We start from the raw sequence: 72,089 nt of genomic DNA on the forward strand, positions 1-72,089 counted from the left end.
TTTTAGTTATTAGTTAATATTGAAAATATAACCTGGAACTAATTAGGCAATAAGTTACTAGGTTATTTACAACATTTGTTTACATAGCCAATTTTTAAATTGTGAATACTTTAGATAGACTTAATTTCAGTTGTCTAATAAGTGTATTACAGGGATTCTTTTTTTGTTTTACAAAGTTGTGTCCATTTGTTTGTTTCCTTATATGTCAATTATAGCATTTATGGTACCTAAGAATGGGCATTTTCACAGCGCAGCTAACCAGAATCTACAAGTTTAAATCTGTGGCTTTTCTGTTTCAAGAATTTGTACTTGATTACCTGTTGGATTTTTCTTTTTTTTTTTTTTCTCAGATTTTTTTTTTAATTGTGAAAATACTGTACAGAGGAGTTACAATTACATGGACAAGATAATGAGTACATTTCTTATCAAGCATTGTAGCCTCCTCCTTTGTTTCCCCTTCCCATTCCTTCCCCCCAATCCCCCACCCAATCCTCCCTGCCCCCCCCACCCGCAGGAAAGTTGTAAAGTTCGTTTTCAACATAACGACATGTACATCTCATTGTTGCAATGGGTCCACCTGTATCCCTATTTAAACAATTTGTTTTTCCCCTCCACAAATTATACCGACATCAAATACAGTGAAAGCAGCGGTTATACCGTGGGCGTGGGGGAGGGGCATACAAAGCAACAAAGAAATAATCTAATAAATGTGTTAGAAACAATCGCATGAAAGAAAAAAAATTTGAATACATATCTTAGGGTTCATTTCCCTAACATCACCTTATCTGACCTTTTCTGCTTGACTCAGACATATACTAGATATTGCAAATAAGGGAAACCATGGGACCTATGTTTCTTTGGGCCTGGCTTACTTCACTTAATATGATTTTTTCCAAGCCTTTCAATTTCCTAACAAATGGGGCAATGCCATTCTTTCTGATGGAGGGATAGAATTCCATTGTGTATATATACCACATTTTCTTGATCCATTCATTTACTGAGGGGCATCTGAGTTGGTTCCATATCCTACCTATGGTAAATAATGCTGCAATAAACATAGTTGTGCTGGATTTTTCTTATTTCATATAGTCTTCATTATATTACATAACATTGTCTACATAAATTCCTAGTATGTCATTTTCTATTGTATTTCCTCTTGTTCTTCTGGAGATTAAAGACCACTATAGTAGTATTCTCTCCACATTCACATTCCATTTAACACTCTCATTGTATTTTGTGTATCTTATAGAGAATTTCCCTCTTCGTTAATGCCAGGGAGTGTAATTGCCATATCTACTTTTATTTTAAAAAAATGAGAAAATCATTGTCCCGAGCAAATGTGATGAGGTGGAATTCTACAGAGATGCCATGATTCATACTAGTTATTGCAACTATCTCTGTCAATGCTTTTCCTGGAGTTTTAATAGATTGTGTGAATACCACAGGAAATGGCTCTTATTCTATAAACAAAGCAATTAACGTATCTAATTTACTGACATGAGTCTAGAGTAGTCATAGGAGCTTATTAAAAAAAATGTTAAGTGAACTTATAAAAGAAGCAAAGATTTCCTGCTGAATTTGACAGACCAAGGATCTTGGTGCTGTGGCCATTGCGAGACCCAGGCCCAATGGCGGCCAGTAGTTGGAAAAAGTCAGTTCTAGCAAATGGCAAAAATAATGAGCACTCCAATTTTACAACCATAAAGTGATGAATATTTTCACCAAGAAAATGGGAGATGAATCCGCTAGCTGTTCAAATGGGAAACAATCCACAAAATATAAAGAGCTAGAAGAAAAGCAAAAAAAAATGATCAAATTAATAAGAAAAATGTACTGAATATTTCCCTTTCAGAATTTTCATATATGACTATTTTCATGGAAAAAATATTTCTTCATGAACTAAAAGTAAAGCAATGTTTTCTGTGATTTGAAGGTAATTAAAATTTAAAGACATTCAATGTTTACAGTTAGAAGACATTGATAAATATTATGATCATTACTATTGATTTAACATATTAAATTTATTCTAGCATTAATGTTTTTCTAAAGAAGTTCCACTGAGAAGTTTTTAATTTCTTTTTTTCCTTCAGTTGGATGAAAGACAGGGATGATAAGGAGAGGTGAAGATGTTCAAAGTATGACATTGACGAAGACATTCTATTCCTAAAATGCTTTGATTAATGACTTCTCCTTTGTAAAATTAAAGATAATAAATTAAATTAAAATAAAAATAAACACACTAAAAAGGAATGTCACAGTTAATATATAGGTACACTCAAATCAAATCTTTAATAATATTGATCATGCTGCATTGTGTTCACAAACTGCTTTGTTAAATGACAACTCTTTGTACACCTACTTAAAGATAATGAAAATATTCTTCACGCAGATACAAAATAAAAGGTCATAAAAATCACTTTTAATTAACTTAGAAGGTCATTCATTCACCTGGTTAAAATTCTGACTAATACAGTTGCAAGCAATTTGTTCATAGGTCTGTGAGCCATTTTAGGAGTTGTGATAGGTCAGCTGTTCCATTGACAGTTCACCTTTCAGAAGACTAGCTACAGTTCTGCCATCTATACACTGGTGGAATTCACCTTTAGATTTAGCAAGCACCAGAAAATTACCATCTATGTTCTTCTGAAACATAATTTAAGACATGGTGTTTCTTCTGCTGCTTTTTTAATAGAAGTTGGTGAGAAATGATTTTTATGGACAATCCAAACAGCTATAATTTATTTCATGCTCTATATTTTTATAAAAAGCAAGTGATAATAAATAGGCTGATGTTATGACTGTATTCATGAAACTTCTAAGAGATTGTTATCAGCATGCATCTTACAATTATAATCATAGTTATTACAATGAGATAATTCATCTAAATGAAATAGCAATGCAGATTGAGGTAGTTTATTGATATCAGAAGGATATCAGAAAGAGATGACTTATGTGCAAGGAATACAGATTCTTCAGTCTAATTTACTCCATAGTCTGTATATATTAATTCTCAGGTCATTAGAAATATGTAATTTTATAATTAAAACATAAAAAAAAACACTACTCATAACAATCCCCAATTCTCAGGTAAAGAAACCAACATACATACCAATGGGTACATTCACAAGATTGTTGTTGTTGTTGTTGTTGTTGTTTTCTCCAGTTGTGTTGAAGCCACATTTTCATACTAGGTACTTTACAAAGGTACCTTCCAAGTACATTCCATCAGGAATATGTTCTAAATTTTAAGGTCTAGGATTGAAAATTGGTTCATTGAAAAATACTTTCTAAGGCTTACCATAAGAAGAGTATAATATTGAACTTCTTTAAAGAGTCTAATCTGAACTTGAAAATTACAAACATTTATCTAAAGACATTACTAAAATAAGATCTAAGTTCTGAGAAACAGGTTCCAATTTCTGCACTATAAAACATCCTCTAATTCTACATGTTTGTGCCATTGTTATTTTATTTCCAGAATTAATAGCTATTTCAAAATGTGTATGTTTGCATTATTAAACTTTGAGATAATAAATGATATTTTTAGCTTTACTGTGTTTGTATAAATCCTCTTTTGTGATCATTTGTCAGACTTCTTACATGTACTTATTATTTGAAAGAATAATTGTATGTTTCAGGTGTCATGAATCTGATGTCCAGTATTTATTTTTCTTCAATAAATTTAATACATTGGTTTCTATTTATTTATTTTCATTTTCAAATAGGGAGCTCTTAGTTTTATGTAAAAATTCATATTACTTTCCTATAACATATTTGTAAACTTTCAAAAACATATTTGTATATTTTCTCACATATAGCTTATTTCTAATACTCAGTTTCTTACATATCAATTTCTACTTAGCTACTATCCAAGATATCTACTACCTATTATAGGAATGAATGAATGATTTTATATATATATATATATATATATATATATATATATATATATATGGCTGTTTATTTAGGTATATTCATATATCAAATTGGGAAATAAGGTAAATCAAAAGAAAATAATTTTTCAGGAGTATTTCACACCTTAATGATTGAATCAAGGCTATGCAAAATATAACCAAAAGCAGACATGATAAAAATTGGCATTTTTTAAGATTACTATTGGTGATATGTTTAGTAATACTTAAAAAAACAACACTTTATTAATGAGATTTAGATTTGATAGGAAATTCACAAAGCAGAAAAGTAGATGATTAGTAAGTATGTGAGAAAGGGCTCCATCTTATTATAATCGTAAAGGTGAAAATTAATATGATAAAAAGTTAGGATTATATTTCTATGAGATAGAATTGAAATTGAAAAGCTGAACAATGTGAGTTCCAGTCAAAACACCAATGTTGCAGAAAGTATCTTAGAGGTTTCAGATTGGTGCAGCCAACTCAAAGTCAAATTGCCATTCTCTAGCAAATAAAAAATACACTGTTTGCAGTTTCTCCTTCTTAGAATACATTTCATAGAGATGTGTATGTTTGTGCATTAGAGATCTACACAAGAATGTCTGAAGGAACAATACCTAAAATGTCAAACCTGGAAAGAATTCAAATGTGCATTCACATGTGCATTCTGCATATCCTAGAAGAGCCCACTGTACTCACATGGAAATTCAAGAGCTAAAATAGCAGCAAACATTGAGAAACAAAACAAAGAAGCTCTGCCAAAGCCAGGTGTGGTGACACATATGCATAGTCTACAAAACTCAGGAAGGTGAAGGAGAGTGAGTACAAGGTCAGTCTGACCTGTTTACAGACCTGTCAAATAGTAATTCCTATTGTCCTGAAATATACAGTCTTATATTCACACTTTTATATCTGTGCCATATAACACAATATCTACATGATCTACACATGATTATTGAGCACATAAATGTTGTCTGGGTAAGTAAGAATTGAAACATTTACTTTTATTTATTTTTAATTATATTTAAAGTTAAGTTATTTGCATTTAATTGGTTCTTGTATTGGGCCCTAGAATGTCCATAATTTTGTATGACTGTTTCATAACAAAATTGCCCATTCTGTAAAATAATACTGTGTATTTCAAGTTTAAGCTTTCCTGAATATCATTGTTCTACACTGCCTTTTTTTGTCTTTAAGGAAAATTGTGTACACATTTATACCAAGTACTTATGTGCTAGAGGTCTAACATAAGGTTCAATTTTAATTCTATCAAATAATCTTCAAATATGTTCTACTACCAAGTTCAACAACAGACATAATCTCAGCTACTCAGGAAACTAAAAAAGAAGATAGTTTATTTTAAGAGAGATCAATCTCAGAAAAAGAAAAGAGAGAAAGAAGGAAGAGGAAGAAAAGGAGGAGGAGTGGGAAGAAGGAAGAAGAAAGGAAAGAAGGAAGGAAGGAAGGAAGGAAAGAAGGAAGGAAGGAAGGAAGGAAGGAAGAAAGACTGGTTGTACCAAAATTATCCCTTTATTGGCAGTACATGTACATTCCAATTACTTCATATCCTCATTATATTGTATGTCTCTTACATTTTCCCCCATTTTCTTACATATACTACGTAAAATTTGTGCTTAAAAGTTCTATTTTTCTCTGTACAAAAGTAAAAGAGTATCTTCTCACATTCAATGAGATTGGCACTGTGTCTTTCCCAAAGTACTCATAACCCCACTATAATCAGAAAAAATTATCAATAAAATCACAACATTAAAAAAAACTTCTCTAGTACATGTCAAATTATGAAGGAACAAGAAAAGCATAGTATAGCTAATAGATGATTAAATGTTATATAGTAATCCTGATAGGAACTCAAGAACAGGAAGAATACCTTACATGAAAATTCAGCAACTTGGTGTACAATTCTATCTTTAGCTAAGACTAACGTTCTATTTATAACACATAGACAATAAAAAGGCAACATACCAAAAATATGGAATCTCGATGTAGAATGTTGGAGTGTGTTTTTTTTGTTGATGTTTAAAAAAATAAACTAAAGAAATATTTTATATAATCCTTTTGAAGCACCTGCTTTTAAATCTAATAACATTAAAATATTATGCCAATATATACAACACTGGATCTTTAAATAAAGGTAGTTATCATATATCAATACAACTGAAAAGAAGGAAATGTATTTTCTCAAAATTTAGTGTAACAGATCACTAAATATTTAAAGGTCTCTCTTGTAGACTTTGAAAGAGATTAAGAGGAGCAAGGGTTGCCAAACCGCCTTCCTGCACTGATACTCTGTGATTGACTTACTGTGACAAACAGGAAATGAGATTTTTAAGAACCACAATGTCAAAGTGACTACTTTGTCTGCCCCCAAACATACAGTAGGTAACACAATCCAAAGTAAGTCTTCTTTTTGAGACAGAAACATCACTGTTATTTTATCAACACAAAAAATTAATTTCAGCAGAGTTGATCTCCATGAATATATTTCCCTTCAGACACTGCCAAGGTCAAAGGAATTTAGACTTGTGTGGTGCATTTGTGCTGGTTACACAGCTTAAGCCTTCCTAGAGCAAATATAACTCACCATCTATCAAGTTTACTTTTTAAAGTTCACGTTGAATATTTCTATTTCTAGCTTAGCCTTTACATGCTCTGTTGGGTTATTATTTGTTTTTTCCCTTGTCATATTCTTGGACTTCTTCTCATGTATCTAAAGCCTCAGATTATATGGACTAAGGTTTCTTAGCACTCAAAACATAAACAAACATTAATGGATTTAAATTGTTCACTGCATAGAAACACTGAGAATACAAGCATCAGCTGTCTCTGATGTTATTGTAATTAAAAGTACACATTGATAAGTTTCAGTGTAGATTTTTAAGATCAATAGCTTCAAGTAATGCAAAACAAAAAGTAATGTCCACAGTTGAAAATAAAAATATTAAACATTATTAATTGTTAAATTTGTAACAGCATAACTCATAGACAATAAAATTAACATATTTATTTCATCTTTAAAGATCCTGGAGTTTTTAGTGATTTATATTTTTTTCAAAACCCCACTGAAGCTATTGTTCCATAAATTATCATTTTTTTTGGGTGGGGGGTCCAGTCATGGGGCCTGAACTCAGGGACTGGGCGCTGTCCCTCAGCTCTTCAGCTCAAGGCTAGCGCTCTACCACTTGAGCCACAGCGCCACTTCCGGCTTTTTTCTTTTTGCTTATGTGGTACTGAGGAATCGAACCCAGGGCCTCAGGCATGCAAGGCAATCGCTCTACCACTGAGCCACCTTCCCAGCCCTAAATTATCATTCTTATAATTGTGATTAAATAAAACACATTTTCCCTTTCATAAGAATCACAAGTTGGGCTGGGAAAGTGGCTCAGTGGTAGAGTGCTTGCCTTACATGCGTGAGGCCCTGGGTTCGATTCCTCAGCACCACCCAAGCAAAAAAAAAAAAAAGCCGGAAATGGTGCTGTGACTGAAGTGGTAGAACTAGCCTTGAGCTGAAGAGCTGAGGGACAGCGCCCAGGCCCAGAGTTCAGGCCCCACGACTGGACACCCCCCCCCAAAAAAAAGACTCACAAGTTGTTAACTGTCAAAGATTTTTAAAGTCAAATATTAATTTTGTTTGTTTTTTATATCTCATTTGAGGGGTTTAAATTCAGTGCTTAGGTATTGTCCTTAAGCTTTTTGTTGTTTAAGGCTAGCACTCTATTATTTGAGCCATAGCTTCACTTCCAGCTTTTTGGTGGTTAACTGGAAATAAGAGTCTCACAGAATTTCCTTCTTTCGCTGACTTCAACTAGAGATCCTCAGATTTCAGCCTCCTAAATATGTAAAATTATAGATGTGAGCCACTGGTGCCTGTTTGAATCTTTTTTTTTTTTTCCTGGCTTGACCTCAGGAACTGGGTACTGTCCTTGAGCTTTTGTATTCAAGACTATGCTTACCATTTGTTCCACTGTTCCACTCTTAGCCTTTCTGATGCTTAATTGGAAATAAAAAGTCTCATAGAGTCGGGTTGGTTACAAACTCTGATCCTTAGATCTCAGCCTCCTGAATAGCTGAAATTACAGGCATGAGCCACCTGTGTCTGACTGAATCAAGACTTTTTAAGTGCAAAACAATGTCAAGTACATCTGCTCTGATATCCAAACAAATTAATATTATTTTATTTTACTGAAAACTCTCTTCTACTTTAATAATTTTTTTCCTTTCTTGATATTCAATATAAGTATCTTACTATCTTTCTTTGAATACTTTGATATTCATTAGCATAATGTAGGATTTTAAAATATTTCATATCTATTGAAAGAATAATAATAAACAGACAATAAATATCTCTATCATCTCTCTCTCTCTCTCTCTCTCTCTCTCTCTCTCTCTCTCTTTCTATCAATCTATCTATCTATCTAGTAGTTGTCTATTTTGTGGTTTCTACCAGGACATTTAGGATGCATTTCTTTTATTCTGGTAATAAGACCCTTTTTATTTATTTATTTTTTCTTGATTTGGGGAATTGCCCTTTCTTTTTCTGAGGTACTCAACAAGTGAAATTTTCGTTCTAAAAACACTGTAGTCAATGTCTGAGCCAGGCCAATTAATGTCCACCATCTCATAAGCATCAATTTTCTATTGGGAATACTGCTATATTACAGAACAGAAAAGCCAGATGCATTTTAATAAAATTTTCAGGTTCAGAAAGAATCTGCTTTCCCTTAAAGATTACTGATAGTAAGATGTATTTTATTTTAGACTTTCTGAGCTCTATATGTGTCGCTAAATAAAATACTACCCCCGCCAAGAAAATGGAGTCCGTAGAAGCATGTACCAAAAGCCAACCACTTGAAGGTACCAAGGCCTGCCCCAAATTTGATATAAATTTTCATTATCAGTAAATGTTTTGAATGCTTCATATTTGGGATCCTAAGAGATTCTTGAAAGAAAACAGATCCACACATGCAAACATGCATGGGCCAATTTATTTGCCTGAGGTCCTTTTCTGGCTTTTGGTCAACATTAGCCCAGCAGTCTCCATGAACAGGTGTTCATGTTTATGTTGTTAGAAAGTGGGGCTTTGGGAACTTGATTTGATCATGAGTGTGGAGCTCCTATAGAAGAGATTAGTGATTTCATAAAAATGCTTATGAGCAATTGCCTTGTTTCTTTTCATTTTGTTTGAAGGTGGCTATCCATGAAGAAATTGACTCTTTGCCAGATCCTAGATCTGCTAATGTAATGATTTTAAGCTACCCTATCTCCAATCCTGTAAGAAATAAATTTATATTAAAGCTGCCTGAACAAAGATTGTAATCTCTGACAAATCATATTCTATATAGTGTGACAAGTTCTACAATGCTTATGCATTAAGCATGTAAACTATCTAGCAAAATATATAACCACATTGAAGATTTTTAGGAGGTCTAGCCTGTTACAGGAGTAATTATTATTATTATTATTATTATTATTATTATTATTATTAATTTTTTGCTGGCTATGGCGCTTGAACTCTGGGCCTGAGCACTGTCCCTCAACTTTCCAGCTAAAGCCTAGCACTCTACCATTTGAGTCACGGCGCCACTTCCGGCTATTTCTGCTTATGTGGTGCTGAGGAATCAAACCCAGGACCTCATGCATGCAAGGCAAGCATTATACCACTGAGCCACTTTCTCAGCCCCACATGGATAATTTTTAGAATGTATTTCATTAAGATGAGTCTGCTCTGTGTCACCTGAAATCTTCCTGCAACCTGGGTTTTGGGGGTTCTAGTTTAATTTTCCTTTCTCTTTTTTATAAATGCATTGCAAAAATTATAAAAATACTCTCTTTTGAATGCTTTTCTAGTGGAACAACAATAATTGGTCTTTGTGGGAATACAATTAAGAAATTAAAATGTATACATGCCAAATCAGTAAAATAAAAATGGGCAGAGTTGAAGAATTTTTGCCTTTAATCTGCATTAAGCCCCATCTTTTATCTAGTTGAGTTATAACCTCATTATTTCAATGTCAAGTTTTACAGTTCCACTTTTATGGCAGGGACTCCTCATTTCTCTTCACCTGGTACACTGCTAAATTGGACAACAGCGTTTACAAAGTTATAATTAAGTTTAATTAATATGTATGAGTGGGTTTCTTCCTATTAAAGAGAGAAAATATTGAAATTGGTTTCAGTAGACAGTGTGCCAATCTAATACAGAAATCAGACTTAGCGTGTTGCAATTTTGGCACATTTTGCTTTGTGGAATATTCCAGTGAATCAAATAATTTAATGTGGTATATAACCTTAATAGCTTTGGAAAGCACAATGCCCTGACTTGTTTGAAATCAGCATCAAAGAAGGGCCATTCTGTCACCACTCTTATGCATACATCAACTGTAGCTCTTCACACCCCTTTGAGCTCATATCAATCATTTGAAAATAACATTTCCCCCCCTCAGAATGAGCTGTCACTATCAATTTGAATAGTGGCTGTTGAACTGGAATGTGTCCAAACTTTCAGCAAACCATTTGGTTCATTATATCACAAACCAAATGACTTAGAAAAACATATTCTTTTGATACTGTTGAAAAGCAAATACAGTAATATCGAAGTGAAGAGTTCAATAATCACCAAAGAGTATTTATTCAAATATCAATTTCATTATCTAGAGGTTTTCTTCCTGATGTATTAGTAGTTCAGAAGCATTTAAAAATAATCAGGGGCTGGGAAGGTGGCTCAATGGTAGAGCGCTTGCTTTACATGCCTGAGGCCCTGGGTTCGATTCCTCAGCACCACATAAGAAAAAAGAAAAAAGCTGGAAGTGGCGCTGTGGCTCAAGTGGTAGAGCGCTAGCCTTAAGCTGAAGAGCTGAGGGACAGCGCCCAGGCCCAGAGTTCCCACGACCAGACCCCCCAAAAAAATCATATTAAATATTTGTAATGTTAGTGGTAGACTTACTTGATCCAGAAATGTTACAGGATTTGGTTATAGATGAGACCACAGTGCTACAAAGAGATCTTTGTAATAATTCCATAGCCCTTTCCCTCTGATAAAGCTGTAATCCACAACGTGTGAAACTTGATGTTCAAAGGAAAGAATATTTGTGAAAACACACAATCTGGGTAAAAAAGCATGTTTCTCATTGTAGCACAGAGACCATGATTACCGTCTCATAAATATCCGATCATGGTGAAATTTTTGGTCTTGTTCCATTTCGAACGGATCCATCTATTGCATGGCTAGCAATTCCAAAGCAGGGCACACTTCCTGAGGGGGGAAAAATCTACAGTCTTTTTTTCTAGTTGGGATTATTTTTGTTCCCAAGCTAGCAATGAGCGTTATGATCCTAAGAGATTTTTTTTTTTAATCAACTAGAGAGGTATCTTTTTGTAGTCTATCAATTTCAATTATGTGTATATTAACTCAGTTGACCACTTTTAATTCTCAGGCAAGACATGTTTTCTGATAATTTTGATGGTGAAATCAAAGAAACATGATAGAAAGCACATACCCAAGCTTCTTACAAAAGCGGATATTTCATACCTTGAGGGGATTGCTGGTATAAATTAAGAAAGTGCACATTGGAACATTTGGTTTTGAGAAGTCAGGTGCAGATGCGATTTGTTGTGTGACTTTGAGCACATTGCATTACTTTTGTCTGGAGACAGAAAAGGGGGTAAAACACTAAATTTGTTCCTACTCATGAGAAGCTACAAAGGTGACACAAGCTAAGAGATGGAAAAGAAATTTGACGTGCTGCTATGGTGGCCCATGCCTGCCATCCTTGTCATCCAGGAAGCTGAGATTTAGAAGATCACAGTTCCAAGCTGACTCCATCTCTAATAATCCAGCAAACGTCGTGATGGAGAAGTTAGTCAAGTGATGGTAGTCCAGCAGAGCAAGAGCAAATACTCTGAGTTCAAACTCCAATCCAAGCAAAGGAAAAAAAAGACGAATTTAAGGGTGTTTTATTGTTAGAGATAGAGTAACATGAATTTATTGCCTGGACAGGCCTCAAAAAATGATCTCATCTTCCTGACTACAGATGATTACTGGTACATGACATTTCCTGGCTTCTCATCTACTTTGAACTACTTTTTACCTCACATGTAACTTTCTAAATATTCCACTATTTCATATCTTTTTTTCCCTATTGTTTGCTGAATATTGTCATGGTGCCTGTTACAAGTTCTGAGCCTCTTACAAGTTCTAATTTTCATCTTCTTCTACTAAATATTTTCATCTCGAATTTCTTTCAAATAATTGCCATTAATTTAATCATTTTCATCTTCATTTCTTCACCACATGTGTATTCCCTCATTCACAAGTACTATATATATGATAAAATGTGTCGGAAGACTATTCTTTCTGATTGATTACATAAATGTCACAAAATTCAAAGCACTGTGATATAGTGATACTTAGTTAAACTCACACTTTATTACCTTCATGAAGTACATTTTCATTTTTATTTTTCCTTTAGCTTATTCTCTCTATCTTTCTCCTTCCCTCCTCCTATCACTGCTCTTGAGTTGCTCAGTTCACTTTTATCACTGTCCAGTGAAGCTGGATTTCAAATCTATTTTTCTTTTTTCTTCTCCCCCCCCACCATTCCTTCCAATCTACCTCCCCCCAAGTTGTAAAGTTCGTTTTTCAACATACCGTCTTGTACATCTCATTGTTGGAATGGGTCCACCTGTATCTCTATTTAAACAATTTGTTTTTTCCTTTCCTCTCCACAAATTATACCGACATCAAATAGAGTGAAAGCAGGGGTTATACCATGGGGGAGGGACATACAAAGCAACAAAGAAATAATCTTATAAATGTGTTAGAAACAATCGCATGAAAGAAAAAAACATTTGCATACATATCTTAGGGTTCATTTCCCTAACATCAACTTATCTGACCTTTTCTGCTTGACTCAGACATGTACTAGTTATTGCAAATAAGGGAAACCATGGGACCTATGTTTCTTTGGGTCTGGCTTACTTCACTTAATATAATTTTTTTTCCAAGTCTTTCCATTTCCTAACAAATGGGGCAATGTCATTCTTTCTGATGGAGGCATGGAATTCCATTGTGTATATATACCACATTTTCTTGATCCATTCATCTATTCATTCTTCAAGGAAATAGAAGAGGCAGTCCAAAAATTCATATGGAACAATAAAAGACCCCGAATAGCAAAAACAATCCTGAACAGAATCAAATCTATTTTTCTGATAAAACTGTCACCTCACTTCATTTCCTCTCTCACCATTTGCGTCACACATCTTTCCCCTTCCTTCATGTTCACCTGTGTGTGTCCATCTGGCCAAAGGCAGTTATGGGCAATATGTCTTTGGGTCTTTTTTCTTTTCCTTTCATCTCTTGTTCTTTGAGCAATTTACCACTGCTTTTTTTTTTCTTGTTTCATAGTTCTTGTGTCCATTTCTCCCTCTCTTTTGACATTTTTTCTGATTTTTACAATGTTTGATACTGTTATGGTTTCATTTTTTTCCTTTTCTTGTAGTATAAGTGAAATTTCAGTCTCTATTTAGCACTATTTAAACCATTTATGGATGAACAAGTAGCTCTTTCTCATTTCAAGATCTTTTGAACAACTTTAACACATAAAACCAATGTATTAGAGAACACTTTATTTGGATACCAATAAAACATATCTCAGGAAGACTGTCAACCAGAGAAAATAAACTACAGGGAATTTAAATGATCATGCAGTTATAGCTAAAGGCCATGGTGAAAGCATTTTCCTAAGTTATACTTATGACTTAGGTGTCTCAAACCAAATTAGAATGGTTGTCTGAAGGCACAAATGATATTAGGATGCAGTAGGTAGCCTATTGTAACTTAACTAAACTAATAAACATTTGGTTCAGCATGTATAGCTATAGATGTATCAGTGAAAGCTAAAATACTGAGTATAGAAATACTAAATACTGAGTATAGAAAGGGCTAGAAAGAAGTTATGAATTCATGTTTGCTTAATAGCCATGAGATACTGCATTATGAAAAATAATCACTAAAATGACTTTGATGTTAGGCAAAATATAACATATACAACATGGACAATTTTAGTAATATTGCTATGTCTACCTAGGGTTTTAGATATTTCATTTTGTCTTAGAAAGATAATCTTACTGTAAAAATTTGAAGAATTAAAATGATTTTTACATAGTTTTATTTCAATTGTTCTGTTATATGTAATATCACAATAGTCCAGGTAAATAAGGCACCTGAGTTTAAAAGCATACAGTTCATTTGTGCTTTAAATTGTCCATATAAATCATAAAAGTTTGATTAGTAATCATGGTAGCAGAGAATTTTCCTTAAATGTTTCTATGTTCATAAATCACTTACTTATAACACCATCAATTTTGATTTCTGAGAATTATTTTTGTATGTCTATTTTGGTTTTTTGGATTTAAAATTAGGTTAGTATCAAGAATCATGTATCCTCTTTGATTATCTCTAATATCTAGCTCATTTTGATATTTTCCAATGGTAGCTCATAAAAGCAATACGTTTTATTTCTCAAAGGTTTGCTGTAAAAAAAATTATTAAGCCAGATGCTGGTGGTTCAAGCCTGTAATCCTAGCTACTCCAGAGGCTCAGATCTGAGGATTGATGTTGGAAAGCAGGCCCAGGCAGAATTGTCTCCTTGAAACTCTCATACACAATTAATCACTCAAAAATCCAGCAGTGGAGCTGTGGGTTAATTGATACAGTGCCAGGCTTAAGCACAAAGAGGCTCAGGTACAGCACTCAGGTCCTGAGTTCAACCCCCACAACTGACTGAGTTCAACCCCCACAACAACTGAAAGAGAAAAGGGGAGAGAGAGGGAGGGAGGGAGAGAGATTACAATATTGTTCTTCCCCATGTCCTCTACCAATCCCTACCTTTCAGTTACTTTGTTTAGTTTTTTTATAATGTACACTGAAAGTGCATAATGTACATTCAGCATTTTTTTTGAAGAGAAGTATTACTTATCCTTGGGGCATTTTTGGAGACTATATCCTGTAAATTTTGAAATGATTGTCATTGCTCCAATCTGATCTGTATTTCCCAAAGTATTTCTAAATTATATTAGATATTTTCAGCTACCAGACATAAATGACACTTGCTTGTATTTAGAGTTTCCTCAAAATGTCTGCATTTTTTCTAAAATAATTTTTGTTTTGCTTTGTTTTTTGTTTTCAGCTTTTCTCTCTAAATATGATTTTCTTAATGGGGGATAACAATAAAAATAAGAAATTAACTTGCCCTATGTTTTTCCAAAGACTGCATTTTTACAGCCATTTAGAGCTCTTTTACTACTTTTGTAGTACTCTCCTTGCCAATTTTTTTCCCAAAGTCACAGATGTCAATTTCTCCTCATCTGTTGCTCAGTATCTTACTGACACCCTGCAGGCTACATGGCTTGCATTCCAGCTCACACTGGATTATCTGAGTAAGAAAGAAATGCTAACAATTGGTTGCTTCTCCTTTTAACTCCCCTTTACCTCTTACCCTTACAATTTTACACTTTGTAAGCAGTATTTCTCATGTCAGTGTTGGGTAATTCATACATATGTAGGTCTTCCTTTGGTTTTACAACATCTCAAAAAAGAAAAAGAATCATTCGTTTCTTTTACAACATAGGCAAACCAAAGGAGGCAATCATAAAGATACTTTTAAAGCACTAAGTACAATAATTCTTTAAAAATCAAATTAAAAAATAAGTAAAATTTCATTTAGTAATATTTAATTTACAAAAATTTGTATTGTTTGATTAAATAATGTACTTTTTGTTAAATGACAATTTAAAGAAGTTTCAATGTTATGGTATACTTTAAGTAATTTGTGAATGTTTGCTAAGATTTACAAGCATTTATATCACTTACAATAATCCTCATTTATTCCCACTGAATAAAGATTCAATGGGAATCTTGAGTTCACATCTTCTGTACATAATTCTAGTGTCAGCAACATCATTGCTTCATGACTGAAGGGAACTAATATCCTCATGCTCACTCTGTGTCAACTTTAAGAAAAGCCATAGAATTAATTCATGCAACTGACAGGTTCTGAATTTTTATCATACACATATATATGTATATATATGATATGATATATATACATTTATACATCTGTATGTATAATATATTCAGTAATCTTATTTAACACTTTCCATCTGAGATTGTAGATATATGTAAAATGTATAAACATTAACATGTGTAGCAATTTTAATGCTGAGATCTTTTGACTACAGTGTAGATCTTTTCCAAGGAGAATAGATGATAATTATAACAGAAAGTATTTCTCATCTGCCCATTTTTATTTCATATTATGTTAAGAAAAGGTAATTCATCATTAATTAATGTACTGAAAACAAAAATAATTAGGAGAAAGGCATGTTTTCCATGTATCTTTAAATCATAGTAATAGCTACATGAAATCTATGTCAGTGCTATCAACAAAATTTCTTTATATTAATCTAGTGACTCAGCTCATTGGACTATGTATAAAAAGAATTTTCAAACAAATATACAAAATTACCTACTTATTATAAGAACAGATTTTGGGACCAGACTACTTAGGATCAAGTCCTTTATCACTGTTGTGCTCATTACCATAAATTACCTGTATTATTACTAACAGATTAAAAAACATATTTGTTACTCTTTCAAGATTTTTCATTTAAATGACATGTGCTAAAACATCCACTGCATTAGAATAAGGCCCATTCTTAATATGCTATGTGTCTTATTAAGCTTATTTAATTGTGTTATTGTACCTTACCCCTTATGTTTTGGTCAGTAAGTCAATTATCAATACATTTCCTTTATCAACATCATAAATGCTTATAGAAAACCTCCTAGATTTTGAACATATTAATTCAGATATTCTTCATTATTTTTTAATTCCCAAAATACATATAATGTACTAGTGGAAGATAAAAAAATCTGAAAATTCTCCAGCACATTTTGATTCACAGAACCTCTAAAAAATAAATCATACGATAGATGTACAGAAAATTAGATATCTCATTAAATTCCTGCTATGCATTAATGGTTTCAAAAGCTTAAAGATGTTATTAGGGAGTTCTAATGTATTATGGATTAATTCCATGTAATTATTTTACCTTAAAGCTTTTTCAAATCATATTATTCTATTGCATATTTACTTAAAATAATGACTTTTCACTTAATTCATAAAAGCTCTACACACGTATAGTTTAAAATCATCTGAGCATCTGCTTTAGCAACTTCATTTAAGTCTTTATATTTTATACTCCTTGTTACAGATGGCTAAAGAAATGAAGAGTCCACAAGGACCATTTCAGTTTTCTGGTCACTGCTCTATCATGTTCAATCCCTGGGGCTCTTCTGCTTTCTTTCTTTTGTTTCTGGCAGCCTTGTGTAAATTGGAGTGTTCCTATTCTCATCTTCTCATTCCTTTACTGTCATCACAATCCCATTTTGTATTGGAAATTGGTCTTCTCTGAGGCTTAAATATTGTTTTATGTTCTGTATGGTTTCTATATTCTAAATGAAAACTAAGATTTATGATGCCCCAGAGAGACCACTGGTTTCAGTCCTTCAAAGAAATATGTTACATTAAAGACAGTCTTGGTAACCCTGCAGTGTATCAGAGCACTTTATGAAGTATTAACTATGCTAGAAAGACAGATAATGCATGCTTAGTTGTGGAGCTGACAATTATTATATATAGTAACATCACACTATGAATATTCACAACAGTTCTTAAATTACTCTTTATTTTTTAACACAGGTTTCAACACTGCACCTTTCCTCGAATGAATTCCCTTCCTCACATCAGTACTTAAAGCATTCCCTGTGTATCACTGCACAAGAAGTACTGAATAACCTCAAGGGAATTCATCTGTTGTCCTGTAGAAGAATCTATCTTTGGGGATAAATGTGAAACATTAATAAATTCCACGGATGCTGTATAAATTGTATTTCCATCCAAAGCGAAAACAACCATTATGTCTTAGGTTTATTTTCAAAGTATTACTTTTGTGCTATTTCCTGAAACTTCAACTAGAATACCTCATGAAACAGCCTACACTAAATCCATCTATTTAGTCAACCTGAAAGAAGCTGTCATTTTAATCAGTAGGTATATCCCATTTTCTTTTCTTTTTTGCAAGCTTGAAGGTGATGAATCTTGTATCTTTCAAGGTCATGCTTTGATAATGCTACTATACAAGAGTAGTTTTTGAGATACTATAATCATTCCATCTGTGAATTAGCCAAGCTACTCCAAAATAAAGTACCCAGTGTTATCTGTCAGAGCACTGGTTCTTATTCTAGTGCCAGAGATTAAATTCATAATGCCTGAGAATTTGAAGTAAGCCCTCAGAGAATGGGAGAGAGAGTGCTGAGTGACTCCTCACAAACACACACACACACACACACACACACACACACACACACACATATATGTATTTGATCATATAAGTACTAATGCAAAGCTAAGCACTTATTTTTTTTCTAGATATGGTATAGTCCTCAATGAACACTATCCTCAATTACTGAAACCCACTAGTGACCATACAGCAAGGTCATGAGAGTATGTGGAGTCCTGAGAACACAAACAACTGAGTTCCTACATGCTATTTTTGAGTAAATAAATTAACAAACCAAGTAATATTTTTTTCCTTTCTTCAAAATTATTTAACACCTATGTAATTATGCCATGTTTATAAAAAAAACAACCTAAATCATTAGCTAGATTTGTGGATTAAACATATTTCGGTGCGAATGAAAAGACACATTCATATGATTATTAGATATCTGGGCAATATTCAATACTCACTTGAAGAGAAATGATCTTCTTCCATCTCAGTCAGCAGTTTAGCACCTGGCAGAAGAACTCATGGATAGTTGGATTAATCCTGGTTTATGGTGGCCTTTTAAGGTTCTGTCATAATTTAGACAAGGTGACATGATTTCAGAGTTTTGTAGAAATGTTATACATAACACAGGTATCAAGAACAAAGCAGTAGAAATGCAGAATAAAAGGATAGTGTCAAAAATTCTATTCAAAGAGTCCTTAGCACTTGATATTTAAGTATCATTGAAATCTGTCATAAGATGATGATTTGTAAAATTGAAGTAGTATCAGAAAAAAGAATTATGAGTGATGTTTAAAGGACAGAGAGAATAAGCTACTAAGAATTTATTCCACAGACCTTTTTAGGCTATCTAAGTGTGTGGTTAGATGACATGATACATGATGACAATGTCATTATTGCTAAAGAAAAGCATAGTTTTGTTTCTAATTATTTATTTAAAAATTGTATTAAGTATCTATTGCATGTTGAATAATAAACTGAGTATGAGTACCAAAGAGAAAAGTTCAAACTAAACCCATTTCTGCTTTCATGGAGCCTATTTTCACACAAAGAAATAATAATATGAAAAATAGTAATAGAAAAAAAGTTATAAAACATGGAGATGTCAAATAAATTCTTTGATGAAGTGATCCAATAAAATAATCTAATAATAGCCAAGGTGTCAAGGAGATTTCTTCTGGGAAATAAATATTTTATCTGATATGTAAAATATAAAAATTAAAAATAAATTGAAATAAGTGTGGAATTTTACAGGAGAGCCTTTACCATTAGCAAATCACAATTAAAAGATAATTAGAATGCAATACAACATAAATAGTAAAATGAAGTATAGAGCATACAAGGGATGCTACATTGTTGGTGGGATGGTAAACTAGTACACCACTTTAGAAGGTAGTTAGATATTTTAAAAATTGAACATGGAACTACCCTAAGATCCAGTGATGCCATTCTTGAACAGCAAGCCAGAATATTATGTCAGGATACCATAAAGACCCTTGAACATCCATCCATGTTGATATCTGCACTATTAGCCAAATACAGAAAGAGCCAGAGGCCCAACGACTGATGAATAGATTAAGAAATTTTACTCATCTATTAGACAAAATATAATGTAAGATTCATGGAAATGGATGGACCTGGAAAAACTACATTAATTGACGTAAGTCAGGCTCAGAGAGAGAGGCAATGATGGTTATTTTCTCTCATATATGCAAACTAAATCTAAATTATAAACATTTCTGAAAATATATGCATAACACCAATGGTATAAGTCTTCTGAACAACAGAAGGTTTAACAAAATTGATAACAGATATCTGAGACATGTTTTCATGGGGGTAGAGATTAAAATGAGGCAGGGACCAAAGAATGGAGAGAGAAAGGACAGCTGAATAAGGCAATGTATCCAGTGAATACATGTGAAAATGTAACCTTGGAATTTGAGATGTCTTTCAGATGGGGTTTGGTTAAGAAAGGGTGAAATTGATCAAGATGCATTGCCCCCATAGAATGGCCTGTTGAATTGAAATCTCTTTGAACAACTACCAAAATATAATAAAAATAAAATGAAATAACTGATGTATTATTTGATGTTAGCAATGAAGAAAATCATGTGACACATTTGGCCTCCATTATAAATTATTAAAAACTATAAAAAGAAAATATATAAATTTTAAGATATTAATCATTGCTATAGTAGTGAGTATTATAGTTGCTTTATCTGAATAAGAGGGAAGAGATATTTACAATATAATTAGCATTAAAACTGTTTCAGTTCTTAGTAGACCAGTTGCTATTGACTTCAATATAAATATCCCTCCCACACTCTTCAAAGTGGGAGCTTCTTTTTTTTGAAAGAAGCAAAGTAAGTCTAGTGAATCAATTATTAGCATCTTAAGCTGCTATTTATGTTGTTGCCTGGCCTTTTTATCAAATGGATAGAATATAATTGTGAATATAGCTGTGTCAGTTCCCACTCTAACCAGAAATCTATCCAACGAAAAGGAATGAAAAAAGGAAGAAAAGTATGGTCATTTATTTAAGAACACCTTTCCAAGCTGCATGCCTATGATGCAAACTTGTAATCCTTACTATTCAGGAAGCTGAGATCCAACTAATCAAAGCCAGTCTAGGCAGAAAAGCTTGCTAGAATGCCAGCTAAGCAATCAAGGCCAAACAAGTGATCTCATTCTTTTATTTATTCTTTCTATTTAAAAGAATATTAGTCAGTTTATGTAATTTATTTATACTCTAGCTTGAATATCAAAATTGTAATTGCTCTTCGTTTCAAACATTACAATCAAATAAGCTTTTATTTATTTTAAGCAGAAAACATAATAAATGAATTTTTATGACATGATACATACTATGACATAATGATAACCACTTGGAAGGCAACTGAATGCATTTCTTTATTTAACTGATTTTCTTCCTTGTTATCTTATTTTGAAGGCAGCTAATTCCCTTATACTTTTCTATATTTCAACCCAACTATTGCTCTATCTAGATGTAATATTAATTCAATAATGAACTATGTTCCGATTAGGCAGAACAACTAGAAGACTGTTTTTGCAACCTGGTGTCATATACAATAATTAGAGTGATACATATATTAGAAAGAATAGGCAAACACTGCAATTTTAACATTAAATGTGCATTTATTTTGGAAAATACAATTGAATTAAACAAGAGTCTCAGTCTGCAAGAGTAGATAAGGTAAGATTGCTATTCATATGAAGATTTTGTTCTTTAAAATTGCTTAATTAAGATACTATAGTACAGTTAATATATTCTCCTTTTGCAAGAGAATCTTTCATAAATCACATGCAAATAGATTGTAATTCCAACAAAATGCTTGCCAACCCTATGTCTGTTTCTGTGACAATTACAGTTATCTCTGCAAGGCCTGGTTTTATTCTCTGTTCCTGATGATCCTTATTTAGAAATCTATTTTTAGAGATGGTAGAAAGCATATAATCAATGCTTATACCAAACATTAGAATCCTATGTAAATATACTGAGAATGTTATAAAGCCACGTACTTACCATGCTAGAGAAATGCAGTACACATTACTGAGGTATGGGATATAAAAACACTTAATTTTTATGTTATCTTTATGATGTTCAATATTCAGCCTGTCCCTTATTTTTATTTTTTAATAAAACATTTGTTTTCAAACTTTATTTCTATTTGATATATGCAGTCATAAAATTAGGTTAATGGACTGCATTAGGTATTTTAATACATATGATATTTAAATCCGGTTAAAAGGATCTCTTCAAACATTTATGTTATTTATGATAAAAACAATGAAAACCCATGAAAGTGAACCAGGCAACTCGTGGACAGAGATAGGAGAGAGGGAATGGGAGAAAATGAAGGAAGAGATGATGCTACAAAAATGGAAGGGAATGTAGTTATGAACTGAAGTATGTAAAGGTAACCCTGCAGTGTATCACCTCTAAAACAACAATAAAATAATTGAAAAAACAACAGTAACAATAAAAATCTCCTTGAAGCTTTTTTAAAATGCAGAGCACATTACTGTTATCTAAAATCTGTAGTCACCCAAATAGAACTTCTTACTATTGGATATATATATGTATAGGAAATGATGTTAAAGATAAATCTGCACCCTGTGTTCATTGAAAAAATATTCACAATAACTATGAAGTGTCAATAATATATATAGTGCATTATTTTTAACCATCAGAAAGAATGAAATTATGTTACTTGCAGCCACATGGAATTAGAGAACATTATGTTAAGTAAAATAAATAACATAGAAAATATAAGCACTTCAACGAAATACATTATATTCTAGAGATTATTTATATTTTACAAACATCTAAGTAAAGCATTCATTTTCTTTACAGAGTCTAGAGAAAATAACCCTACTAATAATTTATTTATCACTAACCCAAATGATGTCAAGAGTAAACCCCAAACTAAGACCATAGTTTCTAGCATTCTACTCAAAACCAATATGATCAGAGGGGACTTAGGCATGTAAATAAGAAAATACCCTTCTTAACTTTCCTTTCCATTTTTCAGGGAGTAAAAAAAGCTTGTAAATATTAGAACAACGTACTGGTTTTCTAGATGTGCTCAATCCCACCAAAAAAAAAATGTCAGGAATAAACTATGAGATCCCTTTTCAATAGAGCCCATGATTACACTGTAATCCTAGGAGTTAAATGTTTTTTTTTCTCCAGCAAGCCATTCATCTTGATTCTCAGGGCAAAGAAACAGTAAAAAGAATTGAACTAAAAATCGGTGCTGGCGGCTCATACATAGAATCCTAGCTACTCAGGAGTCTGAGATCTGAGGTCATGGTTCAAACCTTGCCTGTGCTGGAAAGTCTTTGAGGTTCTTACCTCCAATTCACCAACTGGAAATCAGAAGTGATGTTGTGGCTCAAAGTGGTAGAGCACTAGTCTTGAGCAAAAGAGCTCAGGGGCAGCACCAAGGCCCAGAGTTCAAGCCTCACAAATTGAAATAAGGACTTGCATCTTAGACAAACACCTTACTTAACATAACATTTTCTATCTCTCTGTTCATTGCTATAATAGTAACTACACAGGAGGTTGAGCTGCAGAGAATCTTGCTTTGATCTAACTTGGCAACTCTACTGCTCCAAAATAACCCAATAAGCCAAGCTTGAGGCATGGGTCAAGTGGAAAATACCAGTCAAGGAAGCAAACAGAGGATACAAGTTAAGTGAACCTAAGATCCTGAGTTCAAAATCCCAATGCACAGTGTATTTACTTATATGTTTAAAAGGAAAACGAAGGGGAGAAGAAGGGGTGAATAATACCAAGAATTCAATGTACATCCTATACACTTAAGAAAAGTAAGGGAATGGAATGGGTTGGGAGGTACGGGTACTAATACTGAAAGTGGTGACATTGATCAAGATACATTTTTTTCATAAACTTCATTGTTAGATGGCAATTTCTTTGCATTACTACATAAAGATATTAAAATATAATTAAATTAAAAAGAAAGAAACTAAAACTAACAAAATTCCCTCCAGGACACACACTACTTCCTCAAGCCTTTCTTCCTGTCCTGTGTGAAAGGCGATGAAATACATACAGAAACAATTCATCCATCTTTTCTCCTACCCACAATACCACAAACTCTATGCCATATACCCAACAAGACCAGTCATTGTATGTTCTTGCTCATGTCGTTACAACAAAAAGTCACAGAAAGAGGTTAGCTTTATCTTTGGGGATCAGCCTGGTAAACTCTCCACATTTGTTTCTATCCCTTAGCTTATTCTTTTCCCATGTACCCTTAGAATTCAAAAGCTTACAATTCTGAATGTGTTCCATGACCATTGCTTTCCACATGGTTCTCTCTTATGAGTTTCCCTTCCTCTGAAGACACGTTTTTGTTTTTGTTTTTCCAGTTGTCTGTGCAAGTGAGATACAATTTTATGTGTCTTCCTCTAATGTTATTCCTTTGGGCTGTGAATGAAAGATATATTTATTTGTCCCCCATTTACATTCTAGTCCTTTCTATAACTGCCTCTTTTTATCCACATGGCATCATTTTATGTCAGCCACACCCCTTTCATATCAGTCTTATATTCATCTTTACTTTTTTCAAATGTCATATATATGCATATATATTGCTTACTTCAAAGCATAATTAAATGGTCTTCTTCACAAGCAGCCTGAGCTTTCTTATTGTCTGCATAACCAATGGGCTTGACTCCATGATTACAAAAAGCCACATGTGAATTATTGCTGGATCTTATCATGTCTAAACTTCTGTACCCAATGGAACATTACCAAACCAGCCTTATCTTACCCAGTACCAACTGCTAGTTATCAGTACCTCATCTGCAGCCTTGACATTGAGTCATACTACATTTCTTTTCTCATCAGACCATATAGATCCCACAAAACTGGAACTGGTACTTCCGTGATGGGTGTGATATAAAACTAATATTTCTGGAGTTTAATGAAGGATTAAAAAAGAGAATGAGAGTCTCGTACATGGACCTGAGATGCCTAAGATGATCCTTGCACACCATCAACAAGTAACTGGTTATTATCAAGGTATATAGGTCATGTTTAAGAGGTGGATAATTTTTTAGAACATAAAAGAACTCTTCGCAGGTTTATATTCTATTTTTGTATATTACTGCTTTAAAAAATAAAACTGCAGTGGCATGAAAATAAATATTGCAATACAATAGAAACTATTATGTATCCCTGTTCTGTACAAAAGTATCACTAAGAATAATAATAATAATGACAATAATAATAATATAGCAGTTTCATGAATTGTTCTATAATATTAGTTTAAATCCATCCTCAAATTTCTTTATCCACATAGAGGAAACCAACTACAAAATCTTTGGACTGCACTAAATTTCAAAGGCATTAATTTTACTTTGTTCAAGACATTGATAGTTTCATTTACTTCATTGTACTTGTTTGAACAGCCAGAGTTTGAGGCCATAATTAAAGCAACTCCTCATCAATGTCAAGTCTGCCCTCTTGAATATGGTGGGAGGAAAACAATTGGAATGACTAATTTCACTCTATCCATTATTGACACCCTCAAGTGGACTCTTCATGTTGCCCAGAGATTATCACAGCCTTTTTCCCTTAGATAATGATGATCAAAACAGGTTACATTACTATTCTCATTCTAAAGGGAACATAATTGCTATCACAGCCTTGGAAAAGATATGGGAGTATGATGAGACTTTTCATTTTAGTCACTGACTCAAATTCTGGCCCATGCACTAGAATCTGTTAACTCTACTATGGGAGAGACTGGCATATGAATGAAGAATAGGATATACCCTAAAATATGATATATGTAAACCAAAAGAAATGGCATAGCTTACACTTAAAAATGGTTTAGTGCCTTTTACATTTTTTTCTGAATTAGAACTATAGTAAGAGTACTGATATACCCTGCATGATTTTCTCATTGGAATGCTAGATTTGCAGTCAATCAATTAATCAATCAATTAATCAAAATGCTCATATGAACTCCATTTAGTCTTTTACAATATTTTCACAGAATGACTTATTGTTCAAGAGTCAATCACTACATGTGTGCAGTTCAGTCTCATTCTCAACATAATGTTAGGAGACACAAATTTACATGGAAAACCAATATATTTTAATGCCATGCCCTTCAATTGTTTAAATAAATATATCATAATAGATAAAGCAGATTAAGAGAGAATGTTTTCAAAATCATTCATTTTTGTTTCATTTTGTTCCAAAATATTTTTAAATAGCTATGAATATTTTATTTGTAATGATTATTATACTTATAATTGTCAAATCAATTTTGTCTCCCTGTGTACAATTTATAAATATAAATATTTTCATATTTTCATATGTACATATATGTGGATAGAACATAGTATATATGTATAATGACTATACAAAACAAAATTTATATAGTTTGTTTCATTATTTTCTATGCACATTTACATTTCATTATAGAATTTTCAAGATGAACAGAAATTTTTGTCATGGTGTGAGTAGACAATGAGTACTAGTATAATAGTTACTAAAATAGATTATTGAAGATAATCTACTTTGAACTCCAGCACTGCAAGTTTAAAGTTCAGCATGAATAGGAATTATTTGTCAAGACATAAAAAATACCCGAATATCTCATTGGAGCCCAATGCTTTCTGCTTAGTTTACTTCTGTCAGGAAATGTGGCTGGCTTCTGACGTTGAGGATGGATTTCAGAAGTCCTAGTGTGAGGAGCTGAGAATCACTTAAGCTTCCCCTCACTGAGCATCAGGAAAACCTAAAGGTGCAACTCAAGAGCGCGGCTCAGAGCTTAGTAAAACTCAATATTTAGCTGGTTTTGACCTTTAAAAAGATGGCAAAGATGAAAGCAGAACAGCTTTGAAAAACCTAGGTTGGGGAATAATATGTATCAAAGGATGATAGTGTTGAACAGATTTGTGACATTTTATATAAAACCTTTTAAAAATTTTTTAATATGTTTCTATGCTTATATTTCTATCTCAGTAGTAACAGCCTCCCCACGATATGTTTTATTCCATTAGATGAAAATATTGTACATAATTTGAACAATTTCTTTAGAATTTCATGATGAATAAATTAAGCTATTTGGTAATAAAATCTTTCTGAAGGCAATTGCACTGTTGATGTCATTATCTTAGTTATATTAAAGTTAACTGTGTTTATATCAATGGGGAAGGTAAAAAACAACTGGGTATAGATTACCATATTTATATACTTTCCTTAAAAAGTCTTCCTAAGAAGACTTCCTGTAGCTTTATCATTCTTAAATGCAAAAACAGCATTAACTTTTGTAATAACATCTTTAAACATGAAGGACAATGATGCATTTTATATAAAAGCTTGTCATGGGTGGGTATAAATTTTTAAAATGTAGAATGGAACCTACTGGGAAAGGATAAATTACTTTTCTGGAATCCAAAAGTTAATACGAATGTCATTGGTAAATATTCTATTGGAGGTTTTACTGTACAACTTAAGAAAAACAAGTGCTGTTATTATGTGCAGAAAATAATTCGAATGTGGTTAGTAGATGGAAGATGATAGTATTAATGAATTATCCAGATAAAAATTTCCATGTGTCTTGCTCATTCTTCTGTTCTTTCAGATTATATTTCATGACAGTAAGTCTGAGTATAAAGAAGCAGAGTATATTTCATACAGGAATGTATCCCTTTGAATCATTCACAATTACACAATTACTTATATGAAATTAACTTTTCAAATCATGAATTGACATTATTTTAGACTCCAACTAACTTTCCTCATCACATTTCCACTAAGACATTCGACTCCAATGAATCAAATTTGTTTACCTTTTTTGATATTTATCTCTTTGTGTTTCTTTAATTTCCATCTTTTCTATTTGTAAAACTGTTTCATTCCCTTCTCCTAACCCATGATATTAAACAAATCCAATTGAATTTATTTTTATTTTTATAGAATGCCTAGAGTATTTCTGCATAAAGTAGCCAGTTCATTTCTTCCAACCATCTAAGCTGAGTACAACAGAAGATGACAAGTGACAAGAGATACAAAAAGAAATACGAAAGAAACTTGCTTTACAGCTTTATTGTGAACTGTCAGCATCTGGACACAGAAAATAAAGGAGTAATTTAACATGAATGAGAAGAATGTTTGGAAAACCAAGAACAAAAGGAAAAGATATTTCAAATTGGGGAGAATAGAGAAATGAGAAAACTGAAGTGTAGGAGGACATGTACAAAAAATAAGACGTAATGAAATCAGCAAGATCATTCTTCTATCTGTGAAATAAGCAATAAAGGCTAAACCTGGTTCAGAGCAAGCACTCTGTGTGTAGTTGATTGGCAAATGGTGAAGTCAGGGTTCAAGCCTGAAAAAGAAGGGAGACAATCATAGAGGGATTAGCATCTCAAAGAGAAGCCCAGAGGAAAAAGAAAGCAAAGTCTGAAAGAGCAGGAAGCTTAGGGAAGGATAAAGCAAAGGGGAAATATCCAGTAAAAAATCAAGAAAGGAAATATAATATAAATGAAAATTAATTGGATAGTCATTGATTGGAGACCAAAGGGAGAAAACTGCTATTTTAAGATTAATGAATATTAAAATATGAAGATAAGAATGTCATGAAGGAAAAGGAAAGGAATAGCTACTATTAATATACATGAAGTGTATAGTTTAAAGTTACATGCAGAGGCACTGCCAGTGTGAAAGGAAGAAGTTAGTTGATGTTTACTACATATCAGTTCCTCAGAGTACAGTATGGGCATTAGGGAACCAAAGCAAGTTAGTTGTGGACACTGAGTTCATGTTCAGCCTCTTGCTAAGAGATATAGGCAATGTGTAAGTAATGCCATACCCAAGAAATCCATCAAAGCAATAGATGGTACAATGCTTATCTCCAAATCGTGTGTGTGTGTGTGTGTGTGTGTGTGTGTAGACAAGTGCATGTGTATGTGTTCATTCCAGTCAAGTCATTTGAGTTCAAGTCACTTGAACTTAGTTCCTGGGTGCTATCATTGAACTTTTTCTTCTTTTTTTTTTCTTTTTGGCCAAGGCTAGCACTCAGCTAAAGCTACAAATCAGGCTTTTTGGTGACTGATTGGAGGTAAGAGTCTCACAAACTTTACTATCCTGGCTGGCTTTGAACTGTAATCTAAGGATCTTGAATAGCTGGGATTACACGTGTGAAACACTGGCACTCAGTCCATCTCCAAATACTTAGTGCAAGTACTTGTTCATACCTTACACCTATTGGCAACTCTTGATGAAAAGTTAACTGGAGATAAAGGGAAAAAAGGAGTAGGAGAGGGGGAAGGGAAAGTAAGGATATAGTTACCAACTCAGATATGTGTGGATCATGTCTGTAATCACATCTATTTGGAATGGAGAAACTGGGAGAATCTTGGTTCATCTTTGAGGCCATCTTGGGCAAAAAAATGGCAAGATTGCTTCTCAACCACTGAGCATGACGTGTGTGTGTGTGTGTGTGTGTGTGTGTGTGTGTGTGTGTGTGTGTGTGTGCAACAAAAGGTCTAACTAGAGGCATAAAAACACTGCCTAGCAAACCAAATGCCCATTACTCAATCTGTAGAACTGAGAGGCAATCAAGGCCCTCCTCTCATATAGTTTCTACATTGCCTTGGGAAGTTGTACATGTAGTCCCTTAGGCACTATTCTGGCCTATCATTGGGGAAGACTTTGAAAGAAACCAAGGACTGATCTGTACACTGGAATAAGCAAAAATCAGAGGAGCTAAACAATAAGCAAAGGGCAATAATGGGGTCTGGGGGCTGATAGGGCATTTAGGCTGTCCAATGATATCCAGAGTCACATTAACTTTATTTTAGACATAACTCATGAATCCTTGGCCAAATTATACTAGGCAGCAATTATCTATTAAGACTATTTCAATGTAGGGAGAGCATTGCTTTTTTTTTCCTTCAATGAAACTTTATTAGTTTTTCTGTTGTCTTTGTGGGTAGTTATATTTCTCAAAATCAAGACAAAGAACCTTCACCTAACACAGTGTAGAAAGAAAAAGAAAGAAGAGAGAGAGAGGGGGGAATGGAGAGAGAGAGAGGAAAGAAGGAAGGAAGATAAAAAGGAAGGAAGGAAGGAAGGAAGGAAGGAAGGAAGGAAGGAAGGAAGGAAGGAAGGAAGGAAGGAAGAAAGGAAGGAAGGAAGGAAGGAGAAAAGGGAGGGAGGGAAGGGAAGGAGGGAGGGAGGGAAAGAAAAAGAAAGGAGGAAAGAAAGAAAGAAGGAAGGAAAGAAAAGAAGGAAGAAAGAAGGTAAAAGGACAAAAATACTCTTAAGATCTAAATTTTAGAATATGAATAGGAAGATTAATATTTCAGAAATTTAGAGCTTTTATTTCTCCTCTCTCTCAAGATGGAGAAAACACATAGCTGTTAGGATTTGAAGATGTATGCAAGGTGCAAGGCTCACAAAAAGGAGATCAAATAGTTCAGGTAGAAAAGAGTTGATTGGGGGAAGAGCATAAGATGGAGGCCTTCAAGGAGTGCAAGGGGCCCAGGGAAAGGGAAAGATAAGGCAAGAAGGGAAAAAGGGGCAAGGGGACAAACAAATGTCGGAGGTTGACTATGTAGGGAGAGGGCAGGGAGTGTGGCCAAGTGCAGGAAGGAGGTATGGCCACAACAATCACCTCAGAGCCTGGGGGACCTGCCACTGCCCTCAAGTGCGCCATTACCTGGTTACACAGATGCTGAGCAGGACTTCTAGGGAAGGGGTCATATGTGTATGGAGGAAGAACACAGGAAAGGGTCATTTATCCCTAAGCGGACGGAACACAGGCATATGTGATTACTTATGCTTGCACGTGAAACACTACTGACAAAATTAATCTGTAAGAATATTAAAATATAAAACATAATATTTTTTCTAGAAATGGATGTTTTATTAATGAAATTAAATACAGGTAGATCAATACAGTGGAGAATTGTACACATAAATATATAAAATATTCAGAGATAGGAAAAAGGATGCCCAAGATATGTGATTGATTACCTATTTGATTTTTTTAAAATTGGCAAATCTGACATATGCCATCTTGTAAAGTTATTGATTTTATGCTAAAAATTGATTGTTTTATTTCAATATGTATTTCAGCTTGCTTGATTGATGATTGGAATATTGTGACTTGGTAATTCACATAAACAAATAATAAAGTGACCATAAGTAATGCCCAAAACATCATGAACAATTCTCTCCAATAATTTGGAGTTGATGTCTTTTGGTTTTGTACATGAGAAATCTAGAAAGACCCTCTTCTGTGACTAATCTAGCTCTCTATAAATTTTTGTTGCAAAAATAAATTCATTTTAAAATATATGGTAAAGACAAGATAAAGCCTTGTATCTGGAACCTGACATCAGCTCTCTTCCTCTGAAATAATGTCCCTCACAGAATGTCACGTACATAAAATCATACATATATATCCTTTGATGTCTGCTATCTTTTATTTAACAAAATTTGGGACATTTTTGCATTATAAAAGCATTAATAGTTTCTAATTTTTAGCTAGACAACAGTAAAACAAGTTAAAATATTTACCATTTCATGAATCAAAGTGGTATAAATATTCACATGCATGTTTCTTAATTAAAATAATTACTTCTCTACAAAAGCCAGAAACTAACTGTAAATACATAGTTACCTCACAGATGAAAAGACAATGCAATATTTCTTATGCAATACAAACAAGCAAATCAAGCAGAGCAGTAATAATTTTAGACAAGCCAGATGCCAGAACAAGGCTGATACTAAGGAATAAGCAGTGGGTATAACAGAATAAAAATGTGTCAATCCTCTCAGAAGGTATAATCAAGAACAAATACATTTCAATTAAATCAGGACTTATAAATACCAAAGACAAAACTGAAAGCAATAGGAAAATCCACAATTATTTGTGGACACATTGATTTTCAATACTTTCCATAAACTAATTGCCTCGACCAGTACAGGGAACTGGATTGGCCTCCCAAGATTCATGTCCATTCCATACCATCATAATGTTACTTCATTGAAAAAAAGGTAGTTTTGTGGACATAAAGGCCTTGAAATCAAGTCATCCTGTATTTAGAGTAGGCTCTAAACCTGTTGACAGACAGAAGTCATTATATGAAGCGAAGTTGTAGACAGCCACACAAGGGAGAGGTCATATGAACACGAAGGTAGGGATGGGGTCGTGGCAAGGGCATCAAGAATCTCTCACAACTATAAGAAAAAGAGTGACATGAGCAACCCCTCAAGCCCTCCAGAAAGAACCAATGCTGACAAGGCTGTCTAAACTTTACATATACATTTTTGTTGTTTTAGGCTACTGTAGATTTTCTTATTTGTTTTGACAGCACTAGAAACTAGTACAGCAAATATGCTATTAGTATAATATATTAGCAACTTTTGGAAATTTGTACATGCTCTGTACATTATCATACAACTTGACACACAAAGCATTTATAAAACATTTTCCTCAACTACAAAATACCCATTTTTGTATGTGCACATCAATTATTCTCTATGAAAGATTAAATTTTGAATGTAAAAGAAAGTTCACAAAGGCATCAAGTTTAACATCGTAAAAATGTCATGCTGTTTTTATGTACTTCATATATAGTGCATTATGCTTTTCCTCTTCTGCTAGATTTAATTTCTCCAGGTTAACAGGGAGAAAATACCAGTTAAACTCAAAATTCCTGGGCATGTAAATTAGGAGAGTCCAAGAACTTGTCACAGATGGAAGAAGACTGTAGGGACATAACCAAATGTAACATGGCATGTTGGCTTAGATCCTGAACCATTAAATGCAAGAGGATGGGGGATAATGAGATGTCAATGCAGGTTTATCAATTGTGATGACTATAGCTCTCTAGTGGATATATTGTCAATGAAGTATGGCTAAGGATAAATAGGAAACCTCTGGACTTTCTGTGCTATATGGTTATAGACTTAAAACTATTCTAGAAACAACTTAAGTATATTTATTAAAGAAAAAAACAAAGGAAAGTGGAAAAACTGGTGATTTTGATTAATAGCACTATGACAAAACAATATACATCTCTTTGATAAAACTACCATGATAAAACAAGATGAAAAGGCTAGGAATATCCAGATAATTATTTCAAAATACAAATAAGAAAACAACAATTGATGGTATCTTTATGGGTCTATTTCAGGATTATTTTATTTTCTTCATCTATATATCTCTATGATAGTCACACCTTATTTTCTTGATTATTGAACTGTAGAGTAATATAAATTTCTGTTTTTTATTAGTTTATCATTATTATCCTTCAAGATACTTTTCATGTAATATAGAGCATTCCCAAGAAGTTTTTCCCAGATTCTTTTCTCTATCCTTAGGATTATCTTGGCATACATTTTATAGTTATATGTATTAATGGTAAACATTATATATAATATAAAACAATATATTATGCATATTTTGTAGTAGGATATTATATACTATACATATTTTCTTTATAAAATTTATCTTTTATAGTAATATGCTTTAAAAATATTTTTATTCATTTAATTTCTGCATCTGTTTATTTCTTTATGAAAATCCAAAAATCTTTTTTCTGTTTAGGTCATATATCCTTTACCAGGTAAACTGTTATATTGTAACATTTCATGCATTAAGGATCTACTGAGAAACTCTCTCTCTTCATATGTGTGTGTGTGTGTGTGTGTACAGAATAATATTTTTTCTTAATCTTTAAATGGTTTAAGGTAATTCGTATTTATGTGAAATTCTTAGTTAACAATTTCCCCCCTCCCTTTCTCCTTTCTCCCTTCTTCCTTCCTTCCTTCCTTCCTTCCTTCCTTCCTTCCTTTCTTCCTCCTTTCTGTCTTCCCTTTTTGGTTCTTTTCTTTTTCATATTCTTTCAACATTTAATAGTGTGACTTCATTATTTTTGGTGTTATTGATTTCTGGCAAAAGTACATTCCAATCCTTACCTTAAAACAAATCTGACTTAATTCTTGAACTACACTAAAGACTTTTCCTTTTCCTTTTTCGTTTCCCTGCCTCTTCATGGTAGATAACAACAAATCATCTTCCTCCTTATCTTAAAAATAAAAAAATCCTGAGAAAGCTCTGTATGAATTTTCCTGGCTTTCCCTCCAGAACTCCTGGAAATCTTTTGTGTACGTTCTTCCAGTGAGGGCATGAAAAAGAACTTGCAAAGGGTTCACATTGTAGTTTATTTCTGGTCCCTGAGGACTGATTAACCTTTTGCTAATGCACAATTGCTATTTTCCGTTTTAGGAAGCACTTTAGGTGAATTCTCCTAACTACCGTCTAATAGCATGTACCCAAGATAATCAAGTGCTTGTACCTACTTATTCCTTGCAGCCATTTTTTTCTTCTTTAACTTTTAGCCTAGTTGTCTGTCCTTGCCTTCCGAGTGCTCTGAAACAGAAAACTGTGGTCTGTCAGTTTTATGACATTGTGCTATTTTTTTAAGTTCCCAAGTAAATTTTCTACATCCCAAGTAGAATCTGAAGTGTTTCCACTAACATTTTTGACTGCAGGTTTAAGGTATTTTGTCAGTGTTTTTATTTCATGTCACTTACTTGTCTCCAAGTTCTCAAAGTTCATGATTGAAATGCAAAGTCCATATTGACTTGATTGTCAAAGATAGGTGTTTTCATCAGTTAAATTCCACCGAGTGATGATGTTTGGCTCTATTTGTGAGACAATTTATCAGTGCTTTTACTCTGATTTGTTTCATTTTTCTCTCTTCTTTTTTTGTTTCACCCAAGTGTCTATGTTCCTATGTTCCCCTTTCTTCCACAATTGAAGTTGATATTGGTTTCCATTCTTTGCTATTAAAAGAGTTATCACCAATTTCTTTTCCATTTAGTAGTGTTTCTCCATTTCACAGAAATGTTCTTTGTGTGACCTCTTATACAAACCCTTTGTGGGTATTCTTTTATACTTCTTAATATCCTTAAATCTATATTTTATAAAATAATGTAGGCAGTTCAGTTTAGTAATGTTCAAAGTCCTTTGCAGTTTCCTTTTATTGATGTATATTAATTGTACCTCATAAATGGTTTTATTATTATATTTCAATACATTCAAGCTGTGATTTTTAAACAACCAGGTTTTTTGATAGGATTTTCACATAGTGAATTAAATATAGCAGAAAGGTGGTTTGAAAGCTCATTTTCAATGTTCTCTGAATTCTGCCTAGAAAAATTAGAGCCTTGTGATAGAATACTTCCTGGAAATCAGAATATATTAAAGCTGCATAGATTTTTTTCCCTTTGACTTATTGCTGAATTCATTAGCCATGCCACTGGTTTACCTATTTCTTGTTGTGAGGCTGTACCTCTTGATCTATGTGTGTGTGTGTGTGTGTGTGTGTGTGAGAGAGAGAGAGAGAGAGAGAGAGAGAGAGAGATGAAAGATATGCTAAGTACTACTGGAATAATATACAATATATAAATATACAAAAGCACCAAAATGTACCTCATGAATACACAAAATTATTGCAAGTCAATTAACAAAACATAATATGCAATTTTGCCTACAGAATGGAAGAATTATTACATATTGCTGACTATAGCATTATCTTAGTAATTTCACTAATAACTCCTTTGTAGCTGAGAGTCTCAAGCCTTTTAACATAGAATTATGTATATTTAGGTCTATCTTTCTGGATGTACAATGTTTATTTTCTTGTGATAAGTAATATTGCAATGATAAAGGCTCTTAAAGAAAATTGTAACACATGTCCTCTGCTTTATTCAGTGCTACATCTCATATCACAGATATGTACATCTTTCTGAGATGTGGCCAGATAAGAAATGTTTGGCATATATGCAGAATGTTTTCCCAGACATAGCAAGTTGGATTACAGGCATCAGAACTAGTGACAGGCCTTAGCCTTTTATAATCTCTGTGCTTTGGTTCTTTGAGTATATAGTAACTTGAACATTTCTAGAATTATTGTGAGTGAGTTCTAGCGCACCAGCTTTCTTCTATCCTACTATAGTCGGCTCTGCTTATCCCTCTGACACCAGCAAAAGCTGGCCCTGTCTTAGCTCTCCCAGCAGCATCTGAAGAAAACACTCAATAGGGTTGGAACATAGCATTCAGGGGAAAATGAGTGTATAAAATTGAAGGAGATCTTTTATCTCAAATCCAACAACCTCTCCATTTATACGTATCTGTCTTCCCCATATTGTCATTGATGCATGAATTTCCAATTTTCTTCTCTCTAAATCTGGAAATTGTTCTTATTTTATTGCCTATAGATTAATTATATATTATTTATGTTATATGCTAGATTAACCTCAAATACTATTGCTTTTATCTGTAAATACAAATAAATATGTTAAAGTATCTGATGCACATACGTGTGTGTGTGTGTGTGTGTGTGTGTGTGTGTGTGTTGGTGTGTGCTGGTAGTAGGTGCTGGTTCCAAATAATGATCCTGAGCTCTTAACCTCCTGAGTAGTTGGGATTATAAGAATGAGCCACTGGTACCAAGAAGAAGCAAATTATTTTCTAATTGTTTTATTGTAAAGATGCTGTACAGAGGGTTTACATTTACATAAGTAAGGCAATAAGTACATTACTTGTCCATCATTGTTACCCCTTCTCTTGTTGTTGTCCTACTATCTCTTCCCTTCCCCCATCTCCCACACTCTTCCCACATCCCCCCCCCCACTGCCTCCATTAAACCCACCCATCAAAGTTGTAAAATTCATTTCCAATATACTGTCTTGTGGGTATGATTGTTGCAAAGGATCATCCTCTGTCCTTGTTTCATGGTTTTGTTATACCCTTTCACCTCCCCAGATTAGATAAATGTATATATAAGGTGCAAGGTACCAAAATCAAGTACAGTGACAACAGGGAATATACCATAGAGGAAAGAACATACAGAGGAAACAAACAAACTAAAAAACAATCACATAGTACATTTAAAACAATAACAACAAAGACAGACCTCTTGTGTCTATATCTTGGGGTTCATTTCACTTAGCTTCATCTTATATGAACATATGTACATAGCTTTAGAGCTTTTTAGCTCATCTGATGAGATTATCCTATATGTATATAAATTATTGCAAATAAAGGAAACCATGGACCTAAATTTCTTTGGGACTGGCTTACTTCATTTAATATGGTTTTTCCAAGTCTTTCCATTTTCTAATGGGGTGGTGTCATTCTTTCTGATGGAAGCATAGAATTCCATTGTGTATGTACACCACATTTTCTTGATCCACTCATCTATTGAGGGACATCTGGGTTGGTTCCATATCTTAGCTATGGTAAATAATGCTGGGATAAAAATTGTTGTGCTGGTAGCTGGTAGTATGGCCTTGTTTGTTTTCATATTTTTAACAAGAATAAAAATCTCTAAGAACAAAATCTATACTTTTCTCTTCCTTTGTCGCCAGGCATGGAGTATTTTGCAGAACATGAAAGTCAAGTTTGTTAAAGTATGTTATGTAAATTTAATCAACTATAAAAATGCATGCAAACATTTTTTTATTCTCCATTCCTTATCTATAGTCAGTTGTTGCAATCTATATCAAGTGTGTTTCCTTCATAATTTATTTTTTCTACACAGTCTGAGGTCAATGGCTACTCAATTTCCTCTGATGGCTTCTATTTCCTCAGAAAAATATAATCCTCACAGCTTGTTTTTAGCATAGGAAAGAGCTGTTCTGAAAAGTAAATGTCAGAATATCTGGCTTGACATTGACACACGTATGGAAGTAAACAGTTTTTAAAATCAAACATCACTCACCATATATTTATCTAAGCAATGTTACAAAAATATATTTAATTCCTAGTAATAATTCGGTTCACTGGATTTCAATGTGGATTACTTGAAATATTTGTCTATATTCAAATGTCAATTCATAAAGCTGTATTTAAATGAAACTCTGGTTGTAGGTAGCTTCCTATCCCCCGAAGTTGTTGTTCTACAGAAGTTACAAACCCTCAGCTGTTTGCCCTTTCCAATTCTTTCCTATCTAGGGAAAATGAAAGAGCTGCTCTTGGTTATGAGAGAGAAAATTTCTATTTTACATTACATTATGCATTCTATTTTTTAGTCTAGGAGTTAAATGCTAGCTGCTTGACTTGCTGGACTGGAACTGACCAAGATAATCATTGGTATTCTGCAGCTGCTCAAAGAATATTTTAGTAGGCAGGATATAAAGAGATGCAGATTCCTTTTATTCTGTCAAGAATCTATGATAAAATAAGAGCATGTGCAGGTAGACCCATTGCAACAATGAGATGTACAAGACGTTATGTCAAAAAACGAACTTTACAACTTTGGCGAGGGGGGGGGATGGGAGGACAGGGATGGTAAGGGGAAACAAAGGAGGAGGCAACAATACTTGATAAGAAATGTACTCATTTCGTTGCTCATGTAATTGTAATCCCTCTGTATGATATTTTCACAAGAAAAAACCTATTGATAAAAAATAATTTGAAACAAAAGAAACTGCATCACACCATTTTGTTTCTAATGAGGACAGACCTACCAAGGGAAAGACTCAGAAACAACAGTTCATGGTTGCATAAGTTGGCTTTCTGATAGTATAGTGAAATGCAGGAATAGTCTAACTTTATAACGTAGTTTATTTATGTCACAGATATTAAGGTTGAAGGTTATGGTAGTTTTTGGTGCAAAGCCGGTTAACTGTGTCATGTCAGATGGCGGTGGATGGGGAATTTGAAGAGAGGTCTGGCTGAAGCCAAGTTTGGCCATTTATGATAATCATCTCAGGAAAGCTAACCAAGGTCTTCATTTTGCTTTTTTAATGTCTATAACAAACATGCTCCAGTGGCTGGGAGTCCGGCTTAGTGGTAGAGTGCTTGCCTAGCATGCATGAAACCCTGGGTCACAGACCTCAGTACCACATATACAAAAAAGCCAGAAGTGGCGCTAAGGTTCAAGTGGTAGAGTGCTAGCCTTGAGCAAAAGAAACTCAGGGACAGTGCCCAGACCCTGAGTTCAAGCCTCAGGACTGGCAAAAAAAAAAAGGAAAAATAAGTTCCAATTGACCAAAACACTGCCTACCAAATACTTCTTAAAAGTTACAGTACCTTTCATTTCCATCACCCGAGATACAACATTTCCATTGCAAGAACTTTCAGAGGATAGATTAAAAAATATATTCAAAGTATAACAATCATACATGGAGCACAGACTTACCTTTGAGCTATTTTGCAATAGAGCTAAAATTACAGAGAATATGTATATATATATATATATATATATATATGTATATATATTATCCCTCTTCTGTTTATCTGTATTTATTCAGCCTCTCACTTCCCGTAAAAATGACACATTGAATCTCTGTGATAACATTATTATCATATTAATATTATCTCTAAAAAAGAAATGAAGAATATTTTAAGAGTGAGAATAACTTTTAAAATCTTTAAAACTTGCTAACCTTTCAAAAAGTACATGAAAACATTTCAATCAACCATAGTGATAGGAACTAAATGAGATCTAAGGTTGGAAAACAGTTTGGGCATGCTTGGATTGTACCTATACTTCTAGCTACCAAGGAAGTGGACACACACACACACACACACACACACACACACACACACACACATCAAAAGGAAATAGATTGGGGCCATATTTTAAGGTCTTCATGTGTAAGCCATGACAACTGGAATTTAACCACTAATTTACAAGAATGTTTTGAGAATTTTTTGAGACTGAAGAATAGTATTATTAACAAAAATAGTATTATCTTTTTTGAAAAATTTAGTGCTAAAAGATTTTGAAAGTGTTAGAGGAAATTAAAATCAAAACACTTTTAAGAAATAAATGCAACAATTAGAAGACACACACACATATATTATGATCATGGCTAAGACTTCATGCTTTGTGTATGGTCTGTCTGGATGTTTGAGATAAATTGTTTCTTAGAGATCAGTTTGAACAACTCATATATTTTACACTGAAGATTAAAACTAAAAGTAAGGAGTCAAAAAAGGAATTATTAGATACGAATCATTTATTTTGTATTAACCTTGGAAATAGAATTGAGGTCTTTCTATTAAATTTTGAGTGTTATATGGAAGAATATTCCATGATAAAATTTATAAAAATAAAATGAAGTGGAAAAACATCCAATTAATGATTTCTGAGGATAGATAAGTAAAACTATTCTTAAGAAATGGTAATATGTTAACCGTTTTATTCTGCAAAAGCATTGAATTGTTTTCTTAGTGCAGATTTTGATTGGCCCACATTATATAATGTTCCCAAAGAGCATATTTTAGATAAGTATATAATGATCTGATTTAAATAATGCTATGAAAATTATCTAATGGCCTATTCTGTTTATGTAATGCAAATAACAAACCACTTTCATAGTGAATAATTTAAAACAGCAATTCTATTATATGGAAAATGTAAGCACTCACATCTTCAACTTGCCATTTTCACTACAGTGTTAGGATTTAAGTTGATTTTCAGGCTTACATTCACCTATGCAAACTGGAATAGGAAAATAATGCTAAAATAGCTTAATAAAAATCATGTCAAATTACTATATTATTTTTGTCTTCATTTTTTTTCTTTTTTTGAGGGGGGGGATCCAGTAGTGGGGCCTGAACTCTGGGCCTGAGCGCTGTCCCTCAGCTCTTCAGCTCAAGGCTAGTACTCTACCACTTGAGCCACAGTGCCACTTCTGGCTTTTTTTTCCCTGCTTATGTGGTGCTGAGGAATCGAACCCAGGGCCTCAAGCATGCAAGGCAAGCACTCTACCACTGAGCCACCTTCCCAGCCCTGTCTTCCTTTTTTTCTGAGTCACTAAGTACAGTCACAAATTGATGTTTTTCTATCAATTACAATAATATAATGGATTTTTTTGCTTTATTTGATGGTCACTTATACTTCATTTCACTGAATTCAAGGAGCCATGCTTATCTACTGAGATATAAAGTAAACTTTTCTTGAAATCTAAGCATTAAATTTTACTTGCAAATGAATCTTGAATTTATTCACTTTCTTTATCACAATGCTAAAAATATTTGAGGAAATTGTATTCATAAATGTTAGATGTCCATCATAGATAACATGTGGGCTATCTAAAATATCTTAACATTATCATCTATTGTAGCCAATGCTATATTGTTTTTCATATAACCATAGTTGAGAGCCATAGAGATCTTGGAGATGTAGCAAAATGTAATGGCATCTGCTTAGTAAGCAAGTGGACATGAGTTCAATTCTCAGAGGCCCTAAAGAGAAGGCTGTGGTATGGAAAATCTTGATTCAAAACCAGCCAGGGTAGAACATTCTGCAAGATATCATGTGAAATTAACCAGAGCTTTATCTCAATTAGTAGAATATCAGTCAGGAATCAGAAAACCAAGGAAGAATGTTCAAAAATCAGTGTATTCTCTCTCTCTCTCTCTCTCTCTCTCTCTCTCTCTCTCTCTCTCTCTCTCTCTCTCTCTCTCTCTCTCTCTCTCTCTCTCTCTCACACACACACACACACACACACATAAAGATAAGATAAAACTCTTCATCCTTATACAAAACAATCATTGTTTTGGTTATTTCTTTAGAATTTCAATTTTGGTTTATAAATTTAATAGGATATTATTTTATGCAGCTAAATATTTGATTTAGTCAGTTCCATCTTATCTTCATTTTGCTACTTCTAATATTAAAAGAGTAAGTTGAGTGATTTAAGAATGTAAAAATTCACAATAATGCTTAGAGATCTCTATACTGACTGAATAAATATTGAAGTCACATCAATTTAATTGTATCACTTCCTCTTTTCTTGTTTTGAAGTCTTTTATTTAACTTTAGAAGAATTCTCAAGTTAATGACAGTTTGATATAGATTACTCATCAAAACTTTCTAAGCCCTTGCTCATTATTGACTATTACCTGGGCTGTTTGATTATTACTAGTATATTGGTGTGTACAGGATGTACAAAGGATCCATAATCACAGAACTGGATCATTACTGGTCAGGGAAACATGCACAGCTGACCTAAAGCAGTGAGATGGGAATCAGTCATACTTCTGGAAGGAAGCAGCAAAAAATGTCTTTATTGGTAAAATAGATACACATGGGAGAGAATGTGTCTCATTTTTAACAGGACATATATTTTGCCACATTTAGATGTGTAATAACTGGAAGAAATCTTTCAGTCATGAGGAATTGAAAATAGATTTCCAATGTGCTTGGAAAGACAAGGCAGAGAGTTACACATGATGACAAGATTGAATGGAAGTGGTTTTTTCTTGTTTTATGCGGGAGAAAGCATTCTCTTCAATGTATAAAGGTCAAGTTTGAGTCTGAAACAATTTGATTCACTACATAAGGGATTTCTTGACAAATCATATAATGCTGGATTTGGTGCTAATAGCCAAGGGTAAAAAGATAAGACATGGCCTTCAAAGACTGATGCTAATACCCCATAAACTCGTTGGCTCTTTTCTTTTGTCTACAGTCTAAAAAATGAGTAATGAGAAGCAATATATGAACATGTCTGAAACTGACTGAAATGATGGTATGGAATGTTCTTATCCTTTAATTTTGTGACTCCGTTAGGAATGCTGTGTCATTAGAATTTAAATCACTTCATAAATATTTCACTTTAAATACCATTGTAATGTCTTGTGTATGCCTTAATTTGTGTCTAACATAATGGTTTTGCATAGTGAGACAATTGCATCAGGGCACTTACACAACTAAAAAGAAATTTAATAGAGCTTTTTATCTGTACTTTCAGTTGACCATGGAATAGAAAACAAAAGACATTTAGCTTCTAAAGACATAACTTCTTATATTTAGATACTTTGTGTATTTAAAGAAAAATCAACATTTATGTTTTTACAAGATATACTCAGAAAAAAAGAACATGGACCTTAGTTTAAAATGGAAGAGGAAAACAGAATGGGGCAGGGAGAAAGAAAAATAGATTTCTCAAAGTCTTAAATGAACCCTTACTTTCACCCTAACCTTAATCACAGGTCTGAGTAAAGAGGGATCAATACATGGATGATATAAACAAAGGAAGCCTCTCTCACCTTTCTAAAGTTTTACTTTCTTTAACACCTTATCAGTTTTTCTTCCAGTGGAAAGTCATTCTAGGATACTCAGGAAAATGTAAAACATCAGAAGTATAGCATCATTATCCTTCCTTAAAATTGGAACACTCTAAGAAAGTACATATAAATGTGAGTGGGTTATAACGCATGATATTAAACATGCCTAGATTTCATTTATATAATCTCCAAATTGTGCATGGGAGAGAAATCTAAAATGGTTATATGCAATGAAACCGTGACTCTACAACTGTGCATTATAAGAGAAGACTAAGAAAACTTACTTTTAATAGAATAAATCTGGAGAATAGAAGCAAGAGATTTGGAAAGAAAGGACTGATCTTATAAAATATGTAAAGAATGTTATGATCAAATAAATTAATTTAAATAAATTGGTAAGACAGAAAAAACAATAATTACTTATCTGATGAATACTTATTGGGAGCTATCATAATGTAAAAAACTGTAGAGTTTGGCCAATCATAGTTAAAAGTTATAGAGTGCACATTTTTAAAAATAGCAATATTAACTAAAGAATGAAAATATAACATCAAAAGTTTATAACCCAAACAAGAAAAAGTTTGAAAGGGGCACAAATAAATTCAAATGAATGACAGAAAGGAGAAATAAGATTAGAAAAAAATCTCTAAAGTTTTTCAGGAAAAACTATACACTAACATCAAAGAAATATGTTGGTAATAAGGGCAATTCATCAAAAAGGAGATGTTTGTTTCATACTTTTCCAAATGAGCAAAGAACATTTTTAAACATTAAAAGTTATCTAAATAAATGATTGTATTAACTAAGGAAATAGAAACAGTTTAAATTAAAATTTAGCAGAGCAAATGCTCATATCTATGTAGATATAAATACACAGATATAGCATATATATGCTAATATAAACACACTATCATGAAGATTCTATAATCTTATAGTTAGAAATAATATCATAAGGACACCAACATGGCAAATTATACGAAGAGGAATCAATCTTCATATCAAGTGTAGACCTCAAAATTTAAAGTAGTATTTGGGCTTTGTGTTTGTGAGTTTTTTGATCAATGTGAATAAATACTTTGACTGCAGTGTCCCAGGTTTGAGGCTAACATGTCAGAGAACTGAAGGGGGGCGGGGGGATATATATAAAGTAAAGCTTTTGTTTCATTCAAGCCCTCAGTTTATGAGACGGTGTTACCCTGTTTAGTCTGGAGTTGCCTTCTGAAGTAATCTTCCCTACAGAATCCCTCAGATACACGTTGTGGTGTGCTTAAATAATCTATGTACTTCTCCATCTGCCTGATGGTTAAGATTAATCAGTACAGATGAAGTTCATTAAGAATCATTACAAATGAAACTAATATTCTTGTATCCCCGAAGTTATTAAAAATCCATATATTAAAATTTGCTATGTAATAGTTGAATATCATTTTCTTATTTAAAAACACTTGTAACTACATAAGCTTTATAGTGCCGTTATTCTAAGTATTTGATGTTGGGATGTAGACTTCAATGATCAATCTGCATTTTATAATGACTGAGTCATTCAGATCAAAATTTAGCTTTTCTAAAATATTCTTAGGTATCTTATTTGAGTGTATTGAATTTTGTTTGTGCTAATGTTAGAAATGAGAGGATTTAGGGATAATATGTAGTATAGTAACTCAGGAAGAGGTTTGGACAGAAGTAGAAGATGAACATCTGAAAGCATTGAAAATATTTCAAATACATCAAGTTGCTTTTTGTTTTGTTTTCTGAACTCTGCATACTTTTACCCTTTTATTTGCATTTTCATTCATCAGCTGATGGGAATAATGAATTAACTCAAAAGTACCTTGTGTAGTTTGTGTAGCGTTTAGCAATTAATGATGAAAATATTTTTTTCTAAGGTAGTATACTTTCTCTAAATCATGAGAATTTCATTTAACAATATTTGTGACATTATAACATTTAATGCAATATTAACTAAAAACAAATAGGTTCATTTGAAGGCTACTTGTTCCACTTGATACTCCAGGAGAAAATCACAATAAAAATATGCCCTTTGTGTTTGATAAGGAAACTGATAAAGTATTGTTGACTGAGTAACACTATTTCAAAAAACTACATTGTATCTAAAATTCCAAATACAGGAAATATTTAGGGGTTGCAGTTTCTTTGATTATGTTGCCTTGTATTTAATACAGTCATTTCAGCATTCTTATTTACAAGCCTCAAAAATAAAAAAAATTCCCACATTGATTTCAAATTTGTTTATGATTATTTGATTAGTTTTAGGACTTTATTCATGGACATGAGCTGAAATAATAACTTCTTGTAGGACAGGAATCTTAGATATGGTATTATAATGTAGTCAAATATTTCATTCGTCTTACAATTATTTTTTGTCCAAAAAATTGAAGCAGCAAATAAGTGCAAGATACTTGTCCCATGTTACCAGTGATGGTTTGTAGTCACTATTTTATGTACACAGTGACGTGGGTTTGTTAGCTTGCCTTACATTTCAAAAGCTGGCAGCTTGTCTGTTTTAGCTCAGTGCCAGTTGTATGTTGGCTGCCTGCTGCTTCCAAAATACCTATCTGGAATTTTGTAGTTTAATTGCCACTTGCACAGTGGTACTGTCCATAAACACAGCAGCTGCTACTGTATGTTGGAAGTGACTCAGAAAAAAATCTATGGACCTAGTTCAGCTCTGACAAAAAAGCCAAAAAATTCAGACCCAGCTGCATTAGTCTAAGAGCTTGGCAATATAACACCTGAAACAAAAAGAATTCAACTTGCTGGAAACCTTCTTACAACATGTTTGGGACTACACTAGAGAAAATTGCATGAAGCCCTGTAATGTATCGGTGAAACTTTACAGAACTGATTTTTATTGTTGTTGTTTCCCTTTCTTCTACTCACAACATTTCTTAGGTTTTGTTCATTAGGATTCTGTATTGCTAGAGATAGCCACCAGAGATAAGAAAGCTAATATGAAACTTGGATATCTTCCTGGTATCAGGTAGTGATTATGTTCTTTTTGGTTAAACCAATTAAAAATGTGAAACCATAGGGGAAAAGCAAAGAAACCTGTATGGAAGACCTTCGCTGGGGCAGCTTGCAGACATCAATGAACACTTCTTTGAGGAAAAGTTGGACGAATGTCCCATGTAGAAGTCAGTGATGAAAAGAAACTCACTTCATATTTAAGCATCTTTCCACAAATGCTGTCTCAAAGGGGAAATAAGAAAGCTGATTTAACTTCCCAAATAGAAGCAAAATTCAAAGAAGGACCATGAAAGGAGAATTCAGACAACCAACTGATTTGTTTCTCCAACTTGAAACAAGTCAGAGTGCAGGGTTTCTGTATGTCCACATTTAAAAGAACAGGTATTGCATTCTCTGCAGAATAAAGATTCCATTGAAAAGAGGAGCTGGACATTATTATTAGCTTGATTTATCTGCTGATTATTCTAACAAGACTTATTTTACTAATGTGTATTTTGTCTATGTTTTTGTTTTTTAGTAATGGGCTATTGAAGTTGGCTAAAACATTGTCAATGGCTCTATCAATTTTAGTGTTTTCAATATTCAATGAGAGGGAAGGCTAAGATCTTAAAGCTTAAGCATCCTATAGGAACACAGTGTACCTAAACCCAGTGGCTTTTTTCAACATCTGATAAAATAGAGGTATTTGTTTTCTTTCTCAGTCTGAGAAATATTTTTAAAAAATGATTGGCATAGATATAGATTGTAGAGCTACTATGTGAATATCTTTAAGTAAATATTCTGCAAAAATAGTCTACCTATAAAATATGTTTTCAGAACTTTTATCAAATCAGTAGAGGTTATCTCTTGAAAGTTTTACCTAACTCAATAAACTCAAATGGTTATACATGAAACAAAAAGAAATTGGCTAAGTAATACCAAGTTTAAAATTTCAATCCCATGATGCATATGTAATTCGATTAGGAAGATAACATTTAAAATCATTCTATTTCTTGAGTGAAGACAGGTTCCAGTATTCAACAGTGGTTAAAAAAAATAGTAATCAATGAAGTTATAGGTACTTACTTTTCTAAAATTTTTTTCTCAGATTTTTATACTCAAGTGGAGATATTAAATCTTAAATTTCATGAAAATTTTTCTATAAAATATGTCATATAAAGTTGACAACGATAATACCTTTAAAACGAAAGGCTACCTGTGGACCAATGGAATAGGACTGAAGATCCAGAAATGAACCTAAAGACCTGTAATTACCTAATCTTCAACAAGGGAGCTACAAAAATAGAATGGAAGAAAGTCAGCCTTTTCAGTAAATGGTGCTGGCAAAATTGGTTAAACACCTGGAGAAAACGAAAGCTAGATCTGTATATATCACCCTGAACCAGAATCAACTCCAAATGATCAAAGACCTCAAAATTATGTAATGAAAACATTACATGAAGGAATATGAAACACTTTAGGGCTCCTTAGCACAGGCCGTAATTTTCTTAATAGAGACTCAGAAACACAACAAATCAAAGAAAGGTTGGTCAAATGGGATTGCATGAAACTGCAGAGCTTCTGCAAGGCAAAGGACATAGCTATCAAGATCAATAGAAAGCCCACGGATTGTGAGAAGGTCTTCACTAGCCATACAACAGAAAAGGGTCTCATATTTAAAATATACTTAAGACTCAATATATTAAATCCCCCAACAACAAATCCTCAAAGAAACCACTGCCCAATTAATAAGTGGTCTAAAGACTTAAAGAGAAACTTCTCTGAGGATGAAATAAGAATGGCCAATACACACATGAAGAAATACTCAACTTCACTAGCCATAAAAGAAATGCAAATCAAGACAGCTTTGAGGTTTCACCTCACCCCAGTTAGAATGGTTATAATCAAGAACAGATGCTGGAGGGGATGAGGACAGAAGGGAACCTTACTGCATTGTTGGTGTAAGTGGAAACTTGTTCAACCACTTTGGAAATCAGTATGGAGGTCCCTCAAAAGACTCCACATAGAATTCCCCTATCACATAACAATCTCACTTTTGGGCATTTACCCAAATGATCCAAACAAAGCTACCAGCACAACTATGTTCATCTCACCATTAATCACCATAGCTAAGATATGGTAACAACCCAGATGCCCCTAAGTAGATGAATGGATCAAGAAAATGTGATATATATAAATATAAATATATAAATATGAATTCTATGTGTTCATCAGAAAGAATGGCACTACCCTATTTGTTAGGAAATGGAAAGACTTGGAAAAAAATTATATTAAGGGAAGTAAGCCAGGCCCAAAGAAACATAGGTCCCATGGTTTCCCTTATTTGCAATAACTAGTATATGTCTAGTACAAGCAGAAAAGCTCAAAAGCCATGTACAAGTGACCATATAAGATAATGCTAAGAGAAACGAAGCCCAAGATAGGGACCCAAGTGGTTTTATCCTTCTTGCTGTTATTTTTAATGTATTTATAAGGTACCATGTGAGTTTTTTTGTTCCTTTTGTATGTTCTTTCCCCTATGGTATAATCCCTGTTTTCACTGTATTTGACGTCAGTGCCCTGCATTTTGTATATACATTTTTCTAATTTGGAGAGGGTATAGGAGATAACAAAATGCTGAAACAACGATACAGGTTGACAGAAGGGTAGAGTGAGTTGGGCAGGTGGGGAGGGAAGGGATGGCAGGAGAAAAACAAAGGAGGAGATAACAAAGCTCAAAAGGAAATGTACTCATTACCATACTCACCTCTTTGTACAGTATTTTAATATATACATATATATATAAACTAAATGCTGTTTGTGAGTTAATGTATGGAAAATATATATTTTAGATGAAAATTGTGACAAAGTCATAAAGGAGAAGTAATGGAGCTATTGAAATGTACTCTGAATGTGGATGTATGAGAAAAGCAGAAGATGAGATAATTTCTACAAATATATATATATATATATATTGTTGTTGTTGTTGTTGTTGTTGTTGTTGTTGGTTGTGGGGCTTGAACTTAGGGCCTGGGAGTTGTCTCTCAGCTCTTCAGCTCAAGGTGAGAGCTCTACCATTTGAGCCACAGCACCACTTCTGGTTTTCTAGTGGTTTATTGGTCTGGCTTTGAACTGTGATCCTCAGATCTCAGCCTCCTGAGTAGCTAGGATTACAGGCATGAGTCACCAGCACCTGGCTTACACCAATAATTTTTAAGCTCAGCATTTCAGGCCAGAGCAAAAAGTTATCAAGACTCCATATTAGTTGGTGAGATGGGTGTGGTAATGAATGCTTCTCATCCAACTATGCTGGAAGCATAAATGGGAAGATCATATTCTATGGCCAGCAATAACACAATTTTCAGACCCTTTTTGAAACATAATGAAAGCTAAAAGTGCCAAAGGCCTTGCTTAAGCAGTAGAGCATTTGTGAGGTCCATAGTTCAAACATCAATACTACCAAAATAAGTACATATATTTGCGAAATTCTTGAAAAAAATCAGAGATAGAATTGTCTTCCAAGTTGGTTCATTCCATAACTAAATGGCAGAGGGAGAGAGGCAAATGAACAGAAAAATTCAATGATTCTCTCTGTCAGAGATATCTCCTTTTATAATCTTTGACCCTCCCAAGGGATCTTAAAACCATTAAAAGTAAAATTTACTTACTATTTTTATGTGCTTGCTAATGATTTTATACTAGTATTAAGATAAACCAAAGTATATCATTGCATAGAGAACAATAAATTTGTATTACATTCTCATCACATGATGTGACAAGTTCAGTGTCACCTTAGGTTTCTTTGTCTGGTTCGTATGATTTAGGTAGACTTGACTTATCTTTCTAGAATACAGAATGAAAAAAAAACTTTTATTTAGAACATTTTTTACTCATGGTGGAAAGAAGCAAAAAAGCCCCTGGATGCCCAGCCAGCAATTAAAATCATCTATCAATCATTGAATATGAGTCTACTCAACACCTTCGAACAATTTGCATACCCAAACCGAAAGAAAGAACTGGATAATAATACTCTGAGTGCTATGAATTATGGGGAGAGAGAGAAGAACAGAGAGAGAGAGAGAGAGAGAGAGAGAGACAGACAGACAGACAGACAGACAGACAGACAGACAGACAGAGGGAGAGACACACACACACATAGACAGACAGAGACTGAGAGACAGAGGGACAGGGAGAGAGAGAAATCTGTGAACAATAAGAAATAAAATGGTCTCAAACCAACTTGATACATATTACTTGTGTAAGCTTTTAATCTACCATTCCATATTATTCATTCTATTACATTTTAAATAATTTAATTTTATAAATATAACATTTTTCAAAAAAATTCATTTTTCAAGCCAAGAGAGTTTTAACAATGTAAGCAAACTAGGCTTGAAGATACCATAACGCTGTAAGAAAAGCTCACCTGAAATTAGAAAGTTTTTAAATTATTTGGGGGTTGGAAAATTTGGTTTGTTATTGGATGTTTCAGGTTGATATCCAGTAATGTGTAGCTGGTGTAGGAAGGAGTTCTTTCTTCTTTTGTTCTTGAAGTATCTAGATGGCCTTCCCTCAGGGACAGAGCTCTTTATTGATTTGAATCATATGTTAGGTTTTTTTGTTTGCTTGTTTGCTTTATCTAATTTGTTGCTCCATCTCTTGTTAGATCATGACTAGATTATTATTCTTTTTGCTAATGTCATATGATCATTTTGTCCTTCATAAATTTTGTCCTCCTAAATTCAAGCAGCTTTTCTGGCTCTGATAGCACTTAAATTAAGCCTATTGCCCTGGGCCTATGACAATGCTAGATATTTTTTTCTGCTCTACATAGTTGCTACAGTTAGAGCAGGACTGTGAGCACGTTAAGCCTAGTAAACCACAGTCTTAACATATTACCTTCTTCAGAAGTGTGTTCATTATCACCAGTGGAAAAATAAATGATATTACTTACTTCATATAGCTTATTACTTAAAATAGAAAATGTACTGAATTATATACCCCACTGCCAAATAAAACAGAATGTATTTTTACTGGGGACTTCTCTTAATATCTTTGTGGTAAATACCAATATAGTAAAATAGACGATCTTTGATTCTCCTCGGTAGCTCTTAAGTCCACTTATATCGTACTTTTCTTATTTGTAATTAAAAACATGATATTTGGGACAGGTTTCAATATGCATATCTAATAACCATTTAACTTTTTAATTATCATGTTTTACTAGTTGATGATGCCATAACTCAGTGTCAATGTCTAAATTTTTTTTGAGACAATCCACCTAGGGGCTGTCATGTAAGGAAATGCGATGTGATGATTTTTCTGGTAACTTTGCTTAAATTTCAGATGAGAAGATCCTTGTCAGAAAGATAAATAGTTATTTTCAGATTCAGGTGAGTTTCAATCAAGGCTGAGAGTGGTAAGTTTGGGGCAAGGTCTATTGTCATCATACTTGATAAAGACGGAGCAAATTGTGTCTTTACCTACACTAATGATAATAGTGTCCAGAAGAACAAAAACTAGCAGCACAGCCATGTCTTGATCTGTTGTGAAACAGCTTTCTGAATGTTTAGTTTTAAGATACATTATCTAATATTTCCTAAGGTTTACAAACCATTTCCTCATGTATATTCAAGGTACTTTCAAAGTAATTTTGAATAGATTTTATAAGTAAGACAAATACATTTTTCATCAACTACAAGGTTACTTACAAATGAAAAAATACTAGTTATTCACACAAAAGATTTATGTCTTAATTTCTTTAACAATTACATTGTTAGATGTGGGGAAATATTGTTATTTTTGTCATTCAGATTTTACTCTCTAGAATGGTATGAGAAAAGAATAAATTAATCTGAGTTCACAAACTCAGCCACTTTGAAAAAGTTAAAATGAGCCTAAAACTTAATAATTTTTAAAGCTGTTAGTTTGTTTAATTGTTTACAACTAGTTTTCTTTTAAACTAGGAGTAGAAGTGGGGGTAGCCCACACATGTGTGCGTTCATATTTGTGTGCTAAATCTGGGTTTAAACTCAGGCCCTTTGAACTAACCTAGATCTTTTTTTGTGCAAGTCCAGTATTCTCCCACTTGAGACACAGCTCCACTTTGGACCTTTTTTTGTAGTTAGTTGAAGATATGAATCTCATGGACTTTCCTGCCTGGGTTGGCTTGGAAATACAGTCCTCAGATCTCAGCTTCCTATGTAGCTAGGATTTCAAGTACAAGCTACAGATATAAACTAGAAATCCTTGCAATTGTTTATATTTCAGTAGAAATTTTCATTCAATAAATATTTACATATATCTAGGAAATAAGTGTTTGCACATAGAAAGTATAGATGAAGTCATTTATTTATATAAGGTTATATGAGCAGATTCATCTATATGGGTTTTGTGTTTATTTAGCTTTGTCATGTAGGTGAAGACTAGATGATGCCTGCCCAAACTCTTGTCTGAAATAGCAGCAAACAACCACAGATACTTAAATAATAGTGTGGCTCTTTTTCTTCATATACAGCATGCACCTACATGCTCCAGAAGCAAGGGTTTTGACAGAGCAAATGGAGTACTGTCTTCCTGGAAAAGAGGAAAATCAATGAATGTGTATTGAGCAGAAGCACCCTACTGGGTTTTAGTTGTCCACAGCTAAGTTATCCGTTTCCCTCACTGATACACAGTGCCAACCCCATCTACCTTTCTGAAAGTCTTCTGTCTAGATAACAATAAAAGAAAGATAACAAGCATAAATACTGTACAAGCAATCCCCTGTACAAGCTTTCTGGTGAAGGGAGTTTAAAAAAATAGGTCAAGGTTTTCCACACTTCAATGATGGCTTAGAACAAGAATAGTGTGCACTATATTCACTCTTTGCTTATTCTCTGCAATGTCCACAAGCACATCATTTAATATGTTATGCCATTACTTTATTTCCTTTAGAGTTATCTTAAAATCAGGATGCTTTCAAGTTTTCATCTTTATCCATGTAATAGTTGTAATATGATGTAACCATGATTGTATAACATTAAAACAATTTGTACCTCAATTAATAGTGGAAAAAATATCAAGCAGAATATCTGTAGAGACATTTCTCAAGCTAAGTAGAAATTCAGATATCAATTCTAATAAGTTTGCTGCAATATCCCTAATCACAAAATAAGTATTTATGGAACCACTGTTAAAACATAAGACAGTGTAGCTAACTTCCTCTACATATCAACTTAAAGTATGTGGCTATTCTTTTTTTCTTATCATAATTCTGTTGGGAACATACATGTTAAATTTATTCCTGCTGTATTTGCAATGCTTATCTCTGGCCAAGCATACTCCTGGTTTCTGTACACCATATTATTTGGACAAAACATTAAAGGATCTTATCATTTCCATTTCAAAGTGATCTTTTAGGAAGTGAGTTCACATCTTAACAGAATGAGGTACTTTGAAAACACTATTCAATATTGTCCTTGAAATAACATCTACAGCATACCATAATGCATACCTTTTCTATTTCTTCTGCTATTTGTCAATCCAGAATATCACATATAAAATAAGGAACACTTTTTTGTCTACAGTACATCTTTACATAAATCAATTAATTCTGTCATTGTTATCTGCATGCACACACAAATGCTATGCAAAACATTCCATTGCTTTGTTTTTCGATAACCCTGAAAGGATGAAAACATAAACATTTATCTTGAACTATATATTTTCTTCATTTGCATTTTTCATTTATTCTTAAACAATAGATAACCAACATTTTCATTATCTTATTCTTCAATACCCAGTCCATAAATGGGAATTCATGGAGACAATCAATTAAAATGTGTTTTGCTGCAAGGTTATTATATTCAATTATTTTCAATAACAGAATGCCTTACATGTTAAATATCGCTTTATTTAATTTGGCAAAAGTTAGAGTTCAAGGAATGTACAATAAAAAATAGTAACTTTTATGATTTCTAAGTTGACCCAAGAAAATGCATCCTTGTGTTTTAGAATGAACTAATTAAGCTTAGATTCATTCTTAAATTCCTCATTGGATTAGTAACCTATCTTGAAAGTTTGGGAATCAATTATTCATTAAGATATAAGTCCTTCATGAGAATTTACTAAGAAATTTCCATGTGCATTATTATTTACAAGATGGTGAATAATATAAGATGAAAACAAAATATAAAACCACATCACATCACACATCACCATAGCTATAGGCTTATTTTTTCCATCAAACACCTAGATTTTCTTTCACCCTCAGGGATAACATCCCTGATACTTAACAAATCACCTAGTCAAGTGGGAAGCATATGATATCCTAGTTTTCCTTTCAATAGAGAAAACCAGAATCAAAGGGTTTTGTTCTTTTTATCACACAATGTAAACATCATTTATTTGAAAGGGAAACTATCATCTGCTTGTGAGCTTAGATGGAGAGGAAGAATAGAAAAAATCCCTAGAAATAAAAAAAAATCCAAAATTTATAAATGAATGGAACAGCTCATCAAAAGAAGTTCTGAAAGCAAAAAACGACTAGAACAAGTGATCAAAGCTAAGGAATTACTAACAATGACAATAAGATTCTAAAACTTGAAAGGCTTGGAAAGTACTTCAACAATAATCCTTAATGATCGATGGACTGCATCTTATCATTTTAATAAATTACTTATTCAATAAAGTAATTTATGGTGCAGTTTAGTACACATAAGAGCCTTCTTATGTTTCTTAAATCTTTAACACAAATTAAGGAATAAAATAAATAAAGGATACATTGAGGAAATAGGTTTAAGAGAGATGAGAAAGAATGATGGAAGTGGAAGGGGTGAAATAGATCTAGATGTTTACTCACAAACTGATATATTGCGTTGAGGTCCATTTGTGCAATTGAAAGTTAATTTTCTAAGAAGAAAGAAAATAATGTGACTTAGCAGACTTCCAGGAAGAATGTGAAGCCCTGTAGTGTGGGGATCTGTGCATTACCTGCTTTGGATGAAACTGGACAGACAGATACTGGTTGTTCAAGATGACCTGTAATGCTAAAGTATTGATTTTGCTTAAAAAAAAAAGGAATAGTTTTGCTTCTTAGTGTTTAATATGTTATAGAAATAAAAATACAATGACATATTCACAAGGACAAGTAGACTGGTAAAAAACCTTGGTGTGCATTAGATGTAACGCCACAAAGAAAGAAGATAGTTCAGATTATTGATATTGTTTAGTAGAAAAGCCAACAAATACATTTTTAAAAATTGCTTCTTAAACATTGCTACTTAACACATTTCATGAAGAGAAATCTAAAAATACAGCAACCATATGAAGAGATAATCACTATCATTCATATTCATAAACACTAAAAGTAGATGAATAATTAGGGTCATTCCCTTACTTTTAGGTTGACAAGAATAGAAAACATTGGTATGACAAGAATTTATCATGATAAAGAGATTCAACCTGCTGTTTATTTTATTTATAAAATCAGAACATGAGTTTAATTGTTTAACTCAAGGCTCATCTTCTTAAGCAGGAGATTTAATATTGGAGCCATTTTTCCATCCCCTACCCCCTGCTTTTCTCTCCCTTCCTTCCTTCCTTCCTTCCTTCCTTCCTTCCTTCCTTCCTTCCTTCCTTCCTTCCTTCCTTTTCTGTTTTTCTGTTTTTCTTTGTTTATAGTCATGGGTTTGAACTCAGGGCCTGGGCACTAGCTATCCCTGAGTTTTGTCCCTTTTTTGCTTAAGGCTAGCTAGTGCTCTACCACTTTGAGCCAAAGTGCCACTTCTGGTTTTCTTTTGGTTAATTGGAGATAAGAGTCTCATGGATTTTCCTTCCCAGAGATGGCTTCAAATTGCAATCCTCAGATCTCAGAATCCTAAGAAGCTAAGTTTACAGGTGTGAGTCACAGACTCCCGGCCACTCCAGTACATTTTGATCTTACTAGTTAGAGATAGAGTTTGCTTTTTATGCCAGGCTGTTCTGGACCCCATGCATAATGGAATCTTTTATATCAAATTTTAGAAAAAATAAAGGTTTTCTTCAGAAAAAAATCAAATATGTCCTGTTTTAAAATGACTCTATAAGGTATTTAATAACACATCTTTTGTTATAGATTGAAGAAGAGTACCTATGAAAGTACTAAAGTACAATTTTTGAAAATAAAATGGATTTTTGCTTAATGTGAACATTTCCCCACTTTCTTATTCAATCAATTAAGTAAAAATATTAGATTTTTCAGAGATTAGATTTCTTCCTGGTAGATAAATGAAAAGTACAATTTAGATTTAATGAGGCATGACTGTGCTTTGCTAGCACATATTCTATTTTCACTCATACTTTAGTTTTACCATACACATTTTGTAATTTGTTTAACAACTTATTCCTAAAGTAACATATCTATTAAAGTTACTAAATGAAGAAAAAAGGGAGCTTTTGATTTAATTCTGTACTGTTGACTCTAGACAGCTTGGATATAAAGTTTCAAATCAGCTCAGCTAAGAGATTTAACCAGTGATATTTATGGGTTTTCAACACATTTAATTAAAATCAAAATTAAATTTTGATTACCCAAGTACTTGTATTTTCTTTTGGTACCATCTGTATTTCTATCCAACTTGTGTTTCTTTCATATCTATGGCCAAACTAGATACTATTTCATCCACTAGTGTACAGAAAATATTTTTAAATCTGTTTCATTCTCATTGTAATTTCATACAAAATATTATTTTGTGCCACACAGTAATTCAAGACAATCCAAGTTGAATCATTTTTTTAAATTTCATTCCCAATTATTTTCTATCATGCTCTATTTTGTATAAAATACAAATCTCAAGGCTTACTATTTCCATAACTTTATTGTTATTTCCCTAGTATCTTCAGGGCAAAGCAGCAAAAATGGGAGAAATTTGCTTTTTGCATTAATAAATAATACACATATAATTAAATCATCATTGGAGGAGATATAATTGCAAAACATATTGATCTGTATATTCTTCAAGGTCAATATATGGTTAGTTTGTTCACTAGATTAAAAAAAATCTTATTAATGACTTAGAGTGTTTTATTCATTTTGGCAATTTGGGGTTTTATCCAAGAACCTGGTATATAGTTAGTTTTTCATTTAGATTGTTATACTTTTATTTATTATAATGAATATTAATGGGAATAAATATTTATGTGTGTATTACTTTTCACATCTCTAAGTTGTCTTTTTTTGGCAAATGCTAAAGATGACAGAATATTTGATATTTTATCATGTGTATTTATGTCTTATGGAATTTAAAATATACATGGCTATCTTACTTGTTTTCTTATTAGATTCCCAAAAGTATGTTTGATTTTAAACTAAATATTTATTCCTTTCTTTGTTATTTTGTGCAAACATTGTATGTTGAAATAGTCTATTTCAAGCTTTATATTCCACTATGTGAATACTTAGCACATTATTTATTCAGAAATAACTATTTTGGGTATAATACATTAATAAATCAAACAGCATTTTATACATTTAGTTAGTTGAAAATATGTTTTGTTTGTTTGTTTGTTTTGGTCAGTCGTGGGGCTTGAACTCTGGGCTTGGGTGCTGTCCGGCTGGCTTTGAACAGTGATCCTCAGATCTCAGCCTCCTGAGTAGCTAGAATTACAGGCATAAGACACCAGCGCCTGGCTGAGTATATAGTTTTATTCCCTGAATAAATTTTAAGTAATATTTGAGAAATATTTCAATATTGGCTATGTTTTGAAATTATTTTATATAGTAGTCATCTCTGAAATTCTTCTTGTATGTCAAAGCCCTTCCTTACAGTCCTTCTGTACCCTTGGTACCTTTTCCAGATTATAATAGATTGTGTTTTACAAAATTGGTATCTATGGGTACATGTACGCAAAAGTGTAACATCCATATATTTGTCGGTCCCCACTGAATGCACTGCCAAGCAGGACTTTTTCTTATTTTCTATAGTAGTTACTGGCATATACTAGTCAGTAAATAGTTGAGGTTTGTATCAGAATGAAAAAGTTGTGTTTTATCACCATCTGAAAACACATGGATGCATCTGAATATTAACTTGTTTCAATGGAATTCATATTTTATACAAGGACCTTTTCTTCACTAAAGTCTTGGTTTTGATAAGTAAAAGCATAGTTTACTGAGACAATTATCTAAAGCTGAGGACCATGACTCACCATGGTTTCTTATTTATCTTTGCCTTTCTTACTCATCCATTCATTCTGCAATATTACCTATTTGATTACTGTGCCTCTTCCTATCTAACACCCAAAATTTCCTCCATCTTCATTATTTTTACATGGTTTCAACCATCATTTTTTTTGTCTGCTATGTATTGCAGTTTTTAAACTAGCATCCCTTTTAATTCCACACTATGCCAACACATAAATTTATACATGGTTATTGTATAATTTTTCTTCAGGTCTGACTAGCATGCACTTGCCGATATCTTTATATTACTTATTGCATTGAAAGAAAGTATTAATTTATTGAAACCTACTTAGCACCAAATAAAACACACTTGATGCAATAAAAGCAAAATACCTACTTGTATATCCCTAAGCATTAGCACAATAATCCTATCTGTATTTTTTTATTGTGAAAATACTGTACAGAGGAGTTACACTTACATGGGCAAGGTAATGAGTACATTTCTTATCAAGCATTGTAGCCTCCTCCTTTGTTTCCCCTTCCCATCCCTTCCCATCCTCCCCCCGCTCCTATCTGTATTTTTAATGTATTTAAATCCTCTAGTTTTATTAGTCTTGTGGTATATTTGACTTATTTAACTTGCACTATCTGTATTTTTTAAAATTGCTTTGGTTTCTTATTTTGAGATGGGTGGTACTGGGGCTTGAACTCAGGGCCTAGGTTCTGTCTCTAAGGTTTTTGTGATGAAGACTGATGTTCTAATAGTTGACCCATGGCTCCACTTCTGCCTTTTTTGGTGGTTGATTGGAACTAAGAGACTCATGGACTTTCCTGTCTGGGTTGACATCAAACCTCAATCTTCAGATTGAGCCTTCTGTGTAGCTAGAATTACAGCAGTGAGCAATGGACTGGTGGCTATTCTATTAGTTTTGTCATGAGAAATTTTATAAATTATTAATATCTACACACATACTTTAAATATGTTGGTTCCACATAGAATTTAAATAGTATTTTCCAACCTGCTTTGAAACACAAAGCAAAGTGGTAACATAGTGTTCAAAATACTCAATGACATCTTGGATGCCTAATGTGTATCAAGTAAAGAGATAGATGATAAAAAATTGTAATAAGAAAATATGAAGGTATCTGTGAAATTAAGCCTAGAGAGTGATGAGGGAATATAGGAGAAATAACTAATTAAATTATGTAATGCCATCCTCAAAGAGATGTAAGAGTATTAGTACAGGCTGCTCTTTTGAATTACCTTAGTTGAAATTTTTACCTCTCTAATTACCTGTGAACTACTCCCAGAATGGTGGAATCTTCCTTAGCATGAAGTAATTCCTGAGAAAATGTCATTTTTCAGATCAGTAAACATCATTGTTGGCAGTTCAAGAGTGGATTGTTTCTGTGTTTTGGCAGAGGAAGATGGTATGGAGAAAATCTGGGTAGTAAGCCATGACTTTTTGTTTTATTTTTAATAGTGCCTGGTTCATTTTAATCCTCCTGAGGTTTTAGGGCTGGAGTGGCCTATCATAATTGTTTCAAATTGAGGCAAAAGGATAAAGAGCATAAATATTTGCATCAATTAGTTAATTGGATGTAGGCTGCTTCCAGCTAAGGGGCTTGATACTGGGAAAGGCAATTTCCCATCAACAGTCTGTTCCCAAGAAGTCACTCATAGTTATAAAGCATCAGCTGACAATATTCCTGGAAGAAGGAAGTGAATTTTTTGAGATCTCCCTTGAATTTATCATATTTCTATTAGTACATTTGTATAAATTTGCATACCACCCAAGATTTTTTAAAATGAGTTTGTAAGCTACATCTAGCTTCCACATATGAGTAAAAACTTGTATTCATTGTTTCTCTTTGCCTGAGTTACTTCACCTAAATACTTTTTCAAGTCTTTCCATTTCTTTGCAAATATTAAAATGTCATTCTTTCTAATGGATGAGTGGAATTGTGCATATATGCAATATTTTCTTGATTCATTCAGCTATTGAAGGACAACTTTTTTTCATTTTATTTTATTTTTTTTTGTGAACATACTGTACAGAGGGGTTACAATTACATGGGCAGGATAATGCGTACATTTCTTATCAAGCATTGCAGCCTCCTCCTTTGTTTACTCTTCACATCCCTTCCCAGCCTCCCCCCACCCCCCCCCACCCAATCCTCCCCCTTCCCCCCCACACCAACGTTGTAAAGCTCGTTTTCAACATGAAAACTTGTACTTGAAGAACAACTCCTTTTTACAACTTCTTAAAGAAAATAATAAATATTTAAAGTAAAAAAAAAGTTTAAAAGAATGAACCTTTTGGTTCTGAAACCACAAAGTTTGTTTTCTTTCTTTTCTTTCTTTCTTTCTTTCTTTCTTTCTTTCTTTCTTTCTTTCTTTCTTTCTTTCTTTCTTTCTTTCTTTCTTTCTTTCTTTCTTTCTTTTCTGTTCTCTTTATTTCTCTCCCTCCCTCCCTCCCTCCCTCTCTTCCTCTCTTCCTCTCTTCCTCCCTCCCTCCCTCCCTCCCTCCCTCCCTCCCTCCCTTCCTTCCTTCCTTCCTTCCTTCCTTCCTTCTTTCCTTCCTTCCTTCCTTCCTTCCTTCCTTCCTTCCTTCCTTCCTTCCTTCCTTCCTTCCTTCCTTCCTTCCTTTCTCTCTTTCTATCTTTCTTTCTTTCGCCAAACTTGTGTTTGTTGTGAATTGTGTGAATCGTTGGCTTGGGAGGTATTCCTTTTTTTTTTTTCTCAAGAAATAGAAAGTACAAGTTCTAATTGTTGAATATGTAGGTATTCTTTGACCTATGGGGACTTAATCCTGATCAGACTACTACAGTTTGAAAGATCCTACATCTGAAATACATTTAATGCACAGCCCTTATGGTGAGCATCTGAGCTTAGTAACACAGTGCCTTCTGCCGTATCTGATGTTGACCCTCATGGTGGCAAGGGAGACTGGAAGCTGCAGCTGGGCTTTCTTGCTTCAGCATCAGCACGTGTACATTAGTCTGTCTGTTTTTGAGTTTCTAGCCCATAAACGGTTGGTCCTATTGCCTATTGCCTATTGGGCTTGTGGCAGGTTTGTATATCTTGTCAGGAACATGTCATGGAGCAAAATGACGTGCACTACCAGCTATTTATTTGTTTGTTCATTGATTGGTTGCTCGGTTAGTTGATTTTTGCCAATACAGGATTCAAACTACAAACTTTTGGCAGTATATTTTGCCATCCATTGCTAATTTGGTCACTCAGGTCAGTGCCAAAATGGGACTATAAAAATGAATGTATGGGAATATCAAATACAGACAGTCCTTTCTTGAATTTTTGTATAGCATAGTATAAGTATTTTTCAAGAGCAGTAAAAAAAATGAGACATAGTTACTTTCTTCTGAGTTTTTTTTTGTTGTTGTTGTTTTGGTTAGGATATATGGATTAAATGAGACAGGAATGACTACAAACAACCCAGAAATATAGAAATGATGGAATTTTATTGAGGAGGAGATGGTGGCAAAGATATGTTGAGCCTTTAAAAGTCACTCGAATAAAGAAGTAATTTGAGTTGGTTTGCCATTGGTATTTTTGAGTACAGTTAATTGTAAAGAATAACATGAGCTATGGAGACAATTTTGTGCTATGCTTTACTTTCTCTTCAGAAACTTTGGATAATCTTAATATCCATGTGTAAAAATAAAATGATTGAATTGATTCAGTATAAGATTTGACAAGACAACTGAGATTATCCAATATACACTGTGTTAAGATGAGTTCCAGAAGAAAGAGGTCTGGGCTCTACCTTAATTGGAAAGAAAAATAAGCTTGAGGAAAATATTGATATTTCATGAAAACACCTGAGATCAAGAAACGAGATGAAAATAATATTTTATACACCTGCAGACAGAATATGAGTTTCTTTTGTACTGAGGGTGATAATATCAGGGACAAATCATGTAGTATCCTTAATAGAAACTAAATATAAGCAATATCACTTCCTTATCAATATGGGATAAATTACTATGTGGCTCAGGTTTGCAAAATATTACTAAAATAGCAACAAAAGTAGGATAAGAATTCTACAAGGAATTTTCTAGAAAATATGCTAGAGTGTGCCCAATGATATGCGGAACTTGGACTTTATAAAGTACTTAACAAGAATTATCACTTTTATTACTACACATTCTTCACATTTCCAGTTCAGGGTACAATAACTTGTCACATAAAAATGTATAATTTTGAATAATTTTAATTTAAATTACATAGGGAAATGCAGATATAATTTCATTGTAATCTTCAACATCTACTTCCTTGATTCTCTGAAAGATATTATGGCTGTAAAATTTAGGTTCATAATCTCTGAATAAATTATCATTAACACCACTTAGCAGATGAACTTGTAAAAAATAATCAGTATGAAATTTTTATTTAAGACTCTTCATGGACAAATATTTTCTGCATCTATGGATAGGACTGACAATATCATAATCCTGTCATGTAAGTAAGCAAAAGACTATTAATAGAATATAATTGACTTTCACAAAGAATGAATGATTAAAAACAAACAAAATAGAAAGTTTTAAATGAGTTTCTTTTAGCTTGTAAATTCTAATTGTTGAGCACTCATGTTTTACAACAAAAGGCCAATATTCTCAATGTTATGTTATGACACAGGATAATGGCTGCCTTCAGAAAGTTCATAGTTTTACCGTGATATTATTTCTTTGGTCATTCAGTTTGGGGTGACTTAGCACAGCTCTAGAATTTTAAGCATCTGCTTAAAAAGTAAATGAAGCCAATGACTGTCACTTCTCACAAAGATCTGCTAACCATTCATTCTCTCTGGGAACTCATTAAAACCTTTAAATAAGTTTGAAGGTCTTCCTTCCTAGGAATAGATAGGCATTAACTCTTACTGTAAGAAGGTGGAATTTCTTTTAAATGAACTACCATGCCAAGTTCCATTATGCAGTTTGATCTTCCAGGGCAATCTGACATATCTGGCTTGCCCACCATGATAAGATCAACAGCCTCTACTAGCAGACTGCCACTGTCATCTGTGCTGACTTGTGCCCCACAATCACTGGGATAACCACGGACTGAAATTTCAGAAATGATGAACTAAAACTACTCTTTTTTTTTCTCTGTTACAATTTTCTCAAACATTTGTTATGGCAACAGACAACTAACATGTGTATCGAAGTACTACATCTGTAGCAAGTGCATCTTTTTGTGTGTATGTGTGTGGTGGGAGATTTTCCTGAACTTAATAGAGTAATGTGAAGAAAGCATCCAAAAAGTACAATGCTGCATTAATCATTAGTTATACAGCATTCATCCATATTGAGTTCCCTACTACTACTTGCTAGACTGGGTTCCTTCACTTATGCTATGCTAATCTACTTGCTATTTATGTACTTACTACTGCAGATAAAATGGCTGTACAAAGGTCTCCATTAATTTGACTTGAAATTTGAAGAAAAATAGTTAAGACAGTTAAGATGCCTACATTTCAAAATAGATGAAAGAGTCAGAGTGTCCGTTGATGGATGGATTTTGCTGGCGTCATGTGAAGAGTATGCAGAAATGAACTGTTTTATGATGGTGGGAAGTTGAAGACAAGCAAATAGTAAAGGGACACTATTGGTAGTTAGTCTTGGTACTGTTGAATCTAATTTTGAAAATAGGTATAATTAGGGGAAAAACGAGAGATATAAATTCCCTGAGAAAGGTCTTTATAGGGAAATTTGAGTATTTTTTTATGAATAAAGTTTTTTTTTAATTGTGAAAATACTGTACAGAGGGGTTACAATTACATGGGCAAGGTAATGAGTACATTTCTTATCAAACATTGTAGCCTCCTCTTTTGTTTCCCCTTCCCATTCCTTCCCATCTCTTCCTCCCCTCTGTGCCAAAGTTATAAAGTTTGTTTTTCGACATAAGGTCTTGTATATCTCATTGTTGCAATGGGTCCACCTGTATCCCTATTTAAACAATTTTTTCCCTTCCTCTCCCCAAATTACACCAACATCAAATACAGTGAAAACAGGGGTTATACCGTGGGGGAGGGATATACAAAGCAACAAACAAAACATCTTATAAATACGTTAGAAACAATAGCAAAAAGAAAAACCATTCGAGTTCTTATCTTGGGGTTCATTTCACCTAATATCAACTTGTCTGGCCATTTCTGCTTGTCCTACACATGTACTAGGTATTGCAAATAAAGGAAACCATGGGACCTGTTTCTTTGGGCCTGGCTTACTTCACTTAATATAATTTTTTTCCAAGCCTTTCCATTTCCTAACAAATGGGGCAATGTCATTCTTTCTGATGGAGGCATAGAAGTCCATTGTGTATATATCCCACATTTTCTTGATCCATTCATCTACTGAGGGGCATCTGGGTTGGTTCCATATCTTAGCTATGATAAATAATGCTGCAATAAACATAAGACCATGCTGCAATAAACATAAGACCACACTAAAGCTACCAGCACAACTATGGAAATTTGAATATTTTTAAATACATAAAAATTAGGACGAGCCGGGCGCAAGCCTGTAATCCTAGCTACTCAGGAGGCTGAGATCTAAGGATCCCGGTTCAAAGCCAGCCGGGGCAGGAAAGTCCGTGAGACTCTTATCTCCAATAAACCACCAGAAAACCGGAAGTGGCGTTGTAGCTCAATTGGTAGAGTGCTCGCCTTTAGCTGAAGAGCTGACGGATAGTGCCCAAACCCAGAGTTCAAGCCCCACGACCAACAACAACAACAAAAAATTGGGTAATAAGTATATCCAAAATAGAGTGATACTAGTGTTTGTAAGTTTGCCACTTCTCAAATTTGTGTTGAAATTTAATGACTATTATTAGAGTTTTAAAAGTGCATCTTTTCAGGAAAGACATTTTTGAAGTGAATAATTCTTTTATTTCCTTGTTCATTTTCCACTTTGTTTCTGGTGAGGATAGTGTTTGAGGTGCTGATAGTATGATATTATGTGCCCTCACCTCAATAGCAGACCTCTCCCTTTTAGTACCTGCGAGGTGAAAATTTCTGTTCATGGTAAATGGTACAGTGTGTGGTGCTCTACTTCAGCTGCCCAAATGGGTAGGTTACAGTATGTGCAGATTCATATGACTTATATTTTTATTTGGCCTCTTTTTCAAGTAAGTAAAAATATGAGATACATCTAAAGTAGAATACATTAATATTTCAATGTAAAATAATGAATATTAATATTATCCCTGAACATTTATACATGTATATACATACATATATACATGTATATATATGCATTAAACATATGCATAATGCATATATATATTATGTATTAAACAGTATATGTGTGAGTATGGCTATAAATAGGGCTCAATTACTGACATCTGTAAATAACTGAAAAATAAAATTCACATTGGAAATGGAAGATATACAATATCTCGTATATAACATAGCGGCTTACAAATGCTAGCTAGACTTGGTAAGAAAAACATATATATAAAAGAAAGCATCCAAGCAGTTATAAGTAAAAACATCAAAATCAAAGCTTCAAGGAATTTAAATTTCACTGATCCTACGATTCCAAGGCTTGATTTATCGAGTGTAGATGATTACTTTATCACTGACATGTCTGGGATTACATACTGGAGATGACAAAAAAACTTCTAAATCATTTCTAATGACCATACTCAAAAGACTCTTTTCTTAGATTTGTAATCCTTAATGTAATCCCATTAGATAGATGTTGCTTAAGTTTAGACACTATCTTTTATTAACCAGTTTGATTTTTAAAGGAGCAGCGATAAAAGAATACAGATGTTTAGTGTTTTCTCCTTGGCATATAGAACACCAATATAAAAGACAGAGGAATATATATTGCACTCCAGCTTTAAAACTCATTAAATAAATCTTTTTAATTTTCATATAACTTAAATTGTGATTGTACTACCATTTTATTAACTAGTACTTCAAAAACTCCTCCATAGACAGAATTTTCTTCCTTCCTACCCCTACAGAAATTGCTTATTCACTTTTCATCTGAACTGTGGAGTGTGATTTGAGAAATATGAACTTTTACATATTGAATAGATAATGAAAATTTCCTTCTCTAAAGTAGGTTGTCTTCCCATTCTGGTCATTTTTTTATCATTTGTAGAAATTTTTAAAATTACTTGCTTATATTTTCCAGGCAATTTGAGTCCTATTCAGAAAATAATGACCTATTCTTACATCTTCCAAATTTTTATCTGTTTTTCTAACATTGTTTTAGGGTTAGACATCTTGCATTAAAATTATTGACTCATTTAAATGTGAAGAATTTTTTTACAGTGTGAGAGATATGTGTTTCATTTTCTGCAAGCCAGGTTTCTCCCTAGAAATGTCCAAAGTCTAGTATGTTTTTAGTCATTTGAAGATCAGATGACTACTGCTGTGGGATTGCATATTAGTCTTCTATTCTGTGCCAACTGTCATTATACCTAGATAAAAGATTAATATTCACAAAGTAGATAAATTAATAAATAAGTGAATCAGAACCAATTTATAAATGCCTATATAACTTTTTATCCTGGCATATTTAGATTTCTTATTTCTCTCTATCTTCTATCATGTATTTGTCTGTCTGTCATCTTTTAATTTCTTTTTCTTACACTATGTCTGAAGTTAGAGAGTGATCTTGGATAAATCCAAAAATGAGCATACAACCTTCTTTGTATGACTGTAAATGGGAAAAGAGAACATATTTTCCCTTAATTTGTAATTTGAGTAAGATTTTCATTTTATAGCATATGCTAGTCCTTTTTCTTCTGCTAATCTTGAAGTCCAATCTAAGCCTTTGATTCATTTCGTTGTAATGAATAAATGCTTCCTTTAGAATACAAGGTTAAACATTCCATACATCAGGTTATAATTTGAAAATAGTTTTCTTATTAAATTTCCATCTACATATATAAGTTAACATATGGTAAAAATCACTAAGAATTAAATCTGAATATGGAATGTTGAAAACTATGTGCTGTTTAACAGTATTTGTAAATGATGCAAACAATAAAATCACATAAACATATGAATACATACCTGTCTTTTCTGCATGAAACTGACTTGGTAAATATGTATATTCTCAAAAGAAAAATAAAGGCTCAGATGTGTTCTTCATATTTAACTGTTCCACACATTTTGCTATCAAAAATTACTTAAGCTTAGTATTAATTTTATAAGGAAAAAATACTATTGCTCTTTTGTTGAAATTTATCTCTTTAAGCTATGTGAGATGAAAACTGCAATATTTGCATTTTTACAAATCTGGTTAGGATCAGCACATTATTTTTTTTGTTTACTTCTGCTGGCTGTGCATAATTTTTGCAATACTATTAATTTTTATAGGTATGTGAAATGAGATTTTATTTCTTGTTGGCTTAAAATGTTTATTTTGGATATATTTAATGAGAAATATTATAAAGGCATAAATGTGTAAAGGTAAAAAGAAATGTGAATTAAGGTAAAGTATTAATAATATATGTTTAAACATGTTAGCCAAAGTTAAAATGATAACGTGTGTCTTTATTTTACAGTGGTAATTCTTTTTTTATTTTTATTTTTTTATTGTACAGAGGGGTTACAATTACATGGGCAAGATAGTGAGTACATTTCTTATCAAGCATTGTAGCTTCCTCCTTTGTTTACCCTTCCCATCCCTTCCCATCTCTTCCCACCCTCCCTGCCCTCCCACCCAAACCTCCTCCCCACCCAAGTTGTAAAGTTCGTTTTCAACATGACAACTTTTACTTCTCATTGTTGCAACAGGTCTACCTGTATCCTTATTTAAACGACTTGTTTTTCCACTTCCCCTCCATAAATTATACCGACATCAAATACAGTGAAAGCAGGGGTTATACTTTGGGGGAGAGACATACAAAGCAACAAAGAAATAATCTTATAATTGCGTTAGGAACAAATGCATGAAAGAAAAAAAAACATTTAAAATACATATCTTAGGGTTCATTTTCCTAACATCACCTTATCTGACCGTTTCTGCTTGACTCATACATATCCTAGATATTGCAAATAAGGGAAATCATGGGACCTATGTTTTTTGGGCTTGGCTTACTTCACTTAATATAATTTTTTCCAAGCCTTTCCATTTCTTAACAAATGGGGCAATGTCATTCTTTCTGATGGAGGCATAGAATTCCATTATGTATCTATACCATATTCTTGATCCATTCATCTACTGAGGGGCATCTGGGTTGGTTCCGGATCTTAGCTATGGTAAATAATGCTGCAATAAACATAGTTGTGCTGGTAGCTTTAGTGTGGTCTTGTTTGTAAACATTTGGGTAAATGCCCAAAAGTGAGACTGCTGGGTCATAGGGGAGCTCTATGTGAAGTCTTTTCAGGAACCTCCATACTACTTTCCAAAGTGGTTGAACAAGTTTACACTCCCACCAACAATGAAGTAAGGTTCCCTTCTGTCAACATCCCCTCCAGCATCTGTTGTTATTAGAGTTCTTGATTTTTGCCATTCTAACTATGGTGATGTGGTATCTCAATGTTGTTTTGATTTGCATTTCATTTATGGCTAGGGAGGTTGAGCATTTCTTCATGTGTCTATTGGCCATCCTTCTTTCTTCTTCAGAGAAGTTTCTCTTTAAGTCATTAGCCCACTTATTTATTGGGCAGTTGTTTCTTTGAGGATTTGTTGTTGGGGGATTTAATTTTTTGAATTCCAAGTATATTTTAGATATGAGACCCTTGTCTATTGTATGGCTAGTGAAGATCTTCTCCCAATCCATGGGCTTTCTATTGATCTTGTAGCTATGTCCTTTGCCATGCAGAAGCTCTGCAACTTCATCCAATTTTATTTTGGATATATTTAATGAGAAATATTATAAAGGCATAAATGTGTAAAGGTGAAAAGAAACGTGAATTAAGGTAAAGTATTAAAAATATATGTTTAAACATATTAGTCAAAGTTAAAATGATAATATGTGTCTTTATTTTACAGTGGTAATTCTTTACATTGTTTTTTTAAATTACTTTTTGAAATTATTTCCTTTGCTTGTGTAACATAATGTGGAATCATTGGCTTCTGAAGAATACATGCTGTTTATTTTTTGTGTAATTTTGATTTTTTTTTTTGTCGTTCATGAGGCTTGAACTCTGGGTCTGGGCTCTGTGCCTCAGTTTTTCAGCTCAAGGCTCTACCACTGGAGCCACAGCGCCACTTCCAGTTTTCTGGTGGTTTATTGGAAATAAGAGTCTCACAGACTTTTCTGCCCAGGCTGGCTTTGAACCGTGATCCTCAGATCTCAGCCTCCTGCGAGAGCCACTGGCATCTGGCTTAATTTGGATTTTTATATTGACTATAAACCCGTGAATTTTTTTTTTTGTTGTTGTTGTTGTTTTAAATTTTATTTTATTTTATTTGAGAACATACTGTACAGAGGGGCTACAATTACATGGGCAGGATAATGCATACATTTCTTACCAAGCATTGCAGCCTCCTCCTTTGTTTACCCTTCACCTCCCTTCCCAGCCTCCCCCCTCCCCCCACCCAATTATACCCCCCTCCCCCACCCGTGAATTTTTGTAAATATATTAATATAGTAATATTTAGATCATCGATATATGTAGATAAGCCTAATATGCTGTGTGTGTGTGTGTGTGTGTGTGTGTGTGTGTGTGTGTGTGTGTGTGTTCCATTTGATTTAGTAATGACAAAAAAAATACAAAACAAAACTTTGGAGGATCTAAACCAAAATAAACTATTGGTTCACTTTCTAAACTGCATATTTGGATATAAGTAATTTTGGGATACAAGCAATATTGCAATAGGTACATGAGCAGGTACATGAAACACATTAAATCTCAGATTTTAGGTTTATAGACTTTTACTTAATTCATGTGAATTTCACCTTCATAATAAAGTAAATCAAAGTTTTCTGAATTATGGATTCTGTCTCCAGTATTGCAAAATAAGAAGAAAATCAACTCAGAACCAGTTTCTGGATCATTTAAAATATAATAAGAATAAATCATGTGTATATTGTTCAGGATACATAATTTTTCAAGAAAAATGAAAATTTGAAGGTATATCATTGACAACTATTGAAATGTATTTTAATGATTTCTATAGGTAGATTTATGGTGCATTGATCAAACAGGTCATTTCCCTCTGTTTTATAGAAATTGTAAGCAATAACTGCAAAGTAATCTACTGTATAAAATTATTTTTTCATAGTTTTCATAGTTAAAAGTTGAAGTTTAATAAAAGAAGCTGGTTTTGAATATATGCATGAAAATATATTGTCTTGTCATAGTGATAATTGATAATGACAATAATGATGTCATTAAAGTAAGAAAAAAATCTTATTTAAAATTTCTCTGTATCACACTTTAGAAGGCACATAAATCTAGATTGTCTCATCAATCACACACACACACACACACAAACACATACATACACACAGACATATATATAACCTCTGTCACATGTTAGGATATCTCATGGTATAAATCTATTCTGTACAATATAACAGGCAACAATGTAGGGGAAAATTAAAGTCCATGTGTATATGATATTCTCATTAAATGATTCAATATTGAATTATAAAAATATTATTGTTTAAATATTGTTTAAATATATATACCTTTCACAATCTATTTAACTATATTTTTACTTATTTATTTTTTCATGAAAAATAGTATTTTTTTGAAGATGAATATATCTAGAAAGAACTACAATATTTTAATGTTTTTTGGCATCCAGGTCAAAATTTTGAAAACATGCAAGTTTACTTATGCATGGTCTGGGTAGAGGCACATTTTCTCTATGTGTATTATGGATTACTTAGCCAGTTTTACAAATATGCCATCAAACTTGTTATTTTCTATACTTATACTCCTATGAAATACATGCTTATATATTTGTTCACAGTTTGAATTATGCAATATTCACTATTCGCATACTATAAGTGTTTAATCAATATATTTAAACATGTAGAAGTGTTAGATGATGCCAGACTCTTACATGTAGAAACTCATCATTAAACAAAGGTACATTCTTACAAAGTGGGTATATACTGATAGTTGTTGACCTATTCTTCTCTAGTTAAAATCACAATGCAGGATAATAATTAAATTTACTGTCTGTGTTTACTATTTTCCTAAAATTAAAATATCATCATATAATCATCATTCTATGAAAATTTTAATTAAATTCTAATTAAAAATTTACAAATAAAATATTCATGCATTGATTAAAACATAAAATAAATTCAATATAGGCACACGGATACACCGATTTTCATGTTTTTAAAGGTGAGTTATTTTTGTATCTTTGGAAAGGATTTGCAAAAGGAACTTGAAATCATGGAGATGCAGTCTGGAGAGGTCTTAGAATTCTCTAAGCAGAGCTAAGGTGATTGTAAGGGTAATGCAGAAAACCAGATTGCTGGTAGAAGAATGGGCAGCTGACATTGCTTACAAACTGTTACATGGAAACAGTATTCTTTTGGGCCGTGGAAAGAGGATCTACATTAAATTCTGACAAAGAACTTGTAAACATTTTGACTTTTCTATCTCTTTTAATTTTGTAGTCTGCTCTTTCTCACATCTCTAAAAATATGAAGATCATCCTACTTTCTGGACTGAGGACAGCATACTTACAATGTAGCATTGTGCACTTTTGTAACTAATTTTATGGGAGAAATTTCCCGTTTACTAGCTAAGAGTTTGTTTGTTTTTTTTAATTTTGTTTTTCATCTTTGTCCTTTCAATTATGTTGGCCTAAATGAGTGTCTATCATATTATTTTACCATTCACAAATTCCATACTGAGGTTTTAAAAACTATTTTTAGGGAGATATTAAGTTTTGCATTTCTTTCTTAGGAAGAAGAAGAGCTTGTTCTTAGTTCTACTGATCTATTATTTTTATTAGTATTTATTAGTCTTTTCAAAGGATCAACTTTTGATTAAATTATTTCTAGCATATACATTTTTCTATTTTATTATCCCTTAATTTCTTTGACATTATCTCACTAAACTTTAAGAAAGATGCTAGGATCATTGATTTTCATACTTTTCTTTTTATAATGCTTATGTTAAT

The sequence above is a fragment of the Dipodomys merriami genome, unplaced genomic scaffold, assembly GCF_024711535.1.
Source record: "Dipodomys merriami isolate MVZ:Mamm:240054 unplaced genomic scaffold, mDipMer1.0.p SCAF_12, whole genome shotgun sequence".
NCBI classification, from domain to species: Eukaryota; Metazoa; Chordata; class Mammalia; order Rodentia; family Heteromyidae; genus Dipodomys; species Dipodomys merriami.